Source organism: Acinonyx jubatus, chromosome C2, assembly GCF_027475565.1.
Source record: "Acinonyx jubatus isolate Ajub_Pintada_27869175 chromosome C2, VMU_Ajub_asm_v1.0, whole genome shotgun sequence".
In the NCBI taxonomy this organism is placed as follows: Eukaryota; Metazoa; Chordata; class Mammalia; order Carnivora; family Felidae; genus Acinonyx; species Acinonyx jubatus.
Genome location: NC_069384.1, coordinates 104,406,133 through 104,478,221, shown reverse-complemented (window position 1 = coordinate 104,478,221; position 72,089 = coordinate 104,406,133). Strand labels below are relative to the sequence as shown.

The window sequence follows — 72,089 nt, the reverse complement described above, 5'->3', positions numbered from 1 at the left end:
TGCATCTGTAATAAAAAGTCCAAAGTATGGGTTTTAAAAGTAATCTACTGTATTTATTATTGACATAAACAGTTACCTGCAGTCCATTTGGACATCATCTTAGATTTAACTCATGTATTAAAGATATTATGCTTTCCACTCAGCAAGGTCATCACCAAGGTGAAAACTATATATGGTTGGAAATGAAAAAGATCAAATGGGTAATGATAAATATTTTAAAAATAAGTGACATATAGGATTTCATCTTTCTACATTCCTGATTAATAATCATATTCTGTTTATTTTATTTTTTTATACCCACCTCCTTCCCCCATACCCCAGCTCTGGCAACCACTAATCTTTTCTTCATCTCTGTAATTTTGTTATTTCAAGAATGCTGTATAAATGGAATTATACAGTCTGTAACCTTTTGATATTGGCTTTTTCTTTTTTAATTCAACACAATTCCTGTGAGTTCTGTTTAATTTTATGTGGACTGTCTCATTCTTATTTCAGCATCATGGTTACAACTAGGGTGGCATAATTCAATTAATTTAAGAACTATTTCAATATATACCAAAGTAGAAGAGTCTAAATTCAAAGTAATTTCATAACAGGGAACATTATAGTTGAGTCCACATTAAAGAGTGAGAGATGTTTACTTTTAGGCAGTGTCAGAGCAGGTCTGGACAAAGTGCATCTGGTTCATCTAAAGGACAGTTGGCAGCATAATTAAAAAACACACAATTTCCCTAATGTGAATTGAAGAGCTGCTTTAGTTACACATTTGGAAAAATTTATGAAATGATTCCATTTTCACTTTACATTGCAGAATGTATGTTATTCAGTTTGTAAGCATTTATTGAGTTCATCCTGTGTACACAGAGTAAGCCCAACAGTCATGGAAAAACAAAACTTGCATCAGCTAGTGGCACAGATTTGTATTGCCTTCTATTTTTTTAAGTTTATTTATTTATTCTGAGAGAGAGAGAGAGAGAGAGAGAGAGAGAGAGACCAAGCAAGTGAGGGAGGGACAGAGAGAGAAGGAAAGAGAATCTCAAGCAGGCTCTGCACTGTCAGCGCAGAGCCTGATGTGGGGCTCAAACTTTGACCTGAGCCAAAATAAAGAGTCAGGTGCTTAACCAACTGAGCCACCCAGGTGCCCTGTATTGCCTTCTTTGAATATTGTTCTTAAGATACAGTATGTGGGTTTATTTTATTTTGGGGGGGAGGGTTATTTTTGTTTTCACACACAAATTGAAAGTTTGACAAAGGCTCTTTCTTTTCAAATAACCCAACAAAGGGAAGGCTGCGATTTGAGGTAAGCTTATGTCAAGAATTGTTAGCAGGCCATGTCATGAGGTCCCCAAGACCAACCACGTTCAGTTATTCTCTAGGAGGACCCATAGGACTCAGCATAAGTCAGAGACATGGGTTTGATTTGTTACAGAGAAAGGATAGACAGCACAATTAGCAAAGGGAAAAGGTGCATTGGGTGAAGTCTGGAGGAAACCAGGCACAAGCTTCTAAAAGTCCTCTTCCAGTATAGTCACACAGGACACTCTGAATGCTCCCAGCATCAAGTCGTGACAATACATATATAATGTTGCCAATGAGGGAAGTCCATTAGAAGTCAATGCTTGGAGTTTTTCTTGAGGGCTGGTCACACAGTATTCTTTACCTAGCATATATTCAAATTCCAGACTACCAGAAGGAAAGCAGATGTTCAGCATAAGCTACATTATTTGCACAGTTGGGTTCAGTGAGGCACATTTATCAGTTAATGGGTGGGAACCCTCCTGAAATCTAAGTTCTAGATGCCAGAGAAGGAGAAACCTTGCAAGTTGGAGTTTTTCAAGGATAGTAGCTTAGGCCTGCCATGTTAACTCTTTTCTGTACATACTACTTATCACTCTGATCTCCATATGTCTAACTGTTGTATCTTAGAACACAGGTGGGTAAGAGACAAAGGTTATCTGTTGACTCTCAGCTAAACTGTTTAGCAGGGACAAATGAACATGGAAATGGCTAGGCAGACATGCCTCTTTCTCCCAGTGAGAGAAAAAAGAAAACCCGGCAACAAAAACCGACACACAAAACTTTTAGATTAAGAATACTATCTGAAAAATGGATTGACGTTTACTATCCTTATTGACAAAGTCTATACTGTGACTTGAGATACTGATAATGATACAGGAGGTATCCAGCTAATCAGACATTTAAAATATTGTTTTCATTTTAAAATCTCATCCTTTAAAATTTTCTTTTTTTATTATTTATTTTGAGAGAGACACAGCATGAGGGGCGAGGGGCAGAGAGAGAGGGAGAGAGAGAATCCCTCTGCTGGTGCAGAGCCTGATGCAGGGCTTGAACACCCAAATCTGTGAGATCATGACTCGAGCTGAAATCAAGAATCAGACGCTTAACTGACTGAGCCACTCATCCTTTAGAATTTTTCTTATGTGTTTGGTTATTACTATGAGATACCATAGTACCTATGAAATACCATTCAGCCTTACAAAAGAAGAAAATCCTGCCATTTGCAACTAGATGGATAAGCCTGGATGACATTATGCTAAGTGAAATAAGCTAGATACAGGAAGACAAATACACATGATCTCACTTATATGTGGAATTAAAAAAAAAAAGTGGAACTTACAATAACAGAGTAGAAGTGTGGTTATTAGAGGCTGGGGTGGGGGTGGGAGAAAATGGGAGATATTGACCAAATGGTACAAACTTTCAGTTCTAAGATGAGTAAGTTCTGAAGACCTAACGTACAGCATGGTGACTATAGTTAATAATAATGTACTGTATACTTGACATTTGCTAAAAGAGTAGATTTCAAATGTTCTCACCACACACACACAAAACAAAAACTATGTGAAGTGACAGATATGTTAATTAGATCAATCGTATTAATACGTTCACAATATACACAAAATTCAAAACATCACATTGTATACCTAAATATATATAGTTAGCCAAACCATAATTAAGCTTGGAAAAAAATAAGGAAATTGAAGCCTAAAGAGGTGAAGTTGACTTGTCCAAGGTGATGTAGAAGTTAGTTGTAGGGACAGGCTAGAACCTGGATCATCCTTGAGCCACACAGGAGTATTTGACAAGGTGTGGGAAGCATGACAGCCACAGTTCTTTTGGGGAAAAGAATGAATGAGCTACATTTCTCTTTGTCTCTATTTTCTTGTGTCATCTTGCGTTGACATCTTCTTTTTTTATATTCTTCCTCCCAGGGGTACTGACCTGTCACAGTTTGTCTTTTCGGGAGAGAGGGGACAGGGGGATTTATGCCCCCTTTTTTCTCTGGTGAGTGTACATGGGATATTGCTGGTTAGACAATGGTCAGGAATATGTTAGCTCAGAACGTTTCATACTGCATTGTGTTAGATGTTATTTTACTCCTTTCCAAGTTAATAGGCTAGAATTAGAAAAAATTAAATTCGTCTGGGTTAAAAAATTTTTTAATGTTTTATTTATTTTTGAGAGAGAGAGAGAGAGAGAGAGAGTGCAAGCGGGGGGGGGGGCGGCGGGTAGGCAGAGAGAGAGGGAGACACATATTTGGAGCAGGCTCCAGGCTCTGAGCTGTCAGCACAGAGCCTGATGCAGGGCTCAAGCCCACGAACCATGAGATCATGACCTGAGCTGAAGTTGGATGCTTAACTGATTAAGCCACCCAGGTGCCTTGGATTAAAAAAAATATCAGTAGTAATAATCTCTTATGTTTTCACAAGTCTTCCCCAGTTACAAAGTATTTGTCTCTATAGTATAAATTGGTTATTGCTTAAACTACTGAATTTTGGTATAGTTTGCATAATCAGAAAGAATGGAGGGTGCCTCGGTGGCAGTTGGTTGGGCATCCTGCTCTTGATTTCAGCTCAGATCATGATCTCATGGTTTGTGGGAAGGAGCCCAGTGTTGGGCTCTGCACTGACAGCATGGAGCCTGCTTGGGATTCTCTTTCTTCCTCTCTCTTTCATAAAGAAAAAAAAAAAAAAAGAATGGATAAAATTATTGATTCTGTCCAGGAGAAATCAAGACTCAGAGATTTTGTTAAAAATTTTTTTTTTCTTTTTCTTTTTCTTTGTTTCTTTCTTTCACAGAGTGTGTGTACAAGCTGGGGAGGCACAGACAGGGAGGGAGAGAGAGAATCTTAAGCAAGTTCCATGCCCAGCATGGAGCCTGATGTGGGGCTCTATCTCACAACCGTGAGATCATGATGTTAGCCAAAATCAAGAGTCGGACACTTAACTGACTGAGCCATCTAGGTGCCCCAAGATTCAGGGATTTTAAATGATGAATGTAGCAGAACTGAGTCCCAAACAAGGGCTTCAGATTCCACCCCACCACTACACTACAATACTTTTATGATTCTGCAGTATTAGTCAGTCTTTACACAGACTCTTACAAAAAGGGTGAAGGACTGACTCCAGGTAAACGATTTTATATCCCTCCTTCAAATTTTAGTTTGAATTTTATGTTATTCTTATAACATAGGCATCCTTTGTATAATTTAACGAGCTGATTCTAAAATATATGTGGAATATCAAAGGATACAGAATAGCCAAAACATTTTGAAAAAGGAGAATAAATCTGTAGAATTTATGCTCCTAATTCTAGGATGTACAAAAAGCTTCATTAGTCAAGATGGAATGGTTTTAGAATAAGGATAGACTTACAGATAAATGGAATACAATAGATAGTCCAGATGTAGACCCATGTATATATGTCCAATTAATTGTTTACAAATGTACTAGGGTAATTCAATGGGGAAAGGATTATATTTCCAATAAATAATACTGGAGCAATTGGATGTATAAAAAGGAAAAAAAAAAAAAAAGAATCTTGGCCCTTACCTCACTCCATATAAAAGTTAACTAGAAATAACGCAGATAGATCTAAATATAGAGGCTAAGATGGTAAAACTTATGAAAAGAAATAAGAGGAGAAAAGTTTTGTGATCCTGAGTAAGGGCAAGATGTCTTAGATAAGATACAGAAAAGCAGAAAGCATAAAAGAAAAAAAAATAGATTAACTGGGATTCATCAAAATTGAAAATATATATAATCTTAGAATATAGACAATGAGACTTCTGGAAAGGCCATGTGAGGAGGGGAGAAATAAACAATTCAATAATTATAGTTGGAGACTTTAATACCCTTCTTTCAATAATGGATAGAAGAATTAGGCAGAAGATCAAGAATGACATAAAAGACTTGAACAATAATGTAAATCAACTAGATATATAGTAGGCCACGAAGAAAGTGTCAGTAAATTTAAAAAGATTTAGGTCATACCTAGCATGTTTTCTAAGCACAATGGAATAAAATTAGAAATCAATAACAGAAGGAAAGTTGGGAAATTCACAAATATGTGTAAGTTAAACAACATATTCCTAAATAACTAACAGGTCAAAGAAGAAATCACAAGGGAAATTAGAAAGTCCTTTGAAATAAATAAAAAACATAATACAATATGTAAAAGCTTATATGAAATCAGTCAATGGGATACAACACATCAATAAGAGAAAGGATTAAAACATATGATTATTTCAGTAAATGCAGAAAAAGCATTTGACAAAGTACAACATCCATTCATGATAAAACTCCCCAACAAAGTAGGTTTAGAGGGAATGGACCTCAACATAATAAAGTCCTTATATGAAAAGCCCACAGTTAATATCATACTCAGTGGGGGAAAACTGAGAGTTTTTCCTCTAAGGTCAGGAACAACACATGGATGTCCATTCTCACCACTTTTACTCAATGTAGTACTGTATGTCCTGGCCACAACAATTAGACAACAAAAAGAAATAAAAGGCATCTAAATCAGTAAGGAAGACGTAAAACTTTCATTATTTGCAGATGACATGGTACTATATACAGAAAATCCTAAATACTCCACCAAAAATCTGCTAGAACTAATAAATGAATTCAGCTGCAGGATACAAAAATCAATGTACAGAAGTCTGTTGCATTCCTACACATTGATAATGAAGCAGCAGAAAGTGAAATTAAGAAAATAATCCCATTTACAATTGTACCAAAAATAATAAAATACCTGGGAATACACCTCACCAGAGGTGAAAGACTTGTACTCTGAAAACTATAAATCACTGATGAAAGAAATTCAAGAGGACACAAAGAAATGGAAAGACATTTCATGCTCATGGGTTGGAAGAACAAATGTTGTTAAAATGTCTCCATTACCCAAAGAAATCTACACATATAATACAATCTATCAAAATACCAAAGGAATTTTTCACAGAAGTAGAATAAACAATCCTAAAATTTGTATGTAACCACAAAAGATCCCGAACAGCCAAAGAAATCTTGAAAAAGAAAAACAAAACTGGTGGTATCATAATTCCAGACTTCAAGTTATATTACAAAGCTGCAGTGATCATCACCATTAACAAAATAGTTATTACATTGTGTTCATATGTAAATTACATACTAAAATATATTGGTATATATTTAAATGGAACAACAACAAAAAAAGAAGACTCAACTACCTGCTGTCCAAAGAAACACAAATCCCAAGTGTGACTATTTTTTTTTTCAATATAGGTTCTTCAGCTTCATAGGCTTTGAGTGCTTTAAGTAGACCTTCCAGGTTTTCAGACTATCATGGTGCATATAGTTTTCTTCACTCAATCAATGAAAATACTTTTTTGTTAATAAGTTAACATTGTTTTATCAATAATAACTATATCTTGATTTAAAAAGGCAATGTGAACCAAAAAGATTGAAATGATCTCTTTTTAATAGAAAAATGTATTTCATTATGTACTGTAGCAAATTATCAAGGGCATATCTCATCTACATGACACAATAATCAGTCACAAAAGACTGAATTCTGTAAATATGTGATTTTAAATATGAACTGCTTTAACACTAATAATTAAAGAGTCTGGTTTTTGTTTTTGGGAATGATGGCATTTGCTGATAGATTAAACTATTACAACTTTCCAAGCATTAAAAAAACTCAAAGCTATAGTAATCAAAACAGTATGGTACCGGCAAAACATCAACACAGCAGAATAGAGAGCCCAGAAATAAATTATTATATGGGCAATTAATCTTTAACTAAGTAGGAAAGAATATCCAATGGGAAAAAGACAGCCTCTTCAACAAATGGTTTGGGAAAAGTGGACAGCTACATGCAGAAGAAATAGGAAGAAATATAAGAGGATACCTTAAAAAACTGCATGCCAACAAATTAGAGAGATAAAATGGAAAAATTCCTAGAAAGACCCAAACTACTGAAACTAACTCAACAGAGAAAATCTGAATAGACTAACAATAAATAAAAGCTTAGTAATTAAAAAAAAATTTTAATGTTTATTTATTTTTGAGAGAAAGAGAGAGAGAGACAGACAGACAGAGCACAAGCAGGGGAGGGGCAGAGAGAAAGGGAGGCACAGAATCCAGAGCAGGCTCCAGGCTCTGAGCTGTCAGCACAGAGCCCGATGCGGGGCTCAAACCCATGAACGGTGAGATCATGACCTGAGCAGAAGTCAGACACTTAACTGACTGAGCCACCCAGGCGTCCCAAAGCTTAGTAATTTTAAAACTTCCCACAGGGGTGCCTGGGTGGCTCAGTCAGTTAAGTGTCCCACTTTGGCTCAGGTCATGATCTCATGGCTTGTGAGTTCAAGACTTGCATTGGGTTCTGTACTGACAGCTCAGGCCTGGAGCCTGCTTTGGATTCTGTGTCTCCCTCTCTCTCTGCCTCTCTCCTGCTCACACTCTGTCTCTCTCCCTCTCTCAAAATAAATAAACATTGAGTAAATAAATTAACTTTTCACAAAGGAAAGCCTAGGCCCAAATGGCTTCAATGGTGAATTCTACCAAACATTTAAAGAGTTAATAACTATCCTTCACAAACTTTCAAATAAAAAAGGATGGAATATTTTCCAATTCATTCTATGAGGCCAGGATTACCCTGATACCAAAAACAGACAAAGACATCACTAGATAACTATAGACCCATATCTTTTATGAATACAGAGGCAAAAATCTTCAAAAAAACACTAGTAACCTGAATCCACAAACATATAGAAATAATTATAAATCATGTACATATGGGATTTATTCTAAGAATTCAAGGTTAGTTTAATTTATGAAATTTGATTAATGTAATATACTCTATCAATTGGATGAAGGGTAAAAATCACATGATTCTCTCAATAGACACAGAAAAATTTGACAAAATTAGTATCCTTTCATGACAAAACATGATAAAACATGATAAAAACACAACAACCAGGAAAAGAAGTAAATTTCTTCACATGATAAAGGCCATCTACCAAAAAAATCCTACAGCCAACATTATACTTAATGGTAAAACAAGACAAGGATGTCTGCTCTTCCCACTTCTATTCAACATTTTACTGGAGGTTATAGCCAGGGCAATTAGGCATGAAAAATAACAGGCATTCAGATCAGGAAGGAAGAAGTAAAATGATCTCTATTTGCAGATGACATGATCTTGTGTATAGTAAATCTTAAGTAATCCAGTAATACACACTAGAATTAGCAAATGAGTTCAGCAAGGCTGCAGGATAAAATATCAGTTCTATATATAAAAATCAATTATACTTATATACATCAGAAACAATCTGAAAATGAAATGAAGAAAACAATTCTAATATAATCAAAAATATCATAAAAAATAATAGAATAGTAAGAAATACATTTAACAAGAGTACAAGATTTGTACACTCAAAAGTATAAAACGTGGAAAAAATTAAATACAATCAAAATAAATAGAAAGATATCCCATAATCATGGATTAGAAGACAATATTGTTAAGATGGCAGTATTCCTCAAATTGATCTACAGATTCAGTGCAACCACTACTAAAAATCCCAGATGGCTTTTTGGTTTGTTTGTTTGCTTTACAGACACTGACAAGTTGATACTAAAATTCATACAGAGATACAATAGACCCAGAACAGCTAATACAATCTTGAAAAAGAACCAAACTAGAGGAGTCACACTTCCTGATTTCAAAATTTACTACAAAGAGTATAGTATTGGCGGAAAGATAGAAATGCATATCATTGAAATAGAATTTATAGTCCAAAAATAAACCCTTACGTTTATGATCAATTGATTTTTGACAATTCAATGGGGGGAAAATGATCTTCAACAAATGGTGCTAGATAAGCTACATATAAAAATGCAAAAAAAATTAAGTTATGATCCTTCCTTGTATCACACACAAAAATTAATTCAAAATAGATCAAACACATAAATGTAAGGAGTAAAATTATAGAAGAAAGTAAATCTCTGTCACCTTGTGTTAGGTAATGGTTTCTTAGATATGACACCAAAACTTTAAGAGAAAAGAGAAAAAGTTTATAAATTGAATTTCATCAAAATTTAAAACTTTTGTTCTGCAAAAAGTATGAGTAAAACCTACAGAATGAGAGGAAATATTTGCAGAGCATATATCTGATAAGGGTTTTATATCCAGAATATATAAAGAACTTTTACAGCTCAATAATAAAAAGATAATCCAATTAAAAATGGGAAAAGGCTCTGAAAAGACATTTCTCCAAAGATGTATGAGGTCTAATCAGCACATGAAAAGGTGCTCAATTTCATTTGCCATTAGGAAATGTAAAGCAAAGTAATATGACTTCGTGCCCACTAAGATGACTTAAAATAAAAAAAGACAAGATAATAACAAGTATTGGCAAGGATGTGGAGAAATTAGAACCCTTATATATTACTAGTGATAAGTGAAAACATATGTCCACAAAAACTTGTATAAGAATGCTCATAGCAGGCTTATTCATAATAGTCCAAAAGCGGAAACAACCCAATGTCCATAAACTGATGAGTGGATAAAGAAAATGTAATATGTTCACGCAATGGATTATTATTGCAATTCAAAGGAATGAAGTACTGATACATGCTACAACATGGATGAAACTTGAAAACATTTTACAAAATGAAAGAAGCTAATCACAACATATTACATATTACATGATTCCACTTGTATGCAATGTTCCAAATAGGCAAATCCAGAGATACAGAAAATAGACTAGGGATTACAGAGCCCTGGGGTGGGGGTAATGTGGGATCAGTAAGGGGAAATGGGAGAGTGAATGCTAATGAGTACTAGGTATTTTTTTGGAGTGTTGATATATTCTAAAATTGGATTGTGCTGATGGTTGCACAACTTTGTGAATACACTAAAATCCACTGATTTATATACTTTAAATGGTAAATTGTAGGATATGTGAGTTATATTTTAATAAAGCTATTTTAAAGGACTTCATTAAGAAAATGAAAATGCAAGCTACAGACTGGGAAACATTTACAAAATATAATCTGATTAAAGGACTTACATCCTAAATAAGTAAAGAACTCTTACAACTAAATATTGGGAGCACAAACAGCTCAATTTTTAAAAATGGGGAAAAGATTTGAACAGATACTTCACCAAAGAAGTTACATGCATGTCAAATAAACACATGAAAAGTTGTTTAATTAATATCAATGATCATCAAGAAAATATATAGTAAAATCACCATAAGCTATTACTACACATCTATTAGAATGGCTAAAACTAAAAGAAAAACACCTGACAATATACAGTGTCCAAGAGGATGTGGATTTCTCATACATTTCTGTTGGAAATGCAAAAGACACAGCTAGTTTGCATAGTAGTCCTGCACTTCTTAAAAATTTACATATATACTTACCACACAACTCAGCAATCCTACTCATAGGATTTACTCAAGAAAAATAAAAACATGTTTTTACTAAGTTTTTTCCAAGAATGTTCTTAGCAATTTTATTCACAACAGCCCAAACTGGAAGGAACTCAAGTGTTCATCAACAGGTGAATGGATAAACAGACCATTCTATATTCATTCAGTGGAATACTGCTCGGCAATAAAAAGGAGTAAACTACTGGTGCTCACAACAATATGGGTGAATCTTAAATGACTTATGCCAAGTGAAAGAAGATAGACAAAAAAGACTACATATTTTATGATACCATTTACATGAAAATTTAGAAGAGGTAAACTATAAAGAAGGAAACCAGATCAGTCAATGTCTAGTATTTGGGCTAGGGGTAGAGGAAAAGATTGGCTGTAATGGATCATGAAGAAACTTTTTGGGGAGATGTCTATTTTGTCTTGATTGGGATGGTGATCACATAATTGTATAAATTTATCATGAATCATTGATTTGCACATTGACAAGGGATAAATTTTATTGAACGTAAATTATACCTCAATAAAGGTAATTACAATTTTTTAGAAAAAAATCAAAGAAATATGAGGTTTATTGGGGAGAGGATTTCTGTACATTGTTTGCTTTCCCTCTAAAATTCTTATGTTGAAATCTAGTCCCTGATGTGATGATATCAGGAGGGAGAGCCTTTGGGAGGTGCTCAGATCAGGAAGGCAGAATCCCCACGAATGGGAGCAGTATCTTTACAAAAGATAACCATGAGGGCTCGCTTGCCCCTTCTGCCATGTAAGGCCGCAGTGAAAAGAACCATGAAGTGGACTCTAACCCAACACCAAATCTGCTGGCACCTTGATCTTGGGTTTGCCAGCTTCCAGAATTGTAAGAAATAAATTTACAAAATTGTTAGCTACTTCATCTACGGCATTTTGTTATAGCAGCCGAAATGAATGAAAACAGGAATTAACAAGGGGTCTTTGGTGGCAACAAACTGAAATCCATTGATGTTAGCCAATCCTTATGTGAGGTATGAAAGGACTCAAGTCAAGATCCCTACTCCCAGAATAGAGATCTATCCATTATACTACATTTTCAGTTCTTTTTGGTTTGTATATTATTATTATATATGAATCCAAAGAATTTTTAAAAAGAGTGACACATTAGTAACTTTCAAAATCAAATATATTGAGTTCACGACATGATTACTGCCCAGTAATCTCAGAGGAGGAGCATACTCCAGCATTAGTATGGATTAAGTGAACCCTGACACAAAGATCTGAGGACAAGAAATTTACTTGGGATATCTCTTGTCCTCAGATCTTTGTATCAGGGTTCACTTTATGTGGATAAAAGCATTAACACACCAGGCCTAAGACTGCTATTCTGCTTGCAAAGTTGGCCCTTGGCTGGCATCAGGGAACTTGGGTTTTGACACGGTTCCCAAAACCCTGGTAAGTGGCTCACTGTGCCTAAGTTGCATGCAAACAATGTGATTTGTGCTAAACACCTTTCCTTCTGGGAGTCTGGGATAAGGGCACATAGCAAGCAGAGGGTGTCTATATGATCAACTTTTGTTAAAGACTTTGGGCATGGAGTCTCTAATGAGCTTCCCTGGTAGACAGCTTTTCAAACACACTGTCACAATTTGTTGCTGTGGGAATAAAGCACATCCTGTGTGATTTACTGGAGGAGACATTTTGGAAGCTTGTTTCCTCTGGGCTTTATTTCATGCACCTTTTCTTTTTGCTTTTTGTCCTTTAGCTGCGTTAAATCATAACCATAAGTACGACCATATACTGAGCTGTGTGAATCCTCCTAGAGAATTACTGAACCTGAGAAGGGTGGTCTTGGAGACCCTCAACACAGGAGGTGATCCCAGAAGACACTAAGAAGGGAAGAAATGATGGCCCTTAAAAGGATATATTATCATATATTACTAGAATGGGCAATCAGAGCAAAATTCTTCTGGGGAATTTTGGAACAAGTGTAGAAGATGTACTTCAGAGTTATCCACTCAAGTGGCAAGAAGGATGTGATATTGGGGCGCCTGGGTGGCGCAGTCGGTTAAGCGTCCGACTTCAGCCAGGTCACGATCTCGCGGTCCGGGAGCTCGAGCCCCGCGTCAGGCTCTGGGCTGATGGCTCAGAGCCTGGAGTCTGTTTCCGATTCCGTGTCTCCCTCTCTCTCTGCCCCTCCCCCGTTCATGCTCTGTCTCTCTCTGTCCCCCCAAAAATAAATAAATGTTGAAAAAAAAAATTAAAAAAAGAAGGATGTGATATTTATCACCCAACTAAAGAACTGGTATTAATTGTCTGGAATTTCCAGTCCACCCTTTGCACAGGCCCAGTGGGCTCTGGTTCCATAACCAGCCCTGAAGCAAAGAGCTGCAGCTGGAGGTTGGATTTGCATGTATGGAAACTGTATACTCTTGTGGAGAATATGATGGGACACTTCTCCCACAGCCCCTAAAAGGCATGAAATCAAACATGAACGTAAGACTACTGCCCAGTTATTTGACATGTGGCCCATTGCTTTCCTTAGGATGAGTTTCTTGTACCTTATTCCCATGAGGGAGGCTTTGCCTCCCAGGAGAGTCCTTTAGAAGCTTCAATCTGGCCCAGTATAGTGAGAACATAAGGGAGAGTTTGCCTTATCCATAGAAGACAGAAATAAGGTCTCTATTCTCCCCTCTCTGCTTTCAAGTCCTGGTCATAGGAAGTCCTGCTAGGGTTTCCTGTTTCTTTTGTTTTACCTCTTTACTAGCCCAGGCTAATTAGTAGGGTCAATAGGAGGCTTCTTCTCCCATAGAAGGGGCACCTAGCATGAACCTCTGGCTTTCTATACTCAGAACATAGGCTCCTCCATTAGGCCACATACTCAGGGATACTCTTTTATCTGGGTATTGTGTAGGTCCACTGGGCTGATCCATCTTGCCTGCTCTTGGTAGAGTCCCTACATTTCCCAGAACCTCTGGATTACTTAGTTTCCTCATTCTACCTTTTATTACTTATATAGCCAGAAATACATCATTTATTTAAATTCTTTTTTTGAGTATAATTAACACAATGTTATATTAGTTTCAGGTGTACAATATAATGATTCAACAATTCAATATATTGCTCAGGGCTCATCAAGATAAGTGCATTCTTAATCTATTTAAAGTGTACCCCTTTATCTATTTCATCCATCTCTCCACTCACCTACCCTCTGGCAACCACCAGCTTCTCTGCATTTAAGAGTCTGTTGTTGGTTTTTTTTTTTGGCCTCTTTTGAAAACTTTGTTCATTTGTTTTGTTTCTTAAATTGAATGAAATCATATGGTATTTGTCTTTCTCTGACTTATTTCATTTAGCATTATACTCTCTTGGTCCAACCACGTTGTTGCAAATGGCAAGATTTCATTCTTTTTGATGGATGAATAATATTCCTTGTGTATATATATTATACATCGTAGTATATATAGCAGCATATACTATATATAGTATTATATATAGTAGTATATAATATATATACTACTTCTTCATCCGTCTATCTGTGGATGGACACTTGGGTTGCTTTCCTATTCTGGCTATTGTAAATAATGCTGCAATAAACACAGGGGTGCATATATCTTTTCAAATTAGTGTTTTCATTTTCTTTGGGTAAATAGAGGAATTAATGGATCATATGATAATTCTATTTTTATTTATTTTTAATTTTTTAAAAAGTTTGTTTAATTTAGTGAGACCACAAGCACGAGTGGGAGAAGTAGAGTGAGTGAGAGAGGGCGGGAGAGAATCCCAAGCAGGCTCTGTACTCTCAGTGCAGAGCCCGATATGGGGTTCAATCTCATGAACCATGAGATCATGACCTGAGCTGAAATCCAGAATCAGACTTTTGACCAACTGAGCCACCCAGGCTCCCCTGGTAATTCTATTTTTAATTTTTTGAGGAAATTCCATACTGTTTTCCGCAGTGGCTACACCAGTTTGCATCCCCACCAACAGTGCATGAGGCTTCCTTTCTGCCCCCCCACATCTTCACCAACATTTGTTATTTCTTGGGGTTTTGGTTTTAGTCATTCTGACAGGTGTAAAATGTTATCTCATGATGAGTTTAATTTGCATTTTCTTATGATTACTAGAAATTCATCATTTATAATATGAAGATATTAAAAGTACCTATCTCATAGGGTTGTTGTGAGGATTATGTCAGATAATACCAGTAAAGTGCTTAAAACTTCCTGGAACACAGTAAGCACCTAATATTATTATGTATGTATAAATAGTTGGCATATGCGTATTTATTAGAAAAACTGGAATGCCTAGATTGCTTCAACCTGCTCATTGAAATGCATTCGCAGACTAGAAAGGCAATAGATTCTTCAGCAACTCAGCTGATTTTCAATTTCAGCTTCTGAAAAATTTCAAGAGTTCTATGTAAAATACTATTCCTCTCAAACAGTTGTGAATGATTTAGCAGTTCAACTCCTAAATTCAAGGTTGCTAGGTAGACTTAGTGAAATTCTTGTTCAAGAAATGGAAGGTAATAAAATGGTAACTCTTCTAAGCTCACTGTCATCTTCTACCACCTATACAATTTTATCTTCCCTTTAAAAAAATAGCTCAACATTTACAGAGCAGAAACTCCTCCTTCTATAACTGTTTGTGGGGAGAACATAGAGGCCATGGCCAGAAAACTTAGAATTCTCTAATTAGACACACACAGAAGCCACAGGGCCACACACAGACAAGGAGATGAGCCACTCCTGTGGTCATGTATGATGAGCAACAGACATTCAGCAAGCACAGTGGAAGGAAGAGGACACTCCTGGGAATTCCTTTTTGAAAACTGCACTTCAGGTGACCTTGGAATAAGAGCATAAGCAGGAACTCAGGACTGTGTGGCAACTGGAACACAGGCTGTAACACCCAAAAGGTACTAGGCCAGCAGGTGACAGCGTGTGGCAGAACTTCCACAGTGCAGAGAAATTCAGAATGGAGATGATTTCTTAGGCATGCTTGGCTGAAGGTTATAAGAGATTTAACTGTTGGTATTAGAACTCAGTGTGTATCATGTTGCCAGTTTTATTGATCATGGTTCTGTTTACTGAATATTGTGCTTATTTTAGGATGGGGAGTTTGGCTATTCTCAACTCATCTTTGGCGATCTTTATTAAGACTCTTAGAACCTTTTTTTGATATATCCTCTAGTCCTATGCTCTCATTTTTCTGGTGGGACTCTGCTGATAAAGTATCTATTTAAAAATACAATCTATATGACATGTGATTAATTTTGATAACAAATATGCCTGAAAGCAGCTCTAATCTGTGAACTTATATCTTTTCTTTTTGGTTTGAAAATTACCTGCTTTTTGAAGTAATGAATATTCAAAATCTATAGTATAACATTCTAGATTTGCTAAGATTTCTCTCTTCTCTTAGTCCACCAAGTAATGCAAGGATTCTCTGGTCCTTAAGATCATCCTTGCCAATTTTCTTAATGCATAAATGCTTTAGGAATTGACATCAAGATCAATTTTATGAAGGCAGTGTTAGCAGAGGGAGTGCAAGAGCTAAGAAATTTGCATTTCATGTTTGGAGACTGTTCTAAGTGAAAAACCCATTGTGTTCAGCTGGAGAGGAGTCTGCTGAGTGAAGGTAAGGTCCCCTCTAGTTTTTCTGGACCTGTAGAGGTCATTTCATCAAGGACAAAACCCTCAAATCTGTTAATATTTATATGTATTAATGAGCCACATGATCATGGTTTAGTTCTCATTGCCCATGAATTTTGTTTTTAATTTAGCTAATTTTAGTTATTAGATCAAAACTTACCACACAGTTTAATCAGAACATGCTAAATTATTTTTCTTTAGCTCTTCAGAAAGCTTTTTCCTGCTAAGCATATTAGTCTTGGGTTTTTTTTAAAAAAGACTTATCCCTTGGAAACTCTTGCCTAGTTTATGTAGTGAATACATGCAGTGGAGTTTTAGAGTTACTGTCCTAAGATACCTGAACTGAGGGGGCTGTACCAGAATCTATCCTTTAAAGTAGCACTACAGTGACCCCCACTGGCCAAACAGCATTAGTGGCTGTGAGAGACAGCTTACCTCTGATGAGCAACAAAGAAAGAACATTGGGAGACAGATGCTCTAAATAGCTGAATATGCCAATCCAAAAGCAAATGATTTCTGCCTTTAAGAATTTATATCTACTACTGTATACATTTATTCATGTTATTTTTATAAGTCTTATGTTGCACACACTGAACCAGATAGGCAAAAATTCAAAAGCTTGACAGTATACTCCCTTGGTTAGGCTGTGGGAAAACACATATTTACAACACAAAATGTTACAACCCCTCTAAAGGGAAATTTGGAATATAACAAAACTATATATACACTTATCCTTTGATCAACAATTGCATGTTAGCCTGAACACAGACTTCCAACACACACTTCCAACAATATGAAAACACATACGCACAAGATTATTCATTGTAACATGATTTGTAATTGCAAAACATGGAAAGCTTAATAAATAACAAATACAGAATAGTGGTTGAATAAACTACAGTACGTATATACAATACAGTGTTATGCAGCTATAAAAAAAAATAAGTAAGATCTTATAAGAACTGATATGGAGGACTTTTCAGGACATGTGGTTAGACAGGAACAACTTTTACCAATTGACATCAGTATCAATGCTGTTTTTTGACCTAACCCAGGTATAATTTAAATTTTTAGTAGTAGAAATTTGTGGTGAATCAGGAATGGTAGAGATGGATGAGGAAGGCATTTTAAGACAGGTAGAACTGTCTTTGCCTTCCATGGGCCAGCCCTCCTGACATATTCACTAATGTACTCTATATGTGGCAGGTCACTTTCTTGCTCTCTCTTTCTCTCTTATTGTGATTTCCCCCCATATTTTTATTTAAGTTCTAGTTAGTTAATGTACAGTATAATATTGGTTTCAGGAGTAGAATTTAGTGATTCATCACTTATGCATAACACCTACTGCTCATTATCACAAGTGCCCTCCTTAATATCCATTGCTCATTTAGCCCATCCCCTCCCATCAACCCTCAATTTGTGTTCTCTATAGTTGAGTCTCTTATGGGTTTCTTCCTTTTTTTCCTTCCCATTTGTTCATCTGTTTTGTTTCTTAAATTCCACATGAGAGGAATGATAAGGTATTTGTCTTTCTCTGACTGACTTATTTTGCTTAGCATAATACACTGTAGCTCCATCCATGTCACTGCAAATGGGACGATTTCATTCTTTTTGATGGAGATTGCTTCTCTCAAAAAAGAGATACATACACACACATACACACATACATAGGGATCTGAAACAGATAATAAAAGTGTGTTTAGGCTTAGATGTATGAATTGAACCACACATGGATTCTGCCAATGTTGCGGTATTCACAGACAAATCACACTTGAATAGATGACAGCAGATAGCCCAGTGTCTAGTAAGTTTGTTCATTCTAGATTTTACAATGATCTCTTTGACATAGGTGTGTGTTGATTTAAATTTCAACCCTAGAGTAGAGAAGACCTTATTACCTCCCAAATTATAAAATCTTCCCTGCTTCTGTACTGGTATGCTCATATGTCCTTATTGTTCTTCTAACAGGCTGGTTAATTTTTACTCATCCTTTTTTTCTTTTTCCTCTTTAAATTTCAGAGGTATCTTTGTTGTATACTTTTGTTACAGTAATAATTTTATAGATTTGTTCTATTAAGCTGTAGGTTCCTGGATATTTTTACCTGCGTTGCAGGAGCCAGGTGCTGGAGAGGCTATGCACACACCAAGCCCTGAAACAAGCACATGCCAACTGCTGGCTAAATCCTTCCAGCTTGAGATGTCTCTCCTGCGCCATCTACCGGCAAAACTTCACATTGTGCGAGTTGAAATGGAAACATTTTTCTTTAAAAAAACCCTTTTTTTTAATGTTTATTTATTCTTGAGAGAGAGAGAGAGACACATATTGTAAGTGGGGGAGGGGCAGAGAGAGAGGGAGACACAGAATCCGAAGCAGGCTCCAGGCTCTGAGCTGTCAGCACAGAGCCCGACGCGTGGCTCGAACCCAACACGATGCAAGATCATGACCTGAGCCAAAGTCAGATGCTTAACCAACTTAGCCACCCAGGCACCTCTGCAATGGAAACCTTTAAATTATCACAGATAGGTGGAGACAGTAAATCCATAACCTGTGTAAGGAAGGTCCTTATACATTTCCTATAGCTAGTCCTCCAATAGCTTAATTTTTAAAATATTTTCTCATTCTTTGTCTTTCTCTTCTCCAATATGTAATTCATAATTATGTGCAAAGTTTTTGTTGCTTAGTATGTATGCATGTATATATTCCCCGGTTCTTTTGAGTTTTTCCCATGATAAAATTTAATATTACATATTCTTTCATGAGCCCTTTCACCTGTTATGAGGAAAAATACGGTGAGTTAATTTTTGCAATTAGTCTATAAAACAGACTTCCATAACCATGGTAGATAAATAGATAGACAAATGTATAGGAAGACGTAGGCATATGGATGAATGCATAGCTGGAAACATACAGAAAGAGGAGAACATAGAAATAGGTTGAAAGAGGAATACATACATAGATTAAAGACAATTACAGTAAGATAGACATATTTTTATTAAAAATTGAAGTCTGTAGGGGATAAATGTAGTCATTGGCATTAGAAATTTAGGGAAATTTGGGATGGTCTCTCATCTTGGGCATGGTACCTATCTGTGTTCCCAATATGCCAGCCTTTCTCCTCTTCATCCTGACATACTTACGAATTTCGTATCTTAGGGGGAGGTCCCTTCTCTTTAATTAGTTTTCAAAACATAATAAGAATGTACCCAATTGAGGGTCTTCATGTGAATAGAAACATATATTTACTCTTAACACTTCACATTCATGCACATGCAGCTCTAACAGTCACACTGGGATCTGAGGGTCAGTGGCTCTGACCTCTTAGCGTAAGAGCTCTCTCCTTTCCATTTTCTAATTTTCCCAGTAAGAAATCTCTTGTGCTTCTTTAGGGACATGCTCATCTTTACTTTCTAATGCTGTTTTTCCATGGGGCTGGTTTTGTTGTTATTAATTTCTTATCTTTTCCTCTTATCTTGTTATTCTTTATTGCATTTCTCTTTATTATTGTTTTGTCATATTGCCTCATATATTTCCAATATTTCTATAATTTTTATATTTGTAATAAATATATTCATTCAGTGGAATAGCCATAAATATTAACACAGTAGCTTTTGTAATCTCTCCTTTTTTTTTAACCAGTTCTTTCAAGATAGCAATTTACTATCTAATTTTTGTTTACTTACTAATTTGTGTTGAAGCCCCAGTGAATTATGTATTCTGCTCTTTCAGGACTCAAATTTGCCATAAACAAATGAGGAAAACAACAGAATTATTCCATCGGAGGTAATAAAATCTAAACACTTTCTAGGTGTTTTCCTATATGATAAAAAACATTATTGGGGCGCCTGGGTGGCTCAGTCGGTTAAGTGTCCAACTTCGGCTCAGGTCATGATCTCACAGTTCGTGGGTTCAAGCCCCGCGTCGGGCTCTGTGCTGACAGCTCAGAGTCTGGAGCCCACTTTGGATTCTGTGTCTCCCTCTCTCTCTGCCCCTCCCCTGCTCACGCTCTGTATCTCTCTCAAAAAATGAATAAACATTAAAAAAAAATAAAAAAAAAACAAAAAAACCCCCCCAAAAAACATTATTTATTGAGCATGTAAGCATGCTTTCAGATCTTTTAAAAAAGTTTGACCACAGAGGGTCAGATCCATGAAGACTACTGTTTGGCTTTGGTTATTTTATGATTTTATTATTATTTTTAAAATATTTATTTTGAGAGAGAGAGAGAGAGCGCGCACATGTGTGCACAAACGGAGGAGGGGCAGAGAGAGGGGGAGAAAGAACCCCAAGCAGGCTCCACGCTGCCAGCACAGAGCTCGATGCGAGGCTTGATCTCACCAACTGTGAGATCATGACCTTAGCCAAAATCCAGAGTGGGAGGCTTAATCGACTGGGCCATCCAGGCACCCCTAGGCTTTAATTATTTTAAATGCAAGACTCTGTATCTAAAAAACATTAAGATTAGTATTTACTGCTCATTGTCATTCATATTTTTTCCATATGAAGACGTTAACATGCTTAAAATTCTCACAGTCACCTTGACATTCAAATAAAGTATGCAGGGCACAAACATGATTTTTACTGATGGAAAAATTAAGGTGCAGAAATGTGCAATGAGTCCACGTCACATACTGTGTATCTTTTCTCACTGAAAAATCATTTCTATTTCAATCAACTTTTAAAATCATGCTTAAGGAAGAACATCATTTCAACTTTTTTATTCTGGACAAAGGAAGTAGATATTGGGAATGGACTTCTTTGCAATCCATTGCTGAGAGAAATGTTAATGAGTGAAAAACAGCAATACCGGAGTCCCAGAGTTGAAAGGTGAGGAAGAGCTTTCTCTACACTGGAGACAGTCAAAGGCAGGTACCAAAATGTGTGGGAGACACAGATTCTCAGACCACAAATGGTAAAATGCCCAAAAATACCCTAAAAAACAACAAAAAACCCCAAAAAGCTAAAGGAAGCAGATAAAGAATGATTAGTAGATGAATTAGCCAAGGCTCCCCCAGACCTCCTAGTGGGTGCCTCCCCATTATCTGGGCCAGTAGTTTTGCCAATTCAGCTCTAAAATATAAGAGCAATTTTATCTTATGCTACTTAGTCCCATGGTTTAAATCAATGTAGTTATTTTTTACCAGACTTCCAAAGCTTTCATTTACACATCTTCCACATAGAATATAATGAAGCTGATACGGCAGTTGATGTGATTTTGTATCCCTTTCTTAGTCTTTGTATATGGTGTTGCTTTTGCTTTTTGCTGTAAATACTTTAACAGGGGGGTTAAGAGATCAAGCTCACTTATTACTGCTTTTGGGCTCCCAAGCAGAACTAGACACTCTTCACTCTTGTCCCACATTAGAAACTCACACTGTGAGGGAAAGAAGGCACTGAAAGGGACTATGGGATTTCCAGCTTGGCTTCCACATAAGATGGAGGTAAGAGGAATATTCTGAACCACACAGCCCTCTGGAGGAGTGGTAAGAAGTAAAGGCATGTGAAGGCTGAATCTGGACCTTAAGATTTTGAGAAAACTCTATCCTCTCTTCTTTCTGTGGGGCTAACTTTACTCTGAAGACTGCAGCCATCCCCACACCAATGAAAATGGCTGGCCAGTCCAACTGTGTCTATGCCCTCATTCTTATTTTTCCATCACTTGATAATTATAAAGTAAGTCAAATTACTTGACTAGTAAAAGGTCATACAGTAATATGACTCAGAAAACTTGTAACACTAATACAAAGAATTTCCATATATCTGGAACCAAGATCCCCTAAATGTTAACATTTTACCACATTTCCTCTCTCTTTCTCCATATACATATATGTGTGTAAACAACATACACAATTTAAAATTTTCTAGCAGTCATATTAAAAAAGGTAAAATTGTATTATTTGACCCAATATATGTCTGTTATCATTTCAACATGTAATCAGTATAAAAATTAACAAGATATATATATTTTTTCATACTAACTTTTGGAAATCTGGTGTGTATTTTACAGGTACAGTACATCTTAATTAGATAGCCACACTTCAAATGCTAAATAGCCATACACAGTGATGGCTACTTAATGACCAGCACAGAGATAGTGATGATCTTTCAAGCTATGGGATTGGATGAGAGAAAGAGAGCCCAGGACTGAGTCTTGGAGCACTCGAAAATTTAGAATTCAAGCTGAAGAAGAGGAGGTGACAAATGAAACAGCAAATGAGAGCCCGGTAGACTAGTAGGAAAACAAGGCAAATGTAGTGTCAAAGAAGGAGACTGCCAACTGCATCAACGGATGCTGAGAAGTCAAGTGAGATGAGGGCAGAGAATTGACCACTGTAGTTGGGAAGATGAGAGTTGTTAGTCATCTTGGCAAGACAGTTTCATTAGACTGGGGGCTCCTTTTTTGGAACTGAAGAGAGACTGGGAGGTGTTAAGTGGAGGCCTCATGTACAGCTATCTCCAAAGCAACAAGTTCCAAACGGATCTATCTCCTATGATACTCTCCTTCACTCTCTTCTCTTCTTACTTTGGATCTCTATTTGGGGCCTATGCTGGATATGCAGGAGACATTCTCCAGTCCTTCCTTTCTTTCAGACCTCATATGCTATTATTCACAAAGTCATCCAGATTTCACCTCCTAAATACTTATTCTGTCTTCTTTGCTCTATCCGTATGTCCCCATTGTAGGCCCTTGCCACCTCTTTCTAATCTTCCTAATACCTAGTAATCCTCACTGTAATTATACCTCTAGGATTGTCATCCTCAAAATTCTTTTTGCAAAGCCTGGAGACATGCAAAAAGGGGGCGGGGGTTAAGACTGAGTGATGTTGCCAGGTTGATTTTTTAAAAACACCAATCTTGTATCCTTGCTATTCTGCTAGAAAACTTTGCATGGCTCTTCATGCAACAGGTTCAGTGTCCCTTCTCTTGAGTTCCTTCTCCCTTAATCCCAAAGTAACACACATTCACTCTCTCTCTCTCTCTCACACGCGCACACGCGCGCGCGCGCGCACACACACACACCTAGTTCTGTTTCACTTTTGCAACGTTATTATCCCTCCTGCCCATCCCTTACCTCCCAGTAACCCATTCCCTGGAACCGGCAGCACTACTGGTCATTTTTACCAATACTAGTTTAGACACCACCTTCAAGTAGCTTCAGCATTTTCCCACTCCCCCTATGGCCACTTTCTCCAAAACTAGTTAAACTGTGCACCTGTTCTCCTTTCCCAAATGCCCTTCCTGGGCATTTCAACAAAATTCAGGGCTTATTTCAGCCACTGTTCTCATCACATTCATCCATTCCTCTAGTTTTTTAAAGTACCAGTATTTGGCACTATCTCCAACTAAACCGTAAACACCTTGAGGTCCAAGAGCTTGTCTCATTACATTTTGTATTCCCAGTACCTGGCATGTCACGGCACATCATTAGGCGCTCAATCAAGTATGTGAGTATTAAGAGCAGCCAAAGTGGCTGCGGAAAGCAATGCTGCGAGAAGGGCGGCTCCTCTTTTCGTGTCTCCAGCCCACATCCGATCACGCAGGAGGAGCCTGGCATCGAACTGGATGCAAGTCCCGCACTATCTCCCGGTGGAGCTGCGCAGAGTCTGCAACAACAGCAGGGCAGGAAACAAAAAGATAGCGCTGCCTGTGGTAGAAGGCCGGAGCTGAGCACCTCACACAGCTCCCCCGGGGAAAAGGAGAGGCGAAAACCCCACCTCTTCGTTTCCGACCAGGCCAGTTCTGCCCACCATGTGATCAGGGGGGCTCACGTGAGCGTAGCTCCACGTGACCTGCCGCGGTGTCACGTGAGCTATCGCAGTGAGCACATTCTTCACTGGGCTTTTGGCCGCGGAGCTTTATCTCGGAGTTACCACTCTAGCGTCGATATTTCCCCGGTTCCATGGGAGAGGACGATGAGGAAGCGCGGGCGCTGCTGGAAGGCAGCCCCAGTGAGGCTGGCAGAGGTGCTTCGGCCGTCCCCGCTGTCCCCCGGGCGCTGCCGGCCCTTTGCGACCCCAGTCGCCTGGCGCACCGGCTTTTGGTGCTGTTGCTGATGTGCTTCCTAGGCTTCGGTGAGCCACTGGCTGGGTAGGGTGGGGCTGATAATCAACAAATTTCCGATTTTCACTCGGAGCCCGGAGATCCGCCCTGAGCTGACAGCCGCCACACGGCCTCAGCGCAGCTTCTGGCTTCCTTTCGCGCCCCTCCCTCCCCCCGTTCGCAACCGAATTCAGGCCTGTGGATGTTGCCTGCTCTGCAGCATCTGGCTGGTGGGAGTCAGGGGACTGAGCTGGGCGAGTTTTGACCCACTCTTTTGCTTTGCAAGAAGTCCCAGAGGCTAGCAGCTCGCCTCCTGGGGCCATAGATGTGAAGAAATCCCTATGTCGCCCAAGCTTCTGTCGTTATACTTTTTGTTAAGAAGGGATTCAAAAAGATTTACTCACCCGTAAGCACCCACCACCCGCCTTTTAAATAAATAATACGTTAGCAGTCTATTGTTTGTTTCTCACCGTCTTTGGGTAACATGTAGGAGTGTGTCTGCGTGATAGCTTCAGTGAGTAGATGTGTGGTTACTCTTCCGCTCTGCCACTAGTGAATCTACTGGAGTAGATTTGTGTGTGGTAGTCTTGGCGGTATTTGGTTTCAGTTACGAAATCTGAAGACTCTGAAAGCAGTTTCTTAAGATAATTTTTAAAACATCTTGTATTCCAGCAACTGATGTATTCCGTAGCATTCTAATGTCAGCTTGGTACGGAAGTAATAATGTGTTTTGCGGAGGGATTGGCTAAAACTGGTGTCATTGACAGGTTTAGAACATTATTATGGTGGATAGCTTAATGCTGCTGCTGGAATAGTAAACAGGCATGAAGGATGGTTTGGCCTTAGTTTCCTTGTAACTCTGTTCACCCCTCTCCCCACACTTTGTGGAAAGATGGTGCCCATCAAAGCTTTAAAGCATGACACTGGTATCCTTTATCGCAGTTAAAGCAGGAATCACAACTTGCTGGGTTTAGAAACCAAAAAGAAGAACAATACAAAACACTTAGAATTGCCCCACTCAAGTAGACAGATTATTTTTGGTAAATTATGGTTAACTGCCTGGTTTCAGAAGCCAGATTCATATCTTTATACTGATAATTTGCTTTCTTTTGAACTGGTAGCTTCTAATATGTACTTCTAGAAAGTGAAGAAGTGAACTCAGTATTATCTTGTATCCCATTAAAAATCTGTTAGTTATATTACTTTATTTTTATTTTTTAAGTTTATTTATTTTGAAAGAGTAAGTGGGGTAGAGGTAGGGAGAGAAAGATGGGAGAGAGAGAATCCCAAGCAGGCTCCACACCACCAGCACAGAGCTGGGTGCGGTGCTTAAACTCAAGAACCATGAGATCATGACCTGAGCTGAAATCAAGAGTCAGATGCTTAACCGACTGAGCCACCCAGATGCCCCTAGGTATATTACTTTAAATCTGAGTGCATGTATATCAAACCTCTCTACACTTCTTTCATATCCATACAGACATTATCATCATGTTTTAATTTAATGTTTTAGAACTCTGTTTCTTCTTCAATCCTGGTGCTGTATTCACTAAATTATTTGATCTTGGGTATTCTGTTTGCAGAGTTAGATTCTTACTTCAAACAAACAGAGTAGTTAAACTCCATTCCTGTGCTCTCATGGTAAGTGGTGAACTCAGGTAGCATTATTAGGAAACTGCTGAGGATGTTTGTTAGATACTGTGTGTGTGTTTTGGTAGCTTTAAATATGGAAAATATAGCTGCTTCATGAAAATGCTAAAAAAAATAGACATGGAGCATGATAATAGTAAAATGGAAGAACAATTAGTTGTTGATTAACTTCTTAATCTAAGGTCCCAATATTTGCTATATATGCACATAAGTAATTTGTAAATGTTTTGGCATGTTTTCTCTGCATTGTTTGGCTACAACTTAAAAAATATTAGTGGAAAGGAAGTGGTCCACCGTGTTAATCCTTAAGCCCCTCATATAAACATTGAAAATCACCATTTGAGTAGTATTTACAGCTTGAAACTTCTGTATGGGCAGTATTATCACCTATGAAACATTTGTTGTTTTTTATTCTAGGCAGCTATTTTTGCTATGATAATCCTGCTGCTCTTCAGACTCAAGTCAAACGGGTAAGTTGACTTTTCACCTCGTTTCTTTCCTTGGCTTTGGAATGAGTATAGTTGTTGAGGCATGGTCAGGTCTCAGATTGCCTAGTCTGAAACATTGTCCATTGAGTCCATGTTAACATCTGTAGTCAAATCCATATGTAGCAAGGAGTGTTCTTGAGTTGGAATGAGTGGCCACAAAGACTTCATTTATAGCACTTGTCGCTTGATATTGTTTTACACTTTAAATAAATAATTAAGTGCTATTTCCATAGAAATGCCAAAAAGTATTAGCAGATTTTTGTTTGCATTTCACTTTCTAGTTGCATAATCATCTGAATGGCAAATGATTTGGTAGCAATAACTTTTTACTTTCTTAAATATGTCTTTGTTATTGTTCTTTCATTTAAAAAATTTTTTCTTTAATATTTATTTTTGAGAAAGAGAGAGACAGAGTGGGGGGAGGCAGAGAGAGAGAGGGAGATACAGAATCTGAAGCAGGCTCCAGGCTCTGAGCTGTCAGCACAGAGCCTGACATGGGGCTGGAACTCATGAGCTGTGAGATCATGATCTGAGCTGAAGTTGGATGCTTAGCCAACTGGGCCACCCAGGTGCCCCTGTTCTTTTGTGTATTTTTAAAAAAATTTATTTATTTTGAGAGAGAAAGAGAGCAGGGGAGGGGCAGAGAGAGAAGGAGAGAGAGAATCCCAAGTAGGCTCCATCCTGTCAGCACAGAGGCCGATGTGGGTCTGGAACTCACAAACTGTGAGATCATGACCCCAGCTGAAACGAAGTCGGACACTTAACCGACCAAGCCACCCAGGCGCCTGGTTCTTTCATTTTTTAAATGTGGATGCTGGTTGCAGAGGATTCTGCATGTCAGTATTTTTAGTCTGGTTTTTTAAAAACACATTTGATATTTCCCTTTTCTTGTGTATTTAATTTTTAAAAATTTACTTATTTATTTTGAGAGAGGGAGAGCAGGGGAGGGGCAGAGAGAAGGGGAGAGAGAGAATCCCAAGCAGGCTCCACGCTGTCAGCACAGAGCCTGATATGGGGCTTAAATTCACAAACTGTGAGATAATGACCTGTGCTGAAACCAAGAATCAGGCATTTAACTGACTGAGCCACCCAGGAGCCCCTATTTTCTTGTGTATTTAGATTTCTGTCTTTGGACAGCAAGAAATAGATTTGCCCCTCACATTCTAGAACGAAAGGGAAAGAAGGTAGAAGTTAGTTGGAAGGGGTATGGATAGGTTAAGATAATTTTTTTCCATGTGTTGGTGGGGGGCACCAATGCAGATAGTATCATGGGAATAAGAGTATAGAAGATGCAGGCAAATGCAAATGGAGGTGGTCCCAGTAATGGGGGATCTAATTGACCCTGGACACCATGAAGCCTCTGAAAAGGCATGTGGACCCAGGAAGTTCCCAGGGAGCCCATGTGTGACCATTTTTTCTGAGGCAGGGGCCGTAGCAGACATGAGCTTCTCAAAGCAGTTAGTGACTACGAATGATTAAGAAACGCCTGCCCTACACAAAAATAATGTTTTGATTTGTTGCTAAACTTAACTGTTTGGAAAAAAATAGTTTTATTTTCTTTTCATATAGGATATGCAGGTGAATACCACGAGATTCATGCTGCTGTATGCCTGGTATTCTTGGCCCAATGTAGTTTTGTGTTTTTTTGGTGGCTTTTTGATAGACCGAGTATTTGGAATACGGTAAGCTTGAAAAACATCTCACCTGTGGGTAAAATATTATTAGGAAAACACAGAACTAGTTAAAATATTTCTAGGAAGAAATGAATAAATGAATAAATGAATGAATAAATAAATAAATAAAATGAAGAAATGAATAAAATTCTGTACCGACTATGATTTTATGATTTTTTTTTTTATGTCCCTGGAATTGACTTTTGAAATTTGGTTGGTATTTCAGTTAAGGTTGGGACTAGTAATGCTACTAATGGAATATGGTAACTCAGTTATCTAAAAGTGTAAATTATGTCCTCACTTGGGACCAGGCAAACCAAGGTCTGAATCCCATTGCTGCCACTTGCTCAACTTCTTATTGTGAGCTGTCCTGGCTTCCTGAGCTTTAGGTTCTTCATTGGTAAAGTATGGGTAATAATTCCTGCTTTACAGGGTGGTTATGAGGATTGAAAGAGATACATGTATGGCATTTGGCTCATACGTAGTATTTGCCTCATACGTAGTATTTGCCTCTCCGAGTCCCAGTGATATTTTCTCTTTCTGCCTTTGGGCATTGAAATTTTTGTGGCCACTTCTGTGGCTGAGGAAGGAATAACATAATAAGCTTTGTCACTTTTCATCCTTAGGATTATGTATGTATTGTTAGTGGAGACTTTAAGGGGGATGTAGTCTGGGAATATTTTCAGGAGGCAGAGTGGAAAATGATGAAGGATCTTCCAATCATATCTGATGGGAAAGGATTGAAGAGACTAAAAGTGTTTAGACTTGGGGACTTAAAAATTTTGAAAGATTAAGTATAAAGGAGAAATTAAATTTATTTTGCTTGGTAAAGGGATGGAATTAGCATGAAACTTCAGGGGGACAGATTCTACTTATTATGATGAAGACTTTGCTTGGTCAAGGTTGATGAGGGACCATGAATTGCATTGGGACCATAGCAAGTTTTCCAGTGCTAGAGAACATTCAGTAGATTGAGAGGGACTTGAGTTTCAGAAGTATGATTTCCTCATAGGATCTTTAGGGACTGTTATAATACTGGTGTTTTATTACTCTGGGGAAACATTAATCAGATATTCAAAGTGTAGAATGTGTAAGTAGGCCGATTTGTAATTGTATTAACTTAGCTGATATTTGTCCTTTTAAAAATAGTTATACTAAGTGGAATAAATCAGACAGAGAAGGACAAATACCATATGATTTCTCTCGTGGAATCTAGAAAAAAACCTGACAAATAAATAAACAAAAAAAAAAAGCAAAATCTTACCTAAACAGAAAATAAACTGATAGTTGCCAGAGGGGAGGGGGATGGAGGGTTGGCCACAATGGTTAAAGGGAGTGGGAGATAAAGGCTTCTAATTATGGAAGGAATAAGTTACAGGAATAAAAGGCACACCATAGGGTATATAGGCAATGGTATTGTAATAGCGATGTATGGTGACAGATGGTAGCTATATTTGTGGTGAACATAGCATATGTATAAACTTGGGAAATCACTGTGTTGTATACCTGAAAGTCATATAACACTGGGTCAAACTATACTAAAAGAACAAAACAAAACAAAACACAAACAGGAAACAAGTTAAAAATAGTTTTAGTTATCAGGAATTGTAACCACTTAAAATTACTTAATCTTGGAATAAATTCTAAACTATTGATAGTAATTTTGTAAAGAATGTCCATTTTTAAGTGGGAACCCTGGGAACTTCTTAAAGATTATGTAACAAGTTTTGTTTGTTTAAGAGATGAAAATGGTTTAAACTAACATATGCCATTGCTAAAACTTCTGGAATCTCCTTAGAAGTCAAGACTTCTGTAGATTAGTATTTAGCTGGGAAAGCTGCTGACTTAAGAGGCAGACCAGCACTTTGTTTTTCTTTCCTTGGAGGAAATGTATGGGGGTAAAGAAAACTGAAGTGAATTATTACTGAAGGACTTGGTGACATACTCTTAATTCATTCTCTTTCTCTCTGTCTCTAACAGATGGGGCACCATTATTTTTAGCTGCTTTGTTTGCATTGGACAGGTAAGAAAATCCAAAACATTCATTGTTATTTATTTAACAGTGACTTCTTGTCTAATTCTACCAGCAAAAATGTGTTTATTGAATGCCTGGCTTAATTAAGCAGGGTCCAGAAATGCTCATGTGGCATAATACATGGTCAATTTTAAGCCTTGAGCTAGAGGAACATTAATATCTAAATTTCACGTATTTACTGAGAAGGGATGTTAAAACCATTATAGAAGTTGTTATTCATTGTAAGTTACTTATTTCTCTTGAATACTTGAAATTCACTTTTTCATTGATTCTACGTTATATTCTACGTTATAGGTAGTTTTTGCTCTGGGTGGAATATTTAATGCTTTTTGGCTGATGGAATTTGGAAGGTTTGTGTTTGGGTAAGTTATATGTAATTTCATTCATTCTAATATATTATAGTTTTAGTGTTCACCTATCAATTTATTGAAGATTTAAAAAAATCTATTATTGTCTCTTCTGGAGAATTACCTCAAATCCTCGAAATCTAACTACATATACACAAGACTGTTTATTGTGTTACTTTTCCTTTAAACTAAGCAACAATTTTGAGTGGTCATTGTTAACTCTGGGGTTTGAATATTAAATAGTTCTCTAGAAATGATATTTTTGCTGAGTGTTTTGTTTTTTGTTGTATTGAAGACTGATTTAAACCTCATTTAGAAAAGTATAGACCATCAATTTGTAGGTTGGTGATTTTGCTGTTTCTTAGTGGGTAATGTGCAGGTCCTTTTGAAACCTGTTAAAGAGGCTTGAATGGGCAAAATACCAATAGATTGATTATTCTTCATGAATTTCAGTGTCTGTTCAGTAACTCCATTCTGAGTCCAGCCTTGGGCTTCCTGCCCTGAGGATGCAAATGACATAACTTATTTAAGCTTTTAGAAGTACTGGAGACATGTAGACTAATGTGGCAATTCCATATGTAGACAAAGTGCTCTAAGTGAGAGAGAAGGAAACAAAATGTATATAAAAAAAGAAAGGGATTCAGAGATGGAAATGTGGTCAGAAATGGCCTCAGACGTGAAGTATGTTTTGGCATCAGTATAGGATTTGGATTAGTAGAAGAGAGAGGGAAAATTTTGGATTAGGACAGAGCGAGAAGGGTTCAGTATTAGGATATGGAGGAGAATCTCCTAACTGAAAGCCTAGAGGAGGCGTGGTCAATATGTAGAACTTACAGAAGGGAAAGTTAAAACCCAGGAAATAGGAAAATGTCGAATATGCAAGCGATTTGCTTGAAAAATGAATTTTTGTGTTTCCACAAAGTATGAACCACTCTTCCCACATAGACATTTTATATAGCATAGGTGGATATTTTATTACAGGTCATGGTTGTTATTGCAGCACACCACATTCCCCCAAATTTACCAGTGTCATACAGCAATTACAATGTGCTTGTGAACGTTGTGGATCAGGAGTTTGGGCAGGATACAGCATAGATGGCTTGTCTATGCACCTGATGTCTGGAGCCTCAGCTAGAAACATTCATGTAAAGTTGGGGGCTGGAACCATCTGAAATGTTGTTGACTTATATGTCTAGTTCTGGCATTGGGATGACCTGAAGACTAGCACTGCTGGATGGAGTGCCTAAGTGTGGCCTCTCTGTGTGGCTTGGCTTTCTTATAGCATGGCGTACTGAGGGTAGTTGGACTTCACACCAGGTGGTTCAGGGCCTCCAAGTGTGAATGAGTGAAAAGGCAGATGTCACCTTTGAGAACACAGCACCATTTCCACCATATTACGTTGCTTGAAGCCGTCTCAAGCTCACCTAGATTCAGGAGTGGGAACGTAGATCCCATCTTTTATTAGCAGGGTTGTCAAAAATTTAAACTTGGATTGTTCATTGTGGTATTTCCATAAAAGCTGTGACTTTTCTTCCTTTCCTCATTTTTAGGATTGGTGGGGAGTCCTTAGCAGTTGCCCAAAATACATATGCTGTGAGTTGGTTTAAAGGCAAAGAATTAAACTTGGTGTTTGGACTCCAACTTAGCATGGCTAGAATTGTAAGTATGACAAACTAATGAAGCCAAATGCGAAGCAAGGGATTTAATCTTGTAGTTATCTCATAAAAATTTGTTTTTTTTTTTAGGGGCACTTGGGTGGCTCAATCGATTAAGCATCCGACTTCAGCCCGTGTCATGATCTCACAGTTCATGAGTTTGAGCCCCACGTTGGGCTCTGTACTGACAGCTCAGAGCTTGGAGCCTGCTTTGGATTCTGTGTCTCCCTCTCTGTCTGCTCACCCCCCACTCACACTCTGTCTGTCTCTCTCAAAAATAAACATTAAAAAAAAACACTTAAAAATTTTTTTAATGTTTATTTATTTTTAATGTTTATTTATTTTTGACAGAGAGAGAGAGACATAGCATGAGTGGGGGAGGGGCATAGAGAGAGGGAGACACAGAATCCGAAGCAGGCTCCAGGCTCCGAGCTGTCAGCACAGAGCCCGACGGGGGCTCGAACTCACGGACCTCGAGATCATGACCTGAGCCAAAGTTGGACTGAGCCACCCAGGCTCCCCAATGTTTATTTATTTTTGAGAGAGAGATAGAGTGCAAGTAGCGGAGGGGCAGAGAGAGACAGAGACGCAGAATCTGAAGTAGGCTCCAGGCTCTGAGCTGTTAGCACAGAGCCTGCCGGGGGGCTCAAACTCACAAACTGCGAGATCATGACCTGAGCTGAAGTCGATGCTTAATCAGCTGAGCCACCCAGATGCCCCTGTAGTTATCTCTTAAAAATAACAGGATGAAGTATGTTTTTGCTTGATAAATTAGGTATTGATTTTTTCTGTGTTTCTCTAGACTACAATATAGCATTTACCTTCCTTTAATTAAGGCATTTCTAACCTTATTTCACTTAGAAAACAGTGTAAAAAGACTAATTTTGTTTTCATTAGTTCAAAGAATCTGAGCATTGGGAGGGATCTTACAGGTTTTGTTATCTAATTTCTTTGCCTACCTTTGGCATCCCTGCTATGAAAGTCTTCACATATGGTCATCCAGACTCTCCTTGCACATTTCCAGTGATTGGAAGCTCACTGTATGATAGGGCAGCTCATCTACTTCAGTTAACTTTATAAAGTTCAATCTCATGTAGAGATGAAATCTGCCTCCACAAGTTTTTTCTGATTGCTCCCACTTTTGGCCTCCAGTTAATGTTTATTTCCTCTACTCTGCACCAGACCTTTCTTGTAAAGACAGCTCTTAAGTTCTTGGTCAGACGTGCTCATTTCCTGTGGTTGTCTAAACCACATGACATGGGTTTCAGCTCCCTGACCATGGTGCTCCCGCCTGCCTGGGCTTACTGCTGGTGGTCATACTTTTCCCAGCATTTGAAACCTGGAAATGTTCGTGGTGTTTCAGGTTTGGTTTGATGGGAAACGTTATACTTTTATTAGTGCAACCTATAAGGTGTTTGGCAGTCCCAAACCCTGTTAGGTTTTTTTTTCCCTCATAAACTCCTATGAATGGAGGTTTTTAAAAAAATCCTTGCCATTGAAAATCAAGGTTCAAAAGACCAAGGTTCCAAAAATGGCATGAAAATGCTTGTAATATATTCTTAGGAAAGAAGAAATCGAGTATACAAAAAGTTTTTAATGTACTGCTTCATTATATGAAGTATATGACACGTATGTATAATCTATAGAACATTTTTGTGATTTTGTGCATGCAGTTCTAATTTTTCACCACTATCAACAGTGCTGTTGTTGTGTGACATTGCGTAAAACTTGCCTGCATCTCTGATTGTTTCCTGAGACTAGGTTGCTAGGAATGAAATTGAGTCTAGAGGATTTGTTAGGGTTTGTTAGGACATATTCTCATATTATCCTTCCAGCGATATTTACATCCCCATTTATGGGATATGGAAGGATCCTTTTTATTACAGCTTGATAGTACAGACTATTATTACATTAAAAAAAGTCATTTTAGGGGCATCTGGGTGGCTCAGTTGATTGAGCGTCTGACATTGGCTCAGGTCATGATCTCACGATTTGTGAGTTCCAGCCTTGCACCGGGCTTGCTGCTCTCAGCGCAGAGCCTGCTTCGGATCTTCTATTCCCCTCTCTCTCTGTCCCTCCCCTGCTCCCACTCTCAAAAATAAATAAAACATTAAAAAAATTTTAAAAAGTCATTTTATCAAATTGATTAGAAACACCTAAATATTATTTAATTTGTAATTTTACTTAGTGTGGTTTCCCATATTTAGACAATATCCACAAGGATATTCTGAGTACTTCATTATGTATCTTGTGCACGTCAAGACATGTCTGTGGCAGTTTGTGGGTCTTGTTGTCTAATAACTTGTCAAGGATGTAAGATGCAATCTTTGTGATACCAGTGTGATTACTAGTGATCTTCAGGTTCTTTTCTGTGCAGTCCACTCAGCTGCAGTCTTTTCCCAGCTGCATTCTGAGGAGCCCCCAGTTTCTAGATAGGAATCTCAGGGGCTTCTAGGATGCAGGGTGGGGGTTATTGGAGTAATGGGAGGACCTGAGGAAGAGGTGGAGCAAGCCAGACCTCAAGCAGCCACCTCTTCTTCAGCCAGAATGGCTCAGCTTTGACCTGATTTCTGTGCTTAGGGTCCTTGTGAGATGCATGAGACCAAAGGATTCCATTACAGAGCTGTTGGGGTAGATGGAGTTTTGGTGTTTTTGCACTTCCCTTGTCCTTGTGCATATTCAGAATGGTCAGAGAGGTTCTGGCTTTACTTCTCCTTTTCTGTAGCCTGAGCTGAGTTTGTCTGGTTTTGGACACTTGATCTGTTACCATTACACCTTCAGGCCGTGGACTTTTCATTTTTATTATTTATCTCTTACTGGGGGTTGGGAGTTCAGCACCCTTTTGATGTTCATTTGTAATGTGTCACTTTTAAACTCATTATTTCAACAAATATTTATTGAGTACTTGCTAAGCCATGTCGTGTTAAGCATTTTAGAATTAAAGGATTATTAAGGTGACATCCCTATCTTTGAGAAGCTTTTATTTTTTACTATAATTCTAGGAAAGTTTCCAGTTTTATACCTATGCCCCATTTATACGTTGTTGCTCATTTGAGTAATGCCATAAGCTAGCATTCTGTAAGAAGTAGCCATGTGTAGGGCACCTGGGTGAGCATCCTGTCTTGATCTTGGGTCTCTCGGTTCGTGAGTTTGAGCCCTATGTGGGGCTCTTTGCTGACAGAACGGACCCTACTTGGGGTTTTCTCTCTCCCTCTCTGCCCCTCCCCCGCTTGTGCCTTGCCCCCCCCCCTTCTCAAGATAAATAAACTTTAAAAAAAATTAAAAAGAAATGAATAGCCATATGAAATTTGCTATTGTATTTGCTGTGAGAATATTGTTGAGGACATATTCATTTCTCTGTCTTCAGTGTCTGACCTATTAACAGCATTTAAAACAGTTAACATTCCCCTTACCTTGATTTCTTCTCTTGGGTTCCAGGACACTGCATAGTTTCCCTCTTGCCTTACTGTCTACTCCTGCATGTTTTGCTGGTTCCATCTCAGTCTTCTCAACTTGTAAATGTGGGAGTGCCCCAGGGCTTGGTTATTGGACATCTTTTCTTTTCTTTTGACCCCTCCTTGGTGATCTTATCTAGTTTTGAACTTTTTTTTTTTAAATACAAACAATAGCATTTATTTACCATTTTATTTATTTATTATTATTTTTAATATAATCTGTCAAATTGGCTAACATACAGTGTGCTCTTGGTTTTGGGGGTAGATTCCTGTAATTCATCACTTACATACAATACTCAGTGCTCATCCCAACAAGTGCCCTCCTCAGTACCCATCACCCATTTTCCTCTCTCTCCCACCCCTCCATCAACCCTCAGTTTATTCTCTGTATTTAAGAGTCTCTTATGGTTGGCCTAGTTTTGAACTTTTAAATAGCATGTCTTTGCTCCTGAATTTATATCACTTGTCCAGGTCTTTCCCCTGAATTCCACGCCCCTATATGCAACTTCCTACTTGACATTTCCATTTAGATATCTAGTAGGCATGTCAGACCTGACATGGCCAAACCCAGCTGTTGCTTTTCTACCAGTTATCCCCCAAACCAGCTTATGCTGTAGTTTTCTCATCCTCAGTTATGAGCAACTCTTTTCTTCCAGTTGCTCAGTCAAAACCTTAGATATTATATTAAATTACTCCTTGCCCTTCAACACACATTTTCCAATAGCAAACCCGAATAGCTTTACCATCAAAATTCATCTATTTTCTGACCACTTCTTATGATACCCACTGCTAGACATCCTAGTCCCAAGACCCTTCATCTCCATTCTGGATTATTGCACTAGCCGTCTAATGCCTGTCCTTACTTCTGCCTTCATCACCCCTTGTAGTCTCTTTTGAATACAACAGCCAGGGCAAGTCTGTTAAAATGTATGGAATCCTGCCACTTCTCTACTCAAAACCGCAGTGGCTTCCCATCTCACACAGAATAAAAGCCAAAAGTCCATATTATAACCTATAGCCTGTCTCCCCACCATTTCCTCTCCAGGGATCTCATCTCATTTTCTTTCTTGTCCACTTACACTGTTCCAGTCTCTGCCCTTCCTACTGTTGCCATGTGCACTTATTGGCTATTCCTTCTGCCTGAATATGCTGTCCCTCCCAGTTCACCTGATAACTAGCTTCCTTCAAGTTTTTACTCAAAGGAAAAAAAAAAAAACTCAAGTTTTACTCAGTGAGATTTCTGTTCTCCTTCCCTGGTGTATTTTTTCCTTATTTTTAGAAGTACTTTTCACAATTTAATATACTTCATATTTTCCTCTTCTACCCCACTGAAGTCTAAGCTTTATGAGAGCTGGAGATTTTTCTGTTTTATTCTTTATTATATTTGCAATATCTAGAGTAGTGACTGGTTCAATCAGGGCCCAGGGATTGCTGAATGAAGAAGTGAATGAAGATGATATTTTCTGTATTTTTATATTTCTGTAACCTTTACTGTCTTCTTATGGACAGGATGATTTTTTTTTTTTTAGATGTCAATATCAGTAAAAGCTGTGCTTTTTCTGAGCTAAAGTTTATTTTATTCATAGGTACCGTATGAATTTTGTCACTCATTGTGTTTCATTTTTGCTTTGGCTGCTAGGAAATTCTAGCATTGTGTTGTTTTCCATACTAGCATTTTCTATAAACTGGGATTTTTTTTGTGTGCAGTAATCTTATCTGTGGCTTTATCTTAGTTTGTTAGTTTTTTCCTAGTAGTGTTTAAAAAAAAAATCTGTCTCTTATTTAATCTGAATCCTGTTTTATCTGTTTCTCCTAGCCACCTCACATCCTTTTGGAACAAGGCAGAGTATATACAAGTGAAAATTACGTATTTTTTCCTTTTCTTTCAGGGAAGTACAGTAAACATGAACCTCATGGGATGGCTGTATTCTAAGGTTGAAGCTTCGTTGGGTTCTGCTGGTCACACAACCCTTGGGGTCACACTTCTGATTGGTGAGTGGATCCTGATGTCCCACGTTTTGTCTCTTCTGAAAGCATGTCATGGGAAGTATTGTGGCAGAGAGGGAAGAACACTGGAGTCAGGGATAGGCCACTTTGGTTATAGTTTTACCTGAACAGTTCCTGGTTCTTGGACCTAATTAGAAATAGTGAATCCTTCACCCTTTCCATTTACTTAAAATGGAGGATCTTGTCCCACCTTGTCTACTTTAGTGTTGTCATGCTGAGCAAATAAGAGAGTGTGTCTGAAAACTCTGAAAACAGAGACTTTATGCTTGTAAGGTGTTACTAGTCTGTAGCAGAGAGATAATTACTTCCTTTTGATCAAATTCAATTGTATACCCATAGAGCTAAGATTTTATAGAAGTCAGAGGTAATATCATATGGTGGGAAGTCCACTAAGTTGGGAGTCAGGAGTCTGGGTTCTAGTCCTGCCTCTAACTAGTTCTGTCATCTTGGACAAGGAAGTTAAATTTTGTGTCTCAGCTTTCTTTTCTGTAAAATTGCAAGTGTTTGACCAAAGCTGTATAGGTCCCTTCTGGCCCTAAGTTCCGTTAGCTAAGGCTTGGGTTATGCTGGTTGCTTGGTGGGTCACTGGGAAACATATGAGGCCTTCTGGAGTTACCACCTGTGCTTTTTCTCTGAGCAGCAGATTTTTGTAACTGAGCCCAGTGATGGGTAAGAGGTCCACTTTCAGAGCCCTACAGAGACTTGTGGGATGGTGAGGTGAACATTCTGTGCCATCTTTTATTCCTTATAATTCCTTGATAATAGCTTGGTAGAAAGAGGGCATTGGACAGGAAATCTTGGACATGCAGCTTATACCTAGGGATTCCTCTTTTCCTCCCTGCATTCCCAAACCCCATGCTTTATTTAAAACTTCTTTTTTTGATGGGGGGTGGGAGGGAGGGGAGGGTGGGTGATGGGTGTTGAAGAGGGCATTTTTTGGTATGAGCATTGGGCGTTGTATGGAAACCAATTTGACAATAAATTTCATATATTTAAAAAAAATAAATAAATAAAAATAAAAAGAATAAAACTTCTTTTTTACTCTCAGATGCTCTTTGGGATTCCTTCTAGTCCTCTCCACAATGGAGAATATGAGAATTTAAAAAAATTTTTAAGCCAGAAAAGATCAGTGCCATCAAGTCAAAACCTCTGATTTTACAAATAGAAGTTGAAGCTCTGAGAGATTAAGTTCTGTGTTGAAGATCATTCAGCTTGTTAGTGGCAGAAGTAGAACCCATGTCTACTGACTCTCATTTTAGCAATTTTCAGCTAGACCACATTATGAAATTAAAGATTCATTTATTTTACTGATCTTCTTTTTAAAAATCTTGAGAAGTATAAACTTTATTCACTCTTTATCCTGATTTGCTTAAATAATATAAGATTAGCATTAGCTAGTGATGCTGAGTATGCAAAGGAAAGAGAGCCTGGGTGAACTGTGCTGTGGGGAGGGTGGGTCCTTTGGGCTGCCAGAGGGTAGGTAGGATCAAGGGTTACAGACTTGGGAAGGAATCTAGAGGAAGATGAGATGATCACAGAATCAGACTTTGCTTTTATAATTTTTTCCCTCTGGCATCTGTCAATAATCAGTGCTTAGACTGAGTTAAGGAATTAGTACTGATTTGCTAGTTGGTCATCCACTTTGTTAAGTCTGTATTCTGCTTTATAACCCTAGACTAGTATGTTCTAGGCTTTTCCTTCTAGTTTCTAACCTTCTATTGGGAAATAATATTAGTAAGAGTGACTGTTGTTTGTTGAGTTCTTACCACATGCTATTCCTTTTCTTTTGTCCTGATTTAGTACCTGTAGGATTTTCTTGTATGTGTCTAGATGCTATCCCTTTTAGTTGCTAAGTTTTCTGCTGTTAGGTAAGGTGCTGCCTCTTGGGAACCTTCAGTCTGATTCTCTTTTAAAAACGTCTTTCTTTTAAAAAATTTTTTCTATTATAGGAGGTATAACATGTGTTCTTTCACTAATCTGTGCCTTGGTTCTCGCTTACTTGGATCAGAGAGCAGAACGAATCCTTCATAAAGAACAAGGAAAAACAGGTAGGTCTAAACGCAAGAAAAGTGGGGCTTTGGGAATTGCAGACCTTTGAGGATAATTTACAATGAGATAAGTTCCTAATGTAGTGTTATATCCCAGTGAGGCTTAATACATGTTTGTTTGGTTTTTTTTTAATCTTTTATTTCCCAACCTATTTCTACTTGTCTAAATTTTGGGGTACATTTTTTTTCCCCTTAAGCATTGACAGCATTTACATTCTTGTATTTAAATGCAAAATGATGAGTGTTCTTGAAGGGGAGCAGGAAAGTAGACACTAATCTTAGATTTTGCTTTTTCTAATGTCTTTTTAAGTTTTCCCAGAAACTATGTTCCAGTAATTTACTGAGAAAAGTATTTTGTAAACTGAATGGTAAAGGTTTATCACATGATAAAAGAAAAATAATCTTGACCTAGATATGCAAAATTATGCTGATAGTTTCTTCCCTTTCTTTTTAAGGTGAAGTTATTAAGTTAACTGACGTGAAGGACTTCTCCTTACCCCTGTGGCTGATATTTATCATCTGTGTCTGCTATTACGTGGCAGTCTTCCCTTTCATTGGACTTGGGAAGTGAGTATTCCCTAGGATTCCATTTTTGTTGGCTAAATTATAATGAGAATTTAATCACATAAATGTAATTTTTTTAGCTATGAATCTTGCTTTTCCAGTTTCAGTTTATATTTACACAGGAATTGTTTTACATCCTGGCATACAACTGATTTTCTTTGCTTTAAGATTTAGTATTTGGCTTAATAGTTTTAATTATTTTTTTTGATGAAATACCTAATAATAGTTTTTGATTCATAATACAGCTTTATTTTAATGCTTTATATTGGACTAGCATTCTTTTTTATTTCCTCTTTATTCCTTTGTTTGGAAGCTTTTTCTTGAAAATGGAAACAGTACTTTGGCTCATTGTGCCTGGGCACATTTCCATTTGCTAGGATTATAATTATACCAGGGTTCAAAATCATTCTTTTTTGCTCTGTCACCTGCCTCTCCCTTTCCATTGGCAGCTGCTTAAACAGAGCAGTGTATGAGTGTATATGTACTGAGTGTCTTTGTAATCAGAACCTTTAAATTGAGACTGTCTGTGACTTTGACACAAAGTCACATGCATTATTTTGCAAAGAACCTATCCGGTCCTACTTTAAGGGAAAGAAGCACTCTTAATATCATGTAGTAATACAGTTGATTTTCTGAAAACTTATGTGTACTGTTTGCTGTATTTTTAAAATGAAAAAAATTGGGGGCGCCTGCGTGGCTCAGTTGGGTTAAGCGTCCGACTCCTGCTCTGGTCATGATCTCCCAGTCTGTGGGTTTGAGCCCTGCATTGGGCTCTGTGCTGACAGCTCAGAGCCTGGAGCCTGCTTCGGATTATGTGTCTCCCTCTCTCCTGCCCCTCCCCAGCTCATGCTCTGTCTCTCTCTCTCTCAAAAATAAAATAAACATTAAAAACATTTTTTCAAATAAAAGTAATGAAAACAAAATGGAGCGCCTGTGTAGCTCAGTCAGTTAAGTATCTGACTTCGGCTCAGATCATGATCTCTCAGTTCGGGAGTTCTCTACTGTGAGCACAGAACCTGCTTCGGATCCTCTGTCTCCCCCTCTTTCTCTGCCCCTCCTCCACTGGTTCTCTCTCTCAAAATAAATAAATACACTTAAAAAAAAAGAAGTATATAAAATAAAATGAAAAAAATTCACATCAATATATTTTATTTAGTTAGTGAAGTATTTATATAAATACTAAAGCTTTAGCTCCAGTTGCTTGAAGATGAATGTTAAATAAGATGGGAAAGTAGTATCAAGAAGGAAAAGTTGGGGCACCTGGGTGGCTCGGTCGATTAAGTGTCCGACTTTGGCTCAGGTCATGATCTCACGGTCCGTGAGTTCGAGCCCCGCATCGGGCTCTGTGCTGACAGCTCAGAGCCTGGAGCCTGTTTCAGATTCTGTGTTTCCCTCTCTCTCTGCCCCTCCCCTGTTCATGCTCTGTCTGTCTCTGTCTCAAAAATAAATAAACGTTAAAAAAAAATTTAAAAAAAAAGAAGGAAAAGTTGACTAAACTTGAGTTTTTATTTAGTTTAATTATAAACAATAGTTCACTCTAAAGTGCTTATTTCTGTCTCTCTCTCTTTTATTTTAGAGTTTTCTTTACAGAGAAATTTGGATTTTCTCCCCAGGCAGCAAGTGCTGTTAACAGGTATTTCATTAATTCTGTAAGTGCTTATTGTGTGTTTAGTGTGGGTCTATAATTATAACCAAATGTCCTAATAGATAAAAAAGACATGCGATTTAACATCCATAGTGTGAAACCAAGATTATATTGGTACTTGATCCTGAGAGGCCATCTTTGCATTAATGGAAAACCAAAGAAATCTTGGACCACCCTTTATATCTTTAAATTTCTGTTTGTTGATGACCATTTTAGAATAATGCTAAATAAAATGAGCTAGGATTTGCTTTGTCTAGTGATTTTAGGGACTTTCTGGATGTGATATATTTCATTAAATATCTTTTATATTCTCTGGACAGTATTGTGTATGTCATATCAGCTCCGATGTCCCCGATATTTGGGCTCCTGGTGGATAAAACAGGGAAGAACATCATCTGGGTTTTGTGTGCAGTGGTTACCACTCTTGCTGCCCACATCTTGCTGGCCTTCACGCTGTGGAATCCTTGGATTGCTATGGTAATATCATTGTTGATGTTTGTGGGGATCAGGGCTTTAGGGAAGACTCTGTAGAGTGCAGGTCCGGAGCCACACTCAGCTCTTCTGATAGCAGAGCTTGTGACAGTGAGAAAAAACATGCCTTGATTTTAATTTCTACAAAATAACTATTTTTAAAGTAAATATTAATTATTAATGCATAAGGTATTTTTAATTTATTTGGCTTATTTAACAGTAATCTCAATGCTGAAATCGAATTTGAAATAAAGTAGTCTTATAAAAGCCAAAATGCGTATTAGTTTCATTTATTTTTCTGTACTTTCATCATAGGTGGCAAAAAAACAAAGAAACATACAAAAAAACCTATCAGCCCAGGATTCATGATTTTGCATTCTTTTGTCTTTAACTCCTAGAAGGTTAAAAAGTGACAACGAATTCATCAGATTTTTGTTATTGTTCTTTAGAATGTCATTGTAAAACTTTTTTTTTTTTAACTTTTATTTATTATTGAGAGACAGAGACAGAGCATGAGCATAGGAGGGGCAGAGAGAGAGGGAGACACAGAATCTGAAGCAGGCTCCAGGCTCTGAGCTGTCAGCACAGAGCCCGACGCGGAGCTTGAACCCATGAACTGTGAGATCATGACCTGAGCTGAAGTTGGACACTTAACCAACTGAGCCACCCACGCACCCCAGAATGTCATTTTAAAGACCACAGGCTTAATGAGTGTATATGTTTGCACTCTTAGTGAGATTTCCATAGGACAGATTCTTGGAAGTTGAAATGCTGTAACAGAGGATTTGTGCATGTGACATCTTGATAGACATCATGAAACTTATCTAAAAAGTTTTTACCCATTTATAGCTTTACCAATAATACACAAATGTGTGTGTTTTTTAGTATCCTAGCCATGTTGGGTGCTGGCCATGTTTTAATCTTTGCCAGTATGATAGGTTTAGATGATCTTATTTAAACTTAAATCATAAGGTTTCTTTTTAACTAAAGAAAAGTCTGCATTAGGTGATGGATAGTTCTCTGCCATGCCGTTCAGTTAGGTGTTGGTTACCCAGAGGTAAGATAATGGATTGTTGGTGTGATGTTGCCTTGATTGCTTAATTTGTAATTAATCAGTACTGGAAAATTAGCTTGCCTGAAACATTGGTAATAATTTTTTGCAATTTACCTTTATTTTCTTATTTACTCCTTAATTGTACTCTGGGCCCAGTCAGTTATATAGGTATGTAATATAAAATGGTTAAGACTGTGTGTGTGTGTGTGTGTGTGTGTGTGTGTGTGTGTGTGTATCAAATGTGAATTTTAGCATAATTGCAATAAATTTTGTATGAATGTTGATATATTTGCTCTTAAGTCACTCTAGCTAATCTGCATCAAAGGAAAATCACCTTTTGGTTAATGTTAAGCTTTTTTCCTTTTTGGTATTGCTTTCTACAGTGTCTCCTGGGAATCTCCTATTCGTTACTTGCCTGTGCATTGTGGCCAATGGTGGCATTTGTAGTTCCTGAACATCAGCTAGGAACCGCATATGGCTTGTAAGTGTTTGCACCATAATGTCTCTCTCTGCTGTATCAATTTAATTATCGTGTAAAACTCTACGTCTCCTGAATCCAGTCACCTTCAGGCTTCTGGGACAGCTCTGAACCTGGAAATCACTGGAGAAGTTGGTTTAATCTATGGGTGATATTGTGGCAACAGAAATGCTCCAAGCCTCCACAAGAAAGCTGGAGTTAAGCTAACCCATTAGAAGTGATTTCTGACATTGACATTGGCTGCCTGTTTATCTGAGGCCTTCTGAGTGAGAAATTGAGGCCTGGTCTCTGGCCCAAAAAGCAGAAGGGGGAAACTGCACCCGTGTTGGTATTCACTTAGCTCTTTCTTTCATTCAGCAGGAAAGTATTGAGTTCATACTTCACTTAATAAGACAGGCTCCCTTACCTTTGAGCATAACATCTAGTAGCAGAAACAGTCATGGGATAAAAAACAATTCTAATCAGGTCGTTCCTGGTTGAAAACATCTTTTGACACTAATAGTATGTCGTTTATAGATACTAATGTTTAAAGTGAATTGTTATTCTGTGTGTGAAGACTTTCTAAATTGAAATATGTTTTTATATTTCTTGAATTGTAGCATGCAGTCCATTCAGAATCTTGGGTTGGCGATCATTTCCATTATTGCTGGCATGATATTGGATACTCGGGGATATTTGTTTTTAGAAGTTTTCTTCATTGCCTGTGTTTCTTGTAAGTGTGATGTGGCAACATTTAGTTTCTTATAAAGTGTAGCAGAATGTTTTATTTATACTTTTAGGTTTTTGTTGTTCTTGTTCTCATTTTCCCTCTTTTAAACCAAATCCCTAAAATGTACCTCTCAGATTTGCCTATTTCTTAGTCTGTACATCGAAGTTTTCCAGCCAGTGGTTTTCTAGTTCTATGAAGATTTCCAAGCATTTTTTAAGGAGATGCCTATTTTTAAAAGTAGTAATGGAATTTGCTTCATATTCTGTTTTAAATACAGTTTTTAGGAAACATTATCCGCTTTGAAGTGGAACCATTTAAAGGGTGCCAGGTATGTTCCTGGTGTGAATGTATAGAATTTGGTATGATTTAGGTGTGAGTGCTCATGGTTTATTCATTAGGCAGCTTTTAATTGCTTTTATTCTTAGTCTTATAATTTAATTTTTACCTAAAATTTAATTTAAATTTTACCTAAATTTTACCTAATGATTTATTCGTTAAAAATAGGAAATACTAGGAAACTGTTGAAAACTACAAAAATAAACTAGTATTTTTCCTGTGGTAGGCTTCACCACACATATAGTTGTAGTTACCTGAAAAAAGTTCTTATATAACATACCAAATTGTCTATTATGCTTTATTTATTTTTTTCATCATGACATTTCTGTTTTTTTTAATATAATTTATTGTCAAATTGGTTTCCATACAACACCCAGTGCTCATCCCAACAGGTACCCTCCTCAATGCCCATCACCCACTTTCCCCTCTCCCCCACCCCCATCAACGCTCAGTTTGTTCTCAGTATTTACGAGTCTCTTATGGTTTGCCTCCCTCCCTCTCTGATTGTAACTTTTTTTCCCCTTACCACCCCCCGCCATGGTCTACTGTTAAATTTCTCACGATCCACATATGAGTGAAAACATATGGTATCTGTCTTTTTCTGACTGACTTATTTCACTTAGCATAACACCCTCCAGTTCCATCCACATTACTGCAAATGGCATGATTTCATTCTTTCTCATTGCCAAGTAGTATTCCATTGTATATATAAACCACATCTTCTTTATCCATCCATTATGCTTTAACATGTGTTTAATTGGCAAACCCTAGTGATGATTTTTATCAGACCTCATTTACAGGGATTAAAGACCATTTATACTTGAAATGTGGTATTTGTAGATAATTGTTATGCAAAGCCTGACTGTATTATATTATCTCATACTCTTAGAGTAAGCACATCATATTTTAAAAATGTATTATTTGTTTTTAAAAAGTAGATGATACAGAATTCACAACTAGGTAATGAAAGTATTTTTGTCTGTTTTTGATGCTGCAACATGTGGTTTAATTTCAGTCCACAATTCCACATATATTTGATTCTCAAACCTGACACCATGCCATTTAAAAATGTTTTTGTTGCCATATTAGCTTAAAGTAAACAAAGTGTGCCTCACCTGTTAAGGTAAAAAGCCAAATCCTGACTTTCTAAGGTTTTCCCTGGCTCTGGGCTTCTGGGATTCAAATGACCACGTTCTCATGTTTGGTGAATTTGTAAAATGGATATGATGTTTTCAGACTAGAAGGATTACTTCTGTTTGGTTCTCTGTAAAAAGATAAGTAGGGTGCTGGCAGGACTTTTTGGAAGTGTAAGGAAGGACTACCATTTAAAAGGGAGAGGAAAGAACTACAGGGATGATCCGTGGGTAGATCAGCCCCTTCTGTCTCAGCTTCTTTGTTTCTGGCCTGCCATGCCTGGTCTCATGTAGCCCATGGGAAAAAATGGTGTGTAAATAATTTTTAGTGATTTTTGAAAACTAATGTGAATAGTGTTTTTTTTTTAATTATTATTATTTTGAGAGAGAGTATGAATGCATGTGTGGGGTAGGGAGTATGGGGGGAGGGGAGAGGCAGAGGGAGAGGGAGAGAAAGAATCTCAGCACCAATATGGTGCTCAATATTATGACCTTGAGATCATGACCTGAGCTGAAATTAAGAGTCCGACGCTTAACTGACTGAGCCACCCAGGTACCCCAGTAGTGTTTGTATTTTTAAATGCCGGTCAGTAAAGATTTCTCTAAGTTTTACTTTGTAATTATGATTACATAGGAATCATTGGGAAGAAGTACATGTTTTTTAAGGACCTGTTTTTTTCCACTTTCAGTGTCACTTTTATCTGTGGTCTTACTCTATGTGGTGAATCGTGCTCGAGGTAAGAATTCAGACATTTTCTTCTTAAACCACCGTGGATCATCTTGTGGGGTCCCTGGATTGTCTACATGCCTCTTTAGAGCCCAGTGCTTTAGTTATGTAATAATGACATTCCATTCGTAGTGATAGAAACACAATTCATTATTTAACATATAATTATGTGTTCTGGAACTTCAGATTTATTAAAATTGTTGTCATTTTCTTTCTGGCCAGTTTAAGTTTTGTAATATAACATTTTAGATGTTCTTTTTTATGTTAGCATAAAAAAAGTATTACATTTTTAAAAACTTAAAGCCATTATTGTGTTATTGTCTCATATTTTAAAAAAGTGCACATATTTATAGCTACAGTTTGCATTTTAAGGTTTAAAGTGTTTGATAGAGAATGAGGTGATACACAATTTTTCTTTTGCTGTATCTTCTATATGCGTTTGTACTTCTTTTAAAAAATTTTTTTAATGTTTATTTATTTTGGAGAGAGAGAGAGAGTGAGAGAGAGTGAGCGGGGGAGGGACAGAGAGAGGGAGACAGAATCCAAAGCAGGCTCCAGGCAGGAGCTGTCAGCACAGAGCCCAATGCAGGGCTGGAACTCACGAACCTTGAGATCATGACCTAAGCCGAAGTTGTACGCTTAACTGACTGAGCCACCCAGGCACCCCATTTTCTTTGTTTTTTATAAGGTTTTGATGTTACCTTTATTAATTTTTCTAACTTGCTTGCCCTGAAAGGTTGTTATGTACCTAGAAAAATGTGTGTACTTGCTAATTAAATTATTTTAGGTCATTTCCTTTAGTTTCTCTTAGTTTTCGCTATTATTGAATATTAATACAATGTCCCAGTTAACACGATGTAATGAAATACGTAAGTCCAAGCTTAAAAAAAACAAAGCTCACATTATACAGTGATTATTTGTATTTGTATCATATAAAGATTCTTAAAGTACATTCCACCCCTGCCCCCCCTTGGGAAGGTTCCAGGAGATAAACTATTTCTTTCTCATCTTCTGTAGCCTTTTGTGTTACTTTAAGGTATACTAATGTAAATGTGTGTGTGTGTGTGTGTGTGTGAATGTTTGAATTTTAATTTTAGTAGTTTTATAGAAAAGGTTCTGTGCTTATTTGTGTTTTAGGGGGGAACCTAAATTATTCTGCAAGACAAAGGGAAGAAGTAAAACTTTCTCATGCTGAGTAAGTATTAAAAGAGAAAAGTTGTCTTTCTTTTGCAAATCTCAAACATTAGCATTTTATTTCAAAGTATGAGGTTTGGACTTTTAAGAAATTAGTCTTCTTGAGATTTGAGAGCTAGAAATTATCTGTGGAACTAGTGTAACAAAATTCTTACTTGTTCAGAAAATTTAAATAGGGTCAATGTCAAGGGTTAAAATGAAGGGGGATAAGAAGAATTGGGCTTTAAATTGCTTTCTGGGAGAGAGAGAGAGAGAAAGACTTGTAGTATTTGTCATTTATTGGAGGAAAGGTCTTTGTCCTAAGCTCCTATTCTGGGCTTACCCTTCCATTCTCTCTGATGTTGTCTTTTTCTTAACTAGTTGAGATAATTTTTCATCTTCTGCTACTAACATTCTGTGTCTTCTCATTTAGAACAGATTAAGTATATAGTGTGGTGTTTAAGTTAATTTTTTCCACAAGTGTATGCTAAAACATAACTGATTCTATTTCCTGTTACTATAATTTCTGATTTTTTAGATATTAAAATTTTTATGATTTAAAAAATGTACTTATAAACATATGCCATGTAATTATAAGTTTTGTGAATTTTGTATAGCTTAAAATCTTGTAGAACAAAGCTGTCTTTTAAGGAGGTGATTCTTGGCCATTTCAAATTACCTTTTAACATAGTAATTCTACTTCTTGAAATACATCTTGAGAATATAATCAAAGCTATTACAGGTTTTAAATGTCTTTATGACAGTCTTGTTTGTTATATCAAACAGTTGGAAAGAACATGAATGTCCCAAGGTAGGGAAATGGTTAAATAAATTATGACACATCCATATAATATGTTGTTAAAATCATGTTTTAGAAAGAATTTAAAAGTCAGGATGACTTTTTTTCTGTCCGTGCACCAAGTCAGAGATACCTACCCTACCACATGTTAAGTAGACAAAAGATTAAAATGCAAACATAATATCCAGTTTTGTTAAAGAAAAAGTATGCAGGCATGTGTATTTCTTACTTACTTACTTGTATATGATAGAAGAAATACTGAAAGGAAAAACCCCAAATACTAACAATTCCATTTGAATGGTAAGGTTACAGGCATACATTTTCCTTTATCCATATTTTCCAGATTTTCTACATTGATCTTATGTTACTTTTACAATCAAGAGGAGTTAAGAGATATTCAGCAAAGTGTGCAGCCTTTAATATTTGGCACTACATGTTTTGTAATGCTTATGGTTTTTATTTTGTAAACCAGTTGAGACCTCCTGTGTTTTCTTTCTCCTTTTTGATAACTTACTGCATTGTGTTTTGCAGATGAGAAGCTTAAATGACTGTGTCATGAGATGGGCTGCACACATCATTGGTTTGAAAACTTCTATTTTTTTTTTAAATCTAGAGATTAATCATTAGGAAAAATAATGGTGTGGAAAGTTTTTATATTTATATTTCAAAAATACCTATTTCAAAGTATATTTGTGATGACTATTTTGGCCTCTGTCTTATGAATTGTGTATTGCTGAAGAATTCTACTTTGGAATGGGCTAATCAGTGAGGTTTAGAAAGTTTCTCTGGTATATACAGGTGAACTTTAGTGAGGACAGTAAATAGTGGAAAACTTGGATCTTGTATTGAGATAGTTTTCAGAAGAAGCATCTTTAAATCTTAAAGCAAAAAAAAAAAAGGCTTTTGAGGGGTAGAAGGGATATTTTATACAGAATAAACAATGGCATGTTCATAGGCATTCCCTATTTTGATAGGGAATATTTGAAAGATATTTTTTATGCAGTCTTTTCATTTTCACAAATAGCAGATTGAATTCTGCTCTCTTTAGTTATGAGAGGTTGATGAGCAGTGGCCCTTTTGAACTTCTTTGTATCTCCATGACTCAGGACCCTGATCACTTAGAGATGTAATTTTGTGCTAGAGTTTTTTCTTACAATCTAATTAATTACTAAGCAGTATCCTTGAAATTATGCAGATCTACATGGATTAAAACACTGCAAAAAGAATACTTGATGTCTTTTAAAACTTGATTGTTTAAAAAATATTAAAACACTGATTTTAACTGTTAATTATTTGGAAGATGATCTCTATAAGAAAGTCTAAGTTGGAGGGGCTCTGGGGTGGCTCAGTCCATTAAGTATCTTGACTCTTGATTTTGGCTCAGGTCATGTACTCAGTTTGTGAGTTCAAGCCCCATATCAGGCTCTGTGCTGATGGTGTGGAACCTGCTTGGGATTCTGTCTTTGCTTCTCTCCCTCCTTCCCCAGCTTGTGCTCTCTCTCTCACTCTCTCTTAAAAAATAAATAAACAAACAAATAAATAAACTAAAAAAAAAGATCTAAGTTGGAATAAAGAAAATTTGCTTAATTAAAGTCTTTGTAAGTCAGTGGAGCACCTTTTTCTCCAGAGTAGGACTTTAAATCACATTTATATATTTTGGATTAAATATGGTTATAAAATTTCTTTGACAAACTTAAAAACTTTTTAATTGACTTAGTCTTAGCATATTATATGTTAAAGTCAAGAAATTTTTCATGTGATTTGCTTTTCAGGAGCATGCAGATATTTTAGACAACTATTAAACTGTCATATTTAGCTAATTATATTATTTGAAATATATGACATTGTATGCTTGAAAGTTCTGGAACACATTGAAAATGCATTCCTGATTCAAGTTAAGTTTTATTTACATCAATTTTTCTGATTTACCGTTTATTGTGTCATTATTCAGCTGTGAGTTCTTTACGTTTTGATTGCCCTGTGACTGTTCTAGCCCGGATTATTGAATGTTGGCTTTACCAGTTGGTGAGAGTGGAGGAAGCCAGCTGCTACTGTTGCTGGAGGGTTTGTGTGGTCCAGCCTCTGCCTTACTCTTTCCACCACCTCTGTGCCTCAGCCACAGTTAGCCGCTTAATTACATTTTTTTAAATGGGTCGTGTTCCTCCCCTTTTCAGGGGCCTTGTCCATGCTGCTCCCTCTGCCTAGAATATTTAACTCAAAATTCTCCACAAGTTGGTTTCACCTCATTCACAACAGAAAACCTTAGCCCCAGCTCAGAACCATTCTTCCTGTGGAAACTCTTCCAGGCCCTTTAGGCTAAATCAAGTTCTTCTAAAATTTCTGTGATCTTTGAAAAGCCCTGTGCTTTTTCCTTCTTAGCTTACCTCAGCTTATAATGAAGAATTTGTGATAGTGTGGGTTTTGTTATCTACCTCTTCCTTTAGATTGTAAGCTCCATGAGGGCAGGGACTATGTCTGTTATGTTAATTACGATTGTGTCAATAGTGCCTAGCACAAAGTAAGCACAAAATAAATATTTTTTGAATGATGCATAAATAAAAAGGAGAGTAAAGTGGAATAACCTTTTTGGAGGATAAGTTGGCAATATGAATAAAAAGACCTGAAAAGGATGGTGATGGGCTCTGTGCCTTTTGGCTTAGCAATTTCATTTCTAATAATTTATCCCAAGGAAACCATTAGACAAGTACACACATAAATGTCTTTTAAGAAAGTATTTTCATTGCAAGATTGCTTATAATAGCCTAAAATAGGAAACCACCCATGTTTATAAGAATAGAACTTTCGTTAAGTACTTTGTATCATGTGCTTAAAGTGAAATATTAAAGTAGTCATTAAATGGTTTCATTGGAGAGCATTGACATGGAATGATGGCATTATTATGTGAAGATTCAGAGTGCTGCTATTTTTGTAAAAACACACAAACGTGTCTGAAGGATATGTATGTAAATGTCTCTGGGTGATGACTTTCTTTTGGCTTATTTATGTTTTCTAATTTTTCAACAATAAACATTATATAATAAAAGTTGAAAGAAACCCACAAAAATCAAAATTTAGCACAAGTTTGAGTGCTATTTTTGAGAAAAGTGGAACTTGGTGTTCAGAAGGGAGAAAGGTAACAAATAGGTAGAGTTTCCCAAAGAACTTTGGGGATGTAGGTGGGAGTTAAACAGGGCCCTGAGTTAGAAACAGAATTTGCATTGACAGGAAAAAAATTGAATGTGAAGGGAACCTTGAGAGACAGAATAGAGAATGGGGTAAAGACTAATGAAATAACACATATTCTGTTCCCAGTAGTGGCAGAAAACACCTTCAAATTGTCTGCAAGCTCTCCATGATTCTGGAATGCCTTAACCTCAGTTTCATCCCCCTTGACTTCTTCCATTTGCATGTTCTTGGAGTGCAACATGGGAAAACTGAATTTAGGTCCTGAACACAGATTTGCCACCTAGAGGTTAATGGGGAAAACTCTGATGTTTTGTAAGAAATACTGAAATGTCCTTGACGTCCTACAGGTAGGTGACAACCAAACTTATTACATACTTATTACCACTTACCCATGAGGTATTCCTATATAAGGTCACGTACTCAAGTACACACTTCTTCTCCTTGTGGATCTTTATCAGTCCCACATCTTGTCAGCAACCCTGCTTAACTCCCTCAACTTCCTAAAATGATTTTTTCCCCCATAGGTTTGACTGCACATCAGTTGTGTAATGAAAAATCAGTAGACCTATGAGGCATTCCATTTGGGATTAGTGTGTACTTTGTAGGAATTTGTCTTTTTGAAGATCATCTTCCATGCTTGTCTTCTAAGTTTTACTAGGTTGTAGTTTCCTGTGCTTCCATTTTCTGATTAGCGAAATGGAGTATTACTAGAATTCCTTCTAGCACTCACGTACTTAATGTATGAAACATACAGATATAGTTTATTGCCACATGTTAGATATATATTCATTGATGGATGACCTAAAACACTGTCGAGAGAAATATCTGTCCATTCCTTGCATTTAGTTGATAGATCGGAGAAGATGGACTGTCTTACAATTATGCTCAGATTCCTTTGGACACTGTGGCAAATAAATGGAGCATGCTTGGAAATTTCTAGGATACAGTGGGTTGTTTACAAACAGCTGAAATTGTGCACTGATGACACTTTCAAGCTTCTTGCAAGGTTTGTCTAACTCTCCTGCCCGCTGCCCCAATATTGAGGCTTGTTTGTTTTTTTTTTTTTTTTAAGGGAAATCTGATTATTTCAGGGTTCAGCGTCTTAGTGTGTTCAGGCGCGACCCTATCTGCCCTGGGGAAGAGGTAAATAAAAGTGTCAGGACACAAGGTGAACCCTCTTCTCTTTTTCCCCTCCTTAATCCAATAGAGCCTAGATTTCACAGGGTATGGTGGACAAGAGGTGGACAGTTGATGGGGTGAGGTGGGAAGAGGATGAGAGAGGGGAGAGTCTGGGCTTAAGCAGCCACTGTTCTGGGAGAGAAATGGCTGGAACATATGTCTCAGGTGGGAACATAGAGTGGGCAGGTGTGCCTGGAGAGAGGTTAGCTCAGATTTGAAAGTCACCGATCACGAAATGGGAGAGTGTCAGAGGAGAAATAAGCATCCTCTTTGGGTACTAGTGGGGTCTGGGAAGGTGGAATCCAGGCTTGGTGAATGGAGAGTTGGGGGGATGGGTCTAAGAAGGCAGGTGTATTTAATGGATGTTTAGAAATATTTTCCATAGCTTTAATTTTATTTTAAAGTTCTATGAATTTTAATAGAGATTTGTGTTCAGACTACCACAATTAGGATACAGAACAATTCCTCAATTACCATTTTAAAGAAAAAAATATTGTAATATTTTAAGGTAATGTAAACGTGTTCCCTTCATTTAAGAGTTGTTTGGTTTATTTTTTAACACTTCAACTGCTAAAATGCTTTTCTAGTCTGTTGACTAAGTACATAAAGTTTTTATGATCATGTTACTTAAGTTAATATGCTGTATTTCATAGACTACAATATTTCATCTTTAATATCTCTGAAATTGGGAGATATGTTTGATACCATCTTATAATTCAAAGAAAACCAGTTGTGGGAAAAACAAAGCAGGATGCTATAATAACGTGATGATGCTTGATGATGTAAGATATGACAGACTTCTGTGTCATCACTTGTTTCTGGCATCACTGATCCTAAGGCTCTTCACTAGGGATGACGATTCAGAGATGTGGGAAATGTAGACCATCCCCCTCAAGGGTTGCATAGATGCATGGAGTAAACAGACAAAGGCTCAGTGATTCTGTGATTGTGATACAGTGTGATGAGCACTGTCATAGAGCAATGGCTAATGGGGTTCAGAGGACCTAGAATACTTCCAAGTTTCCCAGAGGAGATGGTCTTTGAGCTGTATCATAAAGAATGAGTAAGATGATTCACCTAAGCAGGGGAGGAGTGGGGCAAGAATGGGGAGGACAGGAGGTCCCAGAGCTAATCCTGAGCGAGCTTGCTGGTTAATGAAAATGGAGTGAAGGGGTGCCAGGGGAGTTTAGCTTGAAAGTTTTGTTTGGTACAAGGCAGATTGCTGAGGCCCTTTCATTCCATGTTCAGCATGATGTTAATCCTGAAGGAAAATGGGAGGTTCTTTTGGAAGATTTTTCTGTTGGGGATTCAGATAGGGTTTACATTTCAGAAAGATGACCCTAGAAGCAGAAGGAAGAAAATGAAGTAGAGGTTGAGGGGAACAAATCTGGAGTCAAGAGGATGTTTAATAGGTTGGAGCAGTGAAGCTCACGAGAGGTAATGAGGATTTGAACTAAGGCAGTGGCAGGAGAGGACAAGTTCTAGTGATGCTTAGAGGCTGAACTGACAGCATGATCATGACGTGAGGTTGGGGAAAGGCTGGAATTGAGGACAACTCCCAGATTTCTGGCTTGAATGGACGGTGGTGCCATTTAACCAAGAAAGAGCAGCCAGCTTGTAATGATTTGGAATAGGAATCCAAGGTAGAAATTAGGATAAAAAAGGTAGCCTACTCTTGGAAGAAACTAGGTTATTTATAAGAGAGAACATAAGGAGTCTTCAGCAGCTGTTTTTGTTTTTGTTTTTAATTGTGAGGTTAATGCTTTAGAAAGGTCTTGTTGTTAATGTGTTTTTCTACTTGTAGAGTGGAACATTTTCATACTCTGCAAGTCTTTAATTTTCTTGAAGTGGCACTTTTCGGTTTTTGTTCATGGTTTAACCACTAAAAATTCCCAGCTACAGCTTGCTGCAAGAACCCAAGTTCTACTTCTCATCATGGATTTCTTCTTGAGGCCATTATCTTTGAAGTTTGATAACATTAAAAAAAAACCCAAAACCTCTCAACAAAACAAAAAGTTGAGAAATTGAAATACTAAAGGAATTTGGCTTGTTTACAAGAAAGTAAAAGATAATGAGAATATATAACTTTATAAGGTTAGGTTAAGTTATGTTTAATTGCAAACAACTTTGTGAAACATTTCCCCTCTTTATTGTCTTTAAAATGTGGGCTGCAAAGTATGAATGCTTGCAGGTATTGTATATTCTGGAATTGCTTTGAATTGGAGTTGGTGAGTGTTAGAACAGATAAATCCCAGGCAACTTGTGATTTAATTTTATAGGCACACATTCATAAATTGGATTTAGGCAGTAATTCCAGAAAAGCGTACACAGGAGAATCATTTGCTTTGTGTTCATTCTACAAAGATTTAGTGAGTACCCATATGTTGAAACCTTTGCTACATCCTGTGGCAGGGGAAGTAAGAGGATTTAAACATTGCCACTCATGCTTGGTAGAAGGGATGTGTGCTTGTGGCGTGGATAATGGGTCAGAGAAGGGAAAAGATGTTCTGATGCATGATCAGGGAAGGCTTCTTGGAAGAGGTGGCAATTGAGTTATTTGCCAAGAGATAGCTGTTCATTCTCTTTGACTAGTCTGTTTCATGTGACACTCTTCTTTTTAAATTTTTTTTAATTTTTTAATGTTTATTTGTTTTTGAGAGAGAGAGACAGAGTGTGCGTGGTGAGGGTCAGAGAGAGAGGGAGACACAGAATCCAAAGCAGGCTCCAGGCTCTGAGCTGTCAGCACAGAGCCCGACTCAGGGCTCGAACTCATGAACTGTGAGATCACGACCTGAGCCGGAGCCAGACGCTTAACCAACTGAGCCACCCAGGTTCCCCTCATGTGACACTCGTGATTCATTACCCCCTTTCTTCAAACTGTTCCCTCATTTGATTTTCCAGTGCTCTATTATCCAGTACCATTTCCTCTCACTGTGTTACCTGTCAGGATTTTTATGGTTCCTGTATCTCCTAGGTCCTCTGTTCTTTCTCTTTCCTCCTTTCTCAGAGGTACCATTTACATCTGCAGCTTTGAATACTTTGCTGGACAGATAACTCTAGACTCAGAGCTGAGCCTAAGCTGTCTCTGAACCTCCATCCTGCATTTCCTGCTGAGGCCTCCCTAGACACTCACATTTAACTTGTCTGAATCTGAACTCTCCCCTACAATGCACACCCTCCCTCCCTCTCTTTCTTTCCCCAATGACTGCTGAGTGCCTACCATGTGCTAGGTGCTAGTTTATCATTCTTTTGATTTCTCAGACTTGGAGTCTCAGAGTCATTTTTGTTCTGCCTCCCTTACCACTCTTGTCTAAATAAGTATTTTATTCCTGTTCATTCTTTCCAATATGTTTTAAAATATTTTTAGTTCTACTCATGCCCATTATCTGTGTGCTTGGATCACTGCAGTGGTCTTCTAAATGTGGATTGCCTTCGTCTGCATTATCAGTGTCACCATTGCTTACTGAGTGTCTACTATGTTCAGAATGTTGCTAGCATGCCATGTTCTATAGACTGGAAAAGGGAGTACTGGGGGAGAGAAAACAGACCTGGGATGATAAAGGAGCCCGTCATTAACCCCAAGGTGATAAACCAGTGGGAGAGTCAGCAGTGCAGAGTGAGATGGGAGGCAGCTGGAGGAAGTAGAATCCAAGGCTTGGGAAGATGAGCACTTAAGCATGTGGAGAAGGTCTTGGGCAAGGTGTCGAGTGGTAAACATGTGAGGGATAGAAATCCACATGGAGTGCTGGGAGAGCTGTGAGCTGAAAAGTTAAGCTGGGAATAGACTCTGATGGGTGTAGTACGCCCATATGGGAAGTCTGGGCTTTGTCCTGTGGAAGTGAGGGTATAGGAGGGGCATGGACAGAATTGGGGAGAGTGTGATGTATGGAAAATGCTCTTGTAAAGAAAGTGTGGAGGTAGTGTGTAGGCTGGCTTTGAAGGGAAGGAATTAGGAGACCTCACAGAAGTCTTCTGTGACAGTTTGTTCCTCTTCCTTAATTCATTCGAAACACGGGAGGTGCCAGATTAAGTTCCTGAGCCACAGTTTTGATCATACACTCTCCTGCTCAAATGACCTCGGAGATTCTCTGTGCCTTGAGTGGTTCTTTGCTGGGTTTGGGGTGGCCTTTGTAATCACACTTTAGCCCACCTCCTCCCCTTCAGGAACCAACATTTGGCTCTCACACAGATTTTCCGTTTTCTTGAACCTGCGTGGGAAATTGTGCTGTTTGAAATTTCACCAATCTTCCTCATGCTCATAATGCCTTTCGTGGCCTCTCAGCCAGTAGTATTCTTACCCCTGCTCATGAAACTTCCCTAATACTTACTGCCTGTACTGTTCATTTTTGATTAATCAACAACTGACATTTCTTTTGTAGCTGCAGAAACTGTTTAATTAGCATTCATGTTGTTGTTTGTATGTTTTTGTTTTGTTTCTTCAACAGTCTGTAACATCCTTGACCCTTTTGTAGGTGGCTACAGCCATTATATTGGTATCTACTACTGCCCCAGTTATGGTATTTTGAACATGGTAATATTTGCTGACCTTCAGTTTTGTTTTAGCTTGTCAAAACAGCCAGGCAGATTATGCAAGATTCGTGGGGCTCAGGGCAATAACACATTTGAAGGTCCCAGCTTTTATCAGGGTGGTGGGCATTGAATGAGTAGACCTAGGAAGAACTTTTGTTTCTTCTAGTCTTCTTGTCCCTTTCTATAGATGGGTTTTCAATGACCACAAGGGAGTCAAGAACATCCCCTTGACTTACGTTGGGCAGTGGGTTCCCAGCTCCCCTTACAAGGTGGTCCTGTTTTCAAAGGGAAGAATCTACTTAGATTCTTGTCTTGAGATTTTTGTCTTGATATAATTGTCCCTGAAAACCGGGATTTAATATCAACTAAGTTAAACTTTTTTGATCCCAACTCTCCAGAAGTAAGTTAAAAATGGATGCTTATGCTTTGCTGTTAAGTAGGTCAGAAGGTCTGCAGAGCAAAATTAGCATTATATGGATCAGAGAAATAATTGCAAGCACCTAAGTTAAGAAAGACTAATGGCTGGAAAACTTTGGTCAGGGGTGTTAACACACTTGCTTTTTAGATGAAGGTGATATATTCTGAGGATTTTAGATTAGTTTTCTTCTCACCTCCAGGGTTGGCAGGCTGGTGTGCATTAGAGGTAAGGACTAAGTGGGGAATATGGGGTGGCTTTATGCTTTTATTGAGGAACCTAGTGCACCAATTTTCCATTAACGTAAGCCATATTAATTTGTAGGGGTGATAATTGGGACTGTTGGCTAGCTGATTCTTCCCTGTGTGCTGCTATGCAAAGAAAGGGACAAAAATGAAAAATACAAGCAAGAGAACTGAGAGAATGTTCGAAAGAGCAAACAGTTGTAAGTTCTTTTAGCTGCAGCAGAGGCACTTATGTGGAAACAGCTGACCTGCTAATTAGAAAACATCCTTGCCTATTCATTAAATTAATTATCCTAAGGAATTCTGCTAGGCAACACTTCGTCTAGTTCTAATTATTATGTGCCCTTGAAAGCAATAAACTGCACTTTTAGAATAAAATTTTATAATTTAGACATCTACATGGCTTACTCAGACACTTCCTGTAATTAGAGTAGGATAGTAATGAGGGGTTACATTTTGGTTTTTATTAAAAAGGCTTATCCACCTCTTCATAGGGAGATTATAATGAATTATTAAATAATGTATGTTTAGATTTGAGAACTCCTTGGAGATCATTATTGTTCAAATATGAGAGGTTTTTAAGGTTATCTTTTTGGATTACTTTGGATCTTTATTTTTTTGAATGAACATCATATTATGATTAAAGATAGTAGTAAAACTTTTCTGTCATAAACTGACATTATGTTCAAGTAAGAATAAGGTGAATCATCATTCATGCAGCCACATTATCCTGTTTTCCCCACTTTATCCTGCAGAGCGTTTTCTAACCTTAATCAGAACTCTGGTTAAAAAGTGTAGGAAAAGAACACCTACTGTATACCCCCAGTGGTCTGCCCATGAGAGCAATTCTGTGAGAGGTGAGCTGATCTAAAACAATGAGCTGGTGTTATTGAGGAGAACTTGGCTGGCTCTTGACCAGTGTTTGGATTGGGCCATATATGTTTCAGTCTTAGGAGTGTATGCTTCAGAGGTCAGTGCCTGGGTCCAAAGCTTCCATCTAGCACTGTGATCTGGGCATTCTCCAACTGGCTGACCTTGGACAAATTACTTAAAGCTCTGTGCTTCAGTTTTCTTATCTGTAAATGGGGCTAACATTAGCTCCCACCTCCAAGGGTTGTTGTGAGGATTAAATGAGTCCCTTCATGTAAAGTGCTCTTACATAGTAAGGGCTTTATTCACTTATCCATCCATCCATCCATCCATCCATGCATCCATCCATCCATCCATCCATCCATCCATCCATCTGTTACTTATTCATTCCACTCCTATTTATTGTGCACTTACTGTGTGCTGGGCCCTGCTGTGGAGACTGCTGTTAGGGGTACAGGAGTCAAACAGATGAGGTCCCTGTCCTATTGGAACCTAAGTTCTAGGGGGAAGAGACACACTATAAATAACTAAAATTAACAAGTTCAGGTACTAAGTGTTAAAAAGACAATAGCTAGGGAAATAGAGAGTGACTGGGTTGTAAGGAGAGAGGTCATTGTTAACTAGGGTGGGTAGAAATGGCTTTTGAGGAGGTGACAGTTAAGCCGAGGCCTGAATGATGAGATAAATATCAGCTTTGATTAAAATAAAAAAGTTTTCTTTTGTGTTGGTGGTTGTTTCCATATTCTTACTTTAAAATTTCTTAACATCAATATAAAATCCTTTGTAGCAGGACACCACTAGGAGACCTTGAGCCCCTCCTAGTAGCACATGACTGTGTTCAAACCAGTCATTGTCAACATCTTGGAGCTCATTGTCTCCAAACTTCATCTTGTCAGTACCCAGATCTGCCCACCCCTGGGTCTCTCTCCCTTGGCTCCAGCTGGGTGCTCACCCACCTTGTTATGCCTGAGTTCCTGAAAGAGCCTGACTCCATTGTTCCCCACGGATAGAAAGTACAGGATTGGGTTGAGGCAGCTGCTCATGCTCACCAGTGGTCTCCATAGCTTATAGGCCAAGCTGGCCACCATCAAGAGCTGGCAGTCCTCTGAAGATAGGTAGTGGAGTGTGAGGTAGAGGGAGCGTGTGATGTGGAAGGGCACAAAGCAGACGGTGAAGAGGCCGCACACCAGCAAGATGGTCCGGATGGACTTGGTCCGGGCTGCATTGCCTGTCCTCATGAGGGTCTCTCCTGGCTTGATCAGTCTCTTCACCATCAGCGAGTAGCACACCAAGATGACCAAAGAAGGAAAGACAAAGCCAGACAACGTTAGAACCATGCCGTAGGTGAAAAACCGATCAAAATTTTCAGGGCTTGTCATGTCGTAGCAGACCATCTGGCCGTCGATGTAGTCTGTTTGGGAGAAGAACAGTGTGGGCAGTAGCTGGACGACCACCAGGGCCCAGGTGGTGGCAGTGCCCAGGAAGGCATGCCAGCGGGTCCGGTAGGGCAGTGAACGCAGGGGGTGGCACACGCCCAGGAAGCGGTGCACAGAGATGCAGGTCAGTAGCAGGATGCTGCCATAGAGGTTGGTGTAGAACAGGAAGCGCACCAGCCTGCACAGCAGCTCCCCGAAGGGCCACCTGTCACCCAGGGAGTAGGTGATGATGAGAAAGGGTAGCGTCAGCACATAAAGCAGGTCAGCTACCATCAGGTTCACCAGATAGATGGTGGCACAGCTCCAGCGCTTGCTTTGACGCCAGGAGAGCCACAAGACCATGACATTCAGGGGCAGCCCTAGCACGAGGATGATACTGTAGGTCAGGGAGAGGTAGATTTGCTTGTAGTCCTCCGAGAACTTGCAGAATCTCTGTTCCTTTGAGGCATTAGTATCCAGCATCTCCATCTCCTGGGAAGCTCCCTCTGGGACCATAACTGCTCCTGCTTGTGCTTCCCCTGGGAGGAAAGAAAATGGGCAGCATAGCATCATGACCTTGGCTGAGTGTCAGCCTCTCCCTTGATTTGGCATTTTACTCTGTGTTCCCAAAGTCTGGTCAGAGTCCTTGTTTGAAAGAGGCTAACTCCAGGAAAGAAAATGTAAATTCAAGGGCACAGCAGCCTTTAAAAGCCGAGCTTGTAGACTTACCAGGTCCAGAGGGCTGGCCCTACACTATCTTGTATGCTTGCTGCTCTAGGCTGGGTTGTGACAGGAGGCCCAAACACACATGGTGCTTCCTGTCATTTAAACAGGGTATACAACCTGGAACAGTGTGACTGGTCCTCTGGCTAGAGTCCTTTGCATAGAGTCAGGAAATCTCCAAGGGGATTTTTATTTGTATCTCTTTCAGGATTTATTAACTGCCTATTTGAATACTGAGGCTGATTTGCTTATTAACCATCTCAGCATCCCGAACATCCAAGAAAACAGATGTGAGCCATGAAGCCAGGTGCAACTTCTTCCATATTCCCATTTCTGCTGACAAAGCAGACCTAATAGATCCATGTAGCTGAGGAAGCTGTGTGTGGAGCCTGCCGGTTTCTGTCCCATTGGGAAGTCAGTGGGTCAGTCAGCCAATCAGCATGGAGTCTACAGAAATGAAAAGTTTATTTCTAGGGTCTAACATTCAGAAAGATAAGTTAATACAGGGCAAGAGAGAAAGGTTTAAGATAGGTAATTTTGGGATAAATTGAGTGTTGCCTATATAACATATAGCTTTATTCACAACAAAAGGAGCAGAGACCTCATTCACTCTGTCAGTCAACAAACATTTATTGAGCATATCTATTGGGTCTGGCACTAGGGACACAAAGATGAATAAAATATGGCTCTTGCTGTCCAGGATTTCACAGTCTGGTGGGGAAGACAGAAACCAATACAGCTAATTGTAACAGTGTAAAGAGTGGTCAACAAAATGCTGTGAAGACCAGCAGGATGCAACAGTTCTCTGCTAAGGGAGTCGAGTGAAGGCTTCCTAATGAGGTGCCATTTGAGCTGCTTGGGAGAAGAACAGAGACAAAGAAGGGTAAGAGGCCTTCCCATGGGGTGGGGGAGGCAGCCCATGAAAGGGAATGGAGCTTAAGAGCACGGTGTGTCCTGGGGTGACAGGAGAGCCAGCACGAGGGATGCCATCATAAAGAGGATGGATGTTCTTCAGCACGATGGTGATGGGATAGGCTGTTTGAGGGAGATACCCAGGAGCCTGGAACTGGGCCTGGAGCAGTTGGACTGTAAGGGACTGTAGCAATGCATGCAGGTGAGAGATGCTCCGTACTTCCAGTGAGGCCGTGCAGCATGGATGGAGGGGAGGGACCTGTCCCTGGAGATGGGGCAAGAATGACAGGACTGAGTGGACTTGGGGCATGCACCAGAAGAGGAGTTAAGGGTGTCCCTCAGACTGGGTGAGTGGGCGGTGAGGCCAGTGTCTGAGCCGAAGCCTGAAGCTTGAAGGTTGGGACTGATGTTCTGAGGCTGCAGGACGGTGGCTGTCTATGCTGCAGCTTGCACACGGGCTCGCCACCTTGCTAACTGGCTTTACAATCTACTTGAGCAAAGCAGAGCAAAGCTTTCTGGCTAGGTGAGTGAAAAGAATATAATTTTCTCTCATTTTGTTCCCCGTAATCTTTCATGTGCTGGGGGGGCTGGAAAATGCTTAGTTATTTCCAGTGAAGCTGCCTTCCCAGCTCGGTGTGGGCTCTCAGAGGGAAGCCAAAGAGGGGAACCAGCCTGGCTTAGTGTAGGCTTGGCCAGCCAGTTCACACTGTGATCTTACTTAATCCTCAGAATAACCTTGTGGATGAAGTGTTATTAGCTCTAGTTTACTGCTGAGGAAATTGAGAGTCAGAGAAGACACCCCTATAGGGCTCACTAGGCCCTCTGATCTAGTATGCTTGTTCCTGATGTGGATTGTGGGTTTCTGCTCCCTCAGAGCACATTGTGGTGTGGTGGAAGGTGCTCAGATCTGGCTCTTCCAGGAACCGCTAGTATAGTTTGAAACAAGCCACCTTGTCTGTCTCAGCCCTGGTCTCCTCAGCTGTAAGACGGGACAGTCTCTCTGGTGAGATTGCTGAGAATTAGCTGGAAGAAAGGCACACAGTCCCCACAGGCCTGCCACAAGGGAGGGACCTGACACATTTTAGTTCTCATCCCACACCCTCCTTCCTCTTGCCCTAGAGATTATGGTGCTCTGAAAACCTGAGCTCTATTGTTTATTTGGGAGGACGGGAGGGCAAGTGTGCCTTTGCTACCCTGTGACTAGAGAAAGTGACTTTTCTTCATGGCTGTTACCTTCTGCTATGGTCTCAATTGTGTCCCCTACAAATTCATATGTTGACCCCTTAACCCCCACTGTGACTGCAGTTGGAATAAGGAACTGATTAAGGTTAAATGAGGTCATAAGAGTGGGACCTTAATTCTGTAGGATTACTGTCTTTGTAATGAAAGGCAGCAGAGAGTTTGCTTTATGTGAGGACATAGTGAGAAGATGGCCTGCAGGTCAGGAAGAGAGCGCTCACCAGAAACCAAACCTTGCAGTTCGTTCTTGATCTCGGACTTCCCAGTTTACAGAATGGTTTCTCCTGTTTAAGCCCCTCAGTCTGGTATTTACAGCAGCTTGAGCAGGCTAAGACACCTTACTTAGACTTCAAGGCCAACCTGGTCTGGAGGGATAGCTGTTTAAGTGAGAGCATGATCATCTTAGTCAAGGCATAAGTGTAGAGAACTACAGTGTTTGGACTAGTGCATTACTGAGGTTGCTGTTGTGGAGAAAGGAAGAGGGAGAAAAAAGTCAGGCCATAAAGGGGTAATTGACTTGGCAAAAGCTGTGACAGTCTTCACCACCTCCTTTTCCTTCCTTGAAGCTTCTCTTCTCTGGCTTCTGTCATCCGCTGGCTTTTCCTCTACCTCCCTACAACGTCTAACTCTCTCCATTCACTGGAATGAAGAACTGAAGGGCTATGTAACTATTCATAGAAGAAAGGAAAAGAGTGGAAGAGAGGCAGGTTGGGGTTTTGCAACAGAAGGGAACGTGAGGGACATTTGCCATGATGAATGGGATTCTAAGGAGAAGTCCACACATCTAGAACATATGTATTGCATAATGCAGTTTCCCCTCTTTGTCACCATTTCTTCAAGAACTTTCAACAAGACTGACGCAACTTAGAGTTGGAACTTGTTTCTTTTAAATGGGCTCAGTGGGAAGATGGACCTCGTGAAAGAATGAAGCAGGAGTCCTCAATGTGCTATTAAATGGGTACCACAGTTTCTGACCTTGAGCCCAGGGTTCTTCCCACTGTGAGTCTCCAAGAGCCTGGGGATGTTTCTGGCCCTGCTGAACAGGGGCCGCAGCAAGCCACCCCAGGAGCAGTAGTGATGTCTGCGGACCACACTGGACATCTTGCAAAGGGGATGGGGAAGTCTTTGTCATCTCAGTAGTCTAAAATAGTTATCACCACCCAGGAAAATGACACACCTACAATGAAAGAAGTGTTCTCCTTCCTTTTAGTGTTTAGAACTGTTTATGAGATACATGTTTTCAGAGTTCAGAAGAGGGAAATTTATGAATAAATGTGAATAACTGCAAAGTGTTACTGCCTTTCAGTTGTGGAGGAGTGGTTGTTGAAAGAGAATATCTTTAAAAAGATTTTGTGCCAAAGGAGTGGGCATTGCTCATTTTCATTTTAAAATGCCATTATTGGGGCACCTGGGTGGGTTAAGTGTCCAACTCTTGATTTCCACTCAGGTCATGATCTCATGATCACGTTGGGCTCTGAGCTGAGTGTGGAGCCATTTTTTCTCACCTTCTCTCTCTGCCCCTCTCCTCTCAAAATAAATAAACAAGGGCGCCTGGGTGGCTCAGTCAGTTAAGTGCCCGACTTCAGCTCAAGTCATGATCTCATGGTTCGTGGGTTTGAGCCCTATGTTGGGCTCTGCTGACAGCTCATAGCCCGGAACCTGCCTCGGATTCTGTGTCTCCATCTCTGCCCCTCCTCTGCTCACACTCTGTCTCTCTCTCTCAGAGATAAATAAACATTAAAAAATTTAAAAATAAATGTTAAATAAAATGCCACTATTGTATTATACATGTTTAAATCAGTGAATCAATTTTAAAATTTAATATTTTACCTATATTTGTAGACTTTTTGTTTAAACAGCTGAAGCTATGTAATGGAATCTCATTAATGCCTTCAGGCAGTAAAAGTTCATTTATACAAGTTACTCTGAAAAACTGTTGATTAATATGTGTATTTCTTAATTTACAAAGATGAATTCGGGATTTATTATTCATATCACAACATAATTATTTGATTATTCAACAGGTTTTTAATTTTTTTTTTTAATTTTAATTTTATGTTTGGGAAATGCCAGTGGGGGGAGAGGCAGAGAGAGGGGACAGAGGATCCAAAGCAGGTTTTTTTTTTTTTAATGTTTATTTATTTTTGAGACAGAGACAGAGCATGAACGGGGGAGGGTCAGAGAGAGAGGGAGACACAGAATCCAAAGCAGGCTCCAGGCTCTGAGCTGTCAGCACAGAGCCTGACGCGGGCTCGAACTCACGGACTGTGAGATCATGACCTGAGCCGAAGTCAGACGCTTAACCGACTGAGCCACCCAGGCGCCCCAGCAGGTTCTGTGCTGACAGCAGTAAGCCCGATGTGGGAGCTTGAACTCATGAATCATGAGATCATGACCTGAGCTGAAGTCCGACGCTCAACCGACTGAGCCACCCAGGTGCCCCTGATTTTTTAACAAGTTTTTAAAATATGAGTCCCCTAGGTACATTTAATTAGGTGGTGGATTAAAGTAGTTGGTGGTTTACTTTGAATTGCTTTTCTGAAATGTTTCAAATTGGCTCAATAATTTGGTGTCATTTGGCCAGTAGACCACTGGGTGGCAGATGAAGACCGACAGGTTACAGTCCCCTCCCCCTCGCCCCCAAGGAATTAGGAATCGAGGTTGGGCTCAGGTCCAGGAATAGCAGTTGTGGATGAGGTACAATTCATCGAAGACATAGAGAAAACGCCACCAATCAAACCACCTCTTATATTTGTCTTTTGTCTACAGTTAACGATGCTAGGTTCACACAATGATATAGAGTTACAGTCCGCCAAAAGCACCCTGTTATTGTGATTGATTTTTAAAAAGAGTGGCAGACATTATTTACCCCATTTTACAGCTGAGCAAACTGAGTTTCAGAAAGACTCAGCAAAAGTCCTATCTGCTATGATTTGGGGAAAGCCTGCATTTCTTTTACAGAGCAGAGACTCAGCACATTTCCAGATTTCCAGGAATGGTTTCTTACCTATGAACTTCCTCTCCCTGCCCCCATGTCATAAAACACAGAAAGAAGACGTGGAAATAAAAGAGCAGATCATCCCTGAAGTTCTATATCTAGTGCCCTTGTTATAAGTGATAGAGCCCCAGCTTAAACAGCACGATCTGAAAATAATGGTAAAGAGAGAACAGTGAATAGAAAAAACTATCAAGAATGGGACATAGCATTCCCATAGCAACCCTCTACCCGGTTTTAAACTATACCTTGGGTCTGAAGATAAAAGGCACTGACATTAGCTTTTTAATGATTTTATACTATATTTTTATAGTGTACTGACTCCTGCTGTATACCTGGACCTGTCTCACATATTTGAATTGTCTTAACACACTGGAGACCAAGGGCCTTCCCCCCCCCCCCCCCCCCCCGACTCAAGGAAAGCAAATTGGATCCTTTAAATAATTTAGAGGACTGTCTAGAGACAGTGAGTGCTTAATTTCAATAATTAATTTGTATAGCGGCTTGCACATTTTTGTTTTCTGTTGACAAGGATCTGACATAATTGGCAGCTTTAAATTAGTGTAAACATGGGGAGTGATGGGGAAACATTGCTCTGACATTGTACCATCACAACAGAGAAGGTGGCTGTTCTGAAACTGATGGTACTTTGTCTAGAAAAATAATCACTGTTGAAAAAAATAACCTTTTACTCCATCTGCACAATTGTGTGATTGCTCAAACTGACTTTGAAATCCAAATTTTTAACATTAATGATGCAGTAAAAATAACTGTAGCTATATTGTCCTGTGGTTGTGGAAGTTCATCATTGCCTTTGGGCTCCCAACCTTGAAAGGGATCTTTATGAAACTTTTCCTTTTCCTTTCATTTGGCATCAGACAAAGATCTTTAAATGCACCAGGACCGAATCTATCTTTCCCTGTGTTTTGTGTCAAGAAATGTAGAAAGCTGGTTTGGTTTGGGGCAAGAGCAGAGATCAGTAACAGAGCCTGGGGCTCTCTGACTAGTGGTAAAGTTGCCCAAGGCATCTGTAGAGTGGAGGGCTTGTGTCCCAGGATACCTCCTTCCATCCACTCTTACCCTCAGGCAGCAAGTTCCCTTCACAGCCTTCGCCTAAAATGCTGCTTAAAGCAGTAATGTGCAGACATGCTGTCCATTACCAAAGCCTTTCCTGTTGCTAGGGTGTTGCTAAGGTGGGGGGCAGTGGTGGAAACAATCCCCAATGGCTCTGGACACTCAGCACATGGGGGAGGTGGAAGAATGCTGTTGTCTTAGCTTGAGTCACCGAGAAAGCAGAGCCGAGGTTTAGTGTATACCATTTTATTAGAGGGTACAGTCCTAGGGAGCAGGAGTGAGGGACAAAGGGGAATAACCTGGTGAATGAGGGAGAACTAACGGGGACTCAAAGGTGGGTTATTGAATTGGCCCCCACAAAAGGCAACTGAGTACTCAATCCCTACAGACTGTCATCTGAAAACCTGAATCAACTGCATCCCAAAAGGCCCTCCCCGGGCCAGAAAAAAGTAGGCATTTGTCCACCAGTTTCTATCTCCCACTGGCCAGGTCATGCTGGTGGGTATGTCCTGTGAGCACAGGAGAACATCAGAAAGAGGAGACACACTGAAGAGAATGCATTTTTTCACCAAGCCCCATTTTTCTTTTGCCTTATGAGGTGTTACCTCTTCCTTTACACACACTTCTGTGTTGCTTTTGCATGGGAGATGAGGGACTCCTGCTGTGTCTCATCCCCCATCCTTTTGTGTGAACTCATTCTGCAGTTTTTTCTTGCTCATTTTTTTCTATTGAGTTGTCTTGCTTTTGTTGTTATTGATTTTTAAGAGTTCTTTACATATTTTGGATAAGTCTTTTCACCTATTTATATTATACATATTTTTTTCTACTCTGTGGTTTTGCTGACTTAATGACTTGTATATAAGTGTGTATATATATGTATGTATATATATGTATTTTTTTTAAGGAATAGAAGTTGTAAATTTTAGCATAGTTGCAATGATCAATTTTTCTTTTATGGTTTGTGATTTTTAAAAAAATTATTTTATTTATTTTGAGAGATATTTATTTATTTTGAGGGGCAGAGAGAAAGGGAGAGAGAGAATCCCAAGCAGGCTCCATGCTGTCAGTACAGAGCCCAACACAGGGCTCAAACCCATGAACTATGCGATCATGACCTGAGCCTAAACCAGTAGTCAGACGCTTAATCGACTGAGCCACCCAGGTGCCCCAGTTTGTGCTTTTTGTATCTGGTTTAAAAATCTTAATTTGGTGCCTGGATGGCTCATTTGGTTAAGTGTCTGACTCTTGATTTTGGCTTAAGTCATGATCTCACAGCCCTAAGATCAATCCCCTGCTTGTGTTCTCTCTCTCAAAAATAAAAAAAATCTATCTTGATATCATAAAGATAATCGTCTATATTAGCATGTGAAAGATTTTCCCAATTAGATCTAATTGATTTTGTCCTACTAATGGATTTAATGTGTGTGTGTGTGTGCACACGCGCGCGCATGAAAAACACAGGAAAGCATGATTAGATCAGATGCTTTTTGGAGATTGGAGAGCAAGGGGCATTGCAAATTAGTTAGGAGGCATTTGCTCTAGTTTAGGAGGAAGAATATGGTAGCTTTAACTTGAGTTGTGAGGGGGCAATAAGAGAAATGGACAGATTCAGTTGATATTTAGGAGGTAAATGAACATGACCTGGCAATAATTAAATATGGGAGTGAGGGAGGGGTTAAGGGTTTCCCCAGTGACTTTATTATCTCCTGCTACCAACCAATGCTTTCATTCTTTTGTCTATTATTTCTCTATTGCTTCTCTCTTTTTAGTTTCTGCTGCTTCTTTGCTTCTACTGACTTGGCTTTCCCTCTGGGCATCCTTTGGCTTCTACTACTGTTGCAGATGGCTAACTCTGCACCCGGAAGCAAAGAACTTTTCCCGAGACTCTGATTCACCCAGGTATTTATTGTTATTCAGAAAGAGAAGATACACATGTGAGAATGGGTTTTCTTTTCCACCAAACCCCATTTTTCTTTAATAATGTCTAAACTATGAACTTGCTTTCTACAATACATACTTATAATAGAAGCTTTTTATGACTCTAAAACAATTATGGTAGCAAATATAAAATTTGAAGCTCGTCTCCAACACAGAGTGTTTTATTTGTTAATAGTATGCCTGTCAGAACTTTGAGATATTTTGTTCATATGTAAACCTTAAATTTAAATTGACAGTCCTATTAATGATGGAATGCAGCTATGTATGTTTATGGTAAAAGAACAAAGTGGATATTTTTGAACCTTATTATATGAAGACAGATTAAAAACAGTAGTCATAGAGAATGAAAACAGGCCTTGATGTCATGTTCAGTAAAACATGTCAGAAGTGATGTCTCAGAAAGCACTAGGGTGAAATACGAGGGGAAGATGTGAAGTTGCAAGGGGTTTCATTTAAACACGAGGCTCCTGTATTAATATTTTCATTGATTTATTTTCATGCCAATATGTTCTGACATAAATATGGTGATCTATAATGTATCGACCATAAAAGTCAACATTATTTTTAAAGCTGACTCAGGGAAATAAAACCTCATTGTTAGTGCTGATATATATGGTATGTTACCGTGTTGAAAAATTAACCTCTCCGGCTCTGCTCCCGATTGAGCTGATAGGAGAGATGCATTTCAACACTGCTGACCTTTTGTGCATATTTTTCTTCATGGCCAAAGTTTAATTTGCAGTGGGCCTGGCCCATGGTGTGAAGTAAAGAGCAACGCATATTCATATTCGACTTCCTTCTGAAAAGAACTTTGACAAGAATGAAAGCTAATCAGCAAGAATCTTTGCCTTTCAGAGGATCAAAAGGCCTGGGAAACTCTCTGGGTTAGATACCTCGGAGCCCATACCTTGCATCTTCAGTAAACAGCGTGGCATGAGGCCCCAAGATGTAGAGGAACCTGGGGACAGTGTTGGCCAAGGGTGACCACAGAGGAGAGACTGAGTCTGGAGTGCCAGAGGCAGGGATACACCCTTGTGTTCTGCGCAAGCCAACCACAAGAGTGATAGGACCTTCTATGAAATGGTTCTACCAAATGGAGAGTGAGCCAGGGAGAGTTTAATTTAGCAGCAAAGGAGAGTATGCTTGTAAGACCTGAGTTCCAAGCCACTAAGTTCCAGAACAGAATAAAGTTTGCTGAAAATAAGAAAGTGCTGAGATTTTTAGAGCCAGAGGGGCCCCTGGGTGCCAGGCAGCTGTAGTCACTTGATAGATGAGGAAACTGTCAAGTGAGCAGTTTGTCCAAGGTCATATAGATGGTTAGTGGCCGAGCTGTGTCTAGGTTCCAGATCTTCTGATTCTCTGTCCAGCGCTCTTTCTGTTCCGTTTTATCAAATAGGAGTCATGACTGATAATATATGTTCATGGAGGATATTCTACAGGACCTTTCAAATCTGGTTTCCAACCCACCACTGTATTGCAACTGATCTTGTCAAGGCTCTCAATGGCCTCCATGTTGCTACATCCTATGGAAACCTTCTGACTCCATTTAAACCTCTAATCAGCATAGGCCACATTCATTGAAACGGTCTTCTCTTGCTTTCGCCATTAGTTAGCATTTCATTGCTGGTGAGGGAAGCCCGTACCATAGGGGGGACCAAGTAAAACAATAATTTATTGCTCATATAATCACCGTCCTGGTAAGTGTGGCTTTAGTTACAGATGTGCTACCAAGACTGCTTTCTCTATATTTCCTGGCTCCATTTTCTCCAAATTGGCTCCATTTTCATATGTACTCTTTTGTCATAGTGACAAGATGGCTGTCAGAGACTCTACTCTTTCATTTAATGATATGCAGATCCAGCAGGAAAAATTATGCCTCAGCCAGGGATTCCTAGGATTAGCACTGATTGGTCCTGTTGTCTTGTTCTAAGTTCTGTGTCTATCTCTGAACCAACCACTGTGGCCAGGGGGATGGAATGCATTGATTGGCGTAGGCCTTGGTTAAATGCTCCAACCCTAGGACCCTGAGGAGAGAATTGGCTTCATTCAAATCCCATGTATTTAGAGTTGAAGTAAGCGTGGCTCTCCTAAAGCATATTTGGGGTCCTCTTACAAGAAAGGGAGTGAATACCAGGCAGCAAAATTAACAAATACCTGTAACAACTTCTCTGATGTGACAGTGCCCTAATATGCCTCCTACTTCACTCACCTGCCCTCCTCAACTTGATCCTCAGGGCCCAGCTCCAGACCTTCTCCCCTTCCATGTCTATATTTGCTCTCAAGGTGATTTTATCCAGTCCATGGAATAAAATCTTTAACCCTGAGGCGATGGTTACTGTGAAACTTGTTTTACATATTTGTTGTGGGGAATTGCATTTATTCACTATGTATCTATTATAAGAAATTGTATATATTAGAGTATGTCTGAATAGGAGATTGGATTTATGCACCCTAAGGTGTTACAAGCCAACCAGCACTGTTAATGACCTCACTAATTTTATTCTGTAACTCCATTTCT

General features: G+C 38.8%; 1 protein-coding gene and 1 pseudogene across 2 annotated transcripts; one reads left to right on the top strand and one right to left on the bottom strand.

The window, feature by feature from the left end:
• Nucleotides 1-24,146: 24,146 nt before the first annotated feature.
• On the top strand, nucleotides 24,147-51,725 carry MFSD1 (major facilitator superfamily domain containing 1). 2 transcript variants are annotated; one of them, XM_015066008.3, is made up of 16 exons: nucleotides 24,147-24,435; nucleotides 26,471-26,523; nucleotides 28,111-28,223; nucleotides 30,195-30,237; nucleotides 30,544-30,611; nucleotides 32,147-32,255; nucleotides 37,596-37,698; nucleotides 39,663-39,761; nucleotides 40,217-40,328; nucleotides 41,902-41,958; nucleotides 42,291-42,447; nucleotides 43,879-43,976; nucleotides 44,573-44,685; nucleotides 46,841-46,888; nucleotides 48,016-48,073; nucleotides 49,382-51,725. In XM_015066008.3, exons 1-16 carry the CDS (start codon nucleotides 24,264-24,266, stop codon nucleotides 49,383-49,385), a joined length of 1,407 nt encoding a protein of 468 aa, XP_014921494.1. In that variant the 5' UTR covers nucleotides 24,147-24,263; the 3' UTR covers nucleotides 49,386-51,725. The 2 variants fall into 2 exon arrangements, with proteins under 2 accessions (XP_014921494.1, XP_026917335.1); XM_027061534.2 differs by lacking the exon at nucleotides 49,382-51,725 and having other exon boundaries at nucleotides 24,162-24,435; nucleotides 48,016-48,077.
• An 8,442-nt stretch (nucleotides 51,726-60,167) lies between these two features.
• Nucleotides 60,168-61,294, bottom strand: LOC128315391 (P2Y purinoceptor 3-like; annotated as a pseudogene).
• Between the last annotated feature and the right edge of the window lie 10,795 nt (nucleotides 61,295-72,089).

Excerpts from the sequence above, each read along its gene's own strand:
- MFSD1 (XM_015066008.3), top strand. The coding sequence starts at position 24,264 with ATGGGAGAGGACGATGAGGAAGCGCGGGCGCTGCTGGAAGGCAGCCCC. Across the intron at positions 32,256-37,595 it reads AACTTAGCATGGCTAGAATT|GGAAGTACAGTAAACATGAA; the intron begins GTAAGTATGACA and ends CTTTTCTTTCAG. Across the intron at positions 41,959-42,290 it reads GCAGCAAGTGCTGTTAACAG|TATTGTGTATGTCATATCAG; the intron begins GTATTTCATTAA and ends TTCTCTGGACAG.